A 71,008-nucleotide genomic window follows, 5' to 3' on the forward strand; every position below is an offset into this window, starting at 1 on the left:
AGTGAGATAGATAAGGCGATTACTTAGTTCAGTGCCTAGCATAATTAACACTCAATAAGTACTAGAGACAGCTTGGAGAGGCAAAGCCGACTTAAGTTTGGGTTTCACTTCCTTATCACGTGAGTCTCTCCTACACAGGTGGGCTCCGCAGGCCTTTCCACTCAGGGCCTAACAAGTATCTGCTTATACGTGTGAGGGACGCGCCCCGGTTACAGAGGACGCGAAGCTAAGATCAGCAAAACACCACCCAGACAAGAACCTCAAGGCTCCCACCTCTACCCACGGCTACCAGTTTTACCTTTAGGATCCTGGGCGCCAGCGCCAGCCGACCAAGGTCAGGCCCGAGCTGCCATTGGCTAGTCTCCTTCGGAAACACACGCCTTTTCCCGCCTCCTCACGTTGATAGTCCAATGCACGCCTCTCCGCTCCTCTCCGGTCCTCTCGGCCCCGCCCCTACCGCCCCGCCTCCCTGGCGGATTCGCGCCATTGGTGGGTCTCTGGGGCCGTGATGGCGGCTGTGCGCGTGCGCGATCGCTCCAGGGCCGCCCTCTCGAGAGGAGCTAGCGGGCGGGTGGTGGAGCAAGCTGACCGTGCTTCGCCTGGGTGAAAGGGCGGCGGCAGCACTGGGCGGGGCAGAGTTCCACGGCGGGCGGCCGGGCTGCGGTGGGTCCTGCAAGCGGCTCAGGCGGGGCGGGGCCGGCCCAGCGGAGTCCGCGCGCGCCCGCACTGAGCTGCCCGCTCCGGCGGCTGCGCTGCTCGCCTGCTGCGGCGTCGCGCCGGGGTCTCCAAGCATGACCGAGCTGAGGCAGAGAGCGGTCCGCGAACCGGACGCACCGCCAGAGGACAAGGTAGCGGCGTCGTCGGAGTGGGCGCGGATGGGCAGCGGCGTTCCCCGCAGGTTCGCGGGGCGGGGGTGCGCGCTGGGGGTCGTCTGGTTCTCTGACCCTTTGTCGTGGCCCACTGCGGCCCCGGGCCTGGGTAGCGCCCAGGGTCTTTGGGTGGGGGCCCCGGCGGAGCGCGCATCAGGGGGCGGAAGGTCCGGGCCCCGGGATCTGGTTGCGGGGTGGCATCTCCCGGGCGCAGGAGGGAGCGCGCGGGAGGTTGCGCGCGGCCACCTGCCTCGCAGGGTTGGTTGGTGTCCCCTTCCATTCTCTCACCTCCCCGAGGCCTTCCTGGTGTGGAGACGTCAAGACCCCGTAAAGCCTTCTTTGGCAGGAGACTCCCCTGAGTTCGTCTGAGGCTCTCTGCTCTCCTTTAAAATGTTATTTGGGCAGGGAGGCGGCTATCAAGACAAGGCCATGGGCTTTGCTTCTTAGGAGATTTAAATCCTTTCTTGAAAGTTGAATCCCGTGGCTTTCAATTAAGCAGAGAAGTCTCTTGACTCACGTCGTCAGCAGGTGATGGAAGGTATACTCCCCGTATATCTTCCTTCCTTCGAGAGTGAGCATTGATGGGTTAGAGCAGGAAGGTAAAAAGAGGCCATCTTGGTGGGGATGCAGCTGGTTGGGGGGTGAGGGATGAGGGGAGTCGACACCTCCGACTGAAGTGCAAGATTTGTGTAGGGGAGCTGAGGAAGGTGGAGAGTGGTTTGTTCTGTGGAGGTGGAATGACAGCCTAAGGATTGGGACTTCGCGGTAGTATTTCAAGCTTCAGGAGCAGTGTATTTGGTAAATTCATCTGCCAGTGATGTGTAGAATGGACTGAGGGAGCCTGGGCCGGAATCGAAGACACTGGTTAACTTGGAGGTTGTCAGTGTGTGACCTGCACATGTTTGCTTTGGTTGACGTGCTATTTTAAAAACCAGAAGGTTTCTCCCAACTGTCTGAACTTCGGGCCTGTGTGGGGAGTTGGAGGGTCTGCCGTCATATTCCCACCTGATTAACGGGCTGGAGCTGAGGAACAGCAGTTCCCACCAATCCCTGTTGCCCTACACCAGGCCTACAGCACCCACTTATGTATGTTGCTTGCATGGTAACTGGAGGAAAGGGGCATTAGGGAGACGCCAGGAAGGAGGAAGAAAACACAAGATTTGGTGACAGTGTCAACAGAGCAGTTACACTAGGAGCAGTGTTTTGGGTGAAAGATAATAGGGTGTTAAACAAGTTTTTTGTTCTTGACAGTGGATCGTCCAAGGGCAAATTTTGGAGAAAATTTAGAGCTTCAGCGGAAGTTTAGGAGTCACTTGCAGGGAAACGGTACTTTGAAGTCTCTTTATCTTCCTATTAAATGTTCTGGTTGGGCCTAAAAGAGCTCTGTGCTACCCTGCATGTACTAGTTGGTGAATATTCAAATGTTTGTAGGTGTGTAGCCCTGTTTAAGGGTGAGAGATCAGACCTCATGTTAATGGGACTTTGTGGCCTAAAAGGTGGGAAGAGAGGGAGATAAAAAGAAGGCATGATAGCCAGTGGGCTATAATTTTTGAAAAGCTATTTGTAATAGACGTACTTACTGGTGAAAACAAAACCGCCTACCCACGACCCTTGGGATTATGAGGTGAAAGTTTTTAGCCTCCCCACCCAACTCCTTGGGTCCACCTCCCAGAGAAAAAGTGCCGGTTGAGTCTTAATTACTTTCTCCTTCCTTGTTTTTAGGTAGGGAGGACAGGAGGAGCTGTCCAGCTAAAGATACCTTAAATTTTCACAGCTGCACTTAAGCCACTTACACAATGACAATGCCTGGGGTGGTGAGCTCCACTAAGTGCTTGTTCCTAAATCACAGAGGCTACTGCATTCAGTTAAAAGCTGATTGATGTAGTCCATTAGTCCAGAACAGGGCACTCAGCTCCTCACCCAGTCGCTCAGTATTTCTGAACTATCACGTATGGTATTTTTAATAATAAAGGTACAGTTTAACAACCGTGAAATGTTTTCTTTGCCTTTGATGAATGCATATAGTAGAGTCTTTAATAATATTTACTCTATTTCAGAGTTTGAAACACCTATTTCCGTGACTTTGGCTTTGTTGATATTCTTGTGTTAAAACAAAATTAGAAGTAATAAAACAAGTATATCTCTTTAAAAAAAAATGAATTGTGAAATGAGGACTTTCTTATTTCATGGTAGAAGAATCCAGAAAATAATACCAGGTCAATTCATTAAAAGAACTGGAACAAATTTAAAAGGCTCTTTAAAATGTTCCAGTTGCTTAACGGTTGTGGCAAAATTGTTTTGTAAATAAGCAATCATTAGTTTCAAAATAATCTGGAGAATGTGTTTATTAGAAGTCAGAAGGTATTTTGTTATATTTAGCATCCTAGAATGGAATTTTCAAAGCCAATTGCTAATAAAGGAAATGTTTTCCTCTGGGAGCCGTGCTTATAATTTTAAAGTCCCCAAAGCACAGTATTGTTGCCAAATTTAAGAAACTTGGAATTTAAGCTTTGGGAATGATCCTCTTTCCGCCCAACCACGTTTTTCCAATGGAGGTTAGAAAAGAAAAGGATGAAACGTGGGCCAAAAGATTGGCATCTTAAAATTTATGTTTGGGTTGACATTTCAGGAGACTTTGTTTTGAAGGTTAGAGTGAAGGCTGCTGTATTTAGGTGCTAGAGTGCTACTTAAATTAGAGCTTTATTTGTTTCAAAGCTTCCTTTGATGGATGAAACCAGAATGGGGAGGAAATAGTGACATCATTTGGAAAGGGGCTGTGCCACTTTGAGCACAGCAGGGTAACTCTGAGCAAGGCACTTGTATAAACACCTCAGTTTGTCCATTCCTAAAATGGGGGTGATAAAATTAGTATGTGCTTCATAGGATATTCCTGTGGATTAAATGAATATGCATGTTACGTAGGGCAGGGCAGGAATTGTCACATTGTGATAATGGGTTAGCTAATGTCTTTGGCTAAAATACAGTTTTATAGAAAAAATAATCTTCACCTTCCACTCTTGTAAGATAATTAAATCATCAAGTTATGAGTTTTTGGAGTAGTCTTTCCCTATTCATCACTTTTTAAGGAAAGTGTTACAGATAGGGCTTGGCCTTCCTTGACCTATCTTTTGACTTCATTTTCTTGCTGAATTTTTCAGTGCTCAGAAACACAGGCTGTAGAAGCAGCATCGCTATATGCAGTTATCTTCCCTTTACTGCACTAACTATAATATGTTTTAGGACAGTGGTTAGTAATTAAAAATGTTTTTCTGATTTTTAAAAAAATGTTTATTTATTTTGAGAGAGAGCGCACGCAAGCGCCCTTGAGTGGGGGTGGGGGTGAAGGAAGGAGGGTCAGAGAGAGGGAGAGAGAGAGAATCCCAAGCAGGCTCTGCGTTGTCAGCACAGTTCCTGATACTGGGCTCGATCCTACAAACCGTGAGATCGTGACCTGAACAAAATCAAGAGTCAGATGCTTAGCTGGCATGCAGGCTCCCCTGTTTTTCTGATTTTTAAGAGTGAACTACTGAAATAACATCTTATTTTAAGAGCTATAAAACTACAGATGTAGGAGAAATGCTGTATTTCAACTTTTTTTTTTTAACATTGAGAAATACTTTGGTATTGAAAAAATCAGTAAACTTTAACTATGGTTCTTCTTTTTTTGTTTTTTTTACGTTCATTTCTGAGAGAGACAGAGAGCACAAGTGGGGGAGGGGCAGAGAGGGAAGGAGACACAGAACCTAAGCAGGTTCCAGGCTCTGAGCTGTCAGCACAGAGCCCAATGCGGGGCTTGAACTCACAAGCCGTGAGATCACGACCTGAGCCGAAGTCAGACACTTAACTGACTAAGCCACCAAGGTGCCCCTCGACTATGGCTCTTAAACAGGGAGAGAAGGTGCAAGATTTGTCATATAACCTGCCATTTTAAGTTTCTTATTTATGTTGATCAAACTGTAATTTTAAAAGCTCAATTACCTCCCATTTTATGACTACTCAATATTAATTTTTTTAAAAAGCTAATTTTGAGGCACTTAGCTGGCTCAGTAGGTAGAGCGTGTGACTCTTGATCTCAGAGTTGTTAAGTTTGAGCCCTACTCTTGGTGTAGAAATTTACTTAAAATCTTTTTTTGTTCAAAAAGCTAATTTTGGGGGCACCTGGGTGGCTCAGTCGGTTAAGTGTCTGACTTTGGCTCAGGTCATGATCTCACCATTGGTGGGATCGAGCCCCAAGTCGGGCTCTGTGCTGACAGCTCAGATCCTGGACCCTGCTTTGGATTCTCTCGCTGCTCCTCCCCCACTCACACTCTGTCTCTCTCTCTGCTCCTCCCCCACTCACGCTCTGTCTCTCTCTCTCAAAAATAAACATTTAAAAAAAATAGCTAATTTTGTTTGAAATGTTTTGTGTTTGCACACATTTGTGATATTTCATTAGAAGAATTTATATCTTTTAAAAAGTTTAAATTATTCTCATTGGGTATTAGAACTAGAAGGATCTTAGGGGTCATTATTTTATACAAGAGGATACCACATCCCAGGGGGTTTACTTGCTGAAGAGCACACTGCTCGTTAGAGGCAGAATGGGTCCTAGTATAAAGGTTTTCTAATTTCTGTTTTTTTCTCATGTTGCATATGCTGCCTTCACAGGTATAGACTTAATTTACAGACTTTAAAAGCTCCAGTACAGATTGGCTTTGATATAAAACATGCCCAGATATCACCTGTTTTTCTTATGTGGCTATAAAAATCAGAAAAATAGCAACATTTTTCAATGTGTGTGTGTATATGTATATATATGTGTGAAAATTCTCAAATGTGGAGATTCTGAGGGAAAAAAATTGGCAGAAAAAGTTGATTAGGCCTAGTTTTCCCCGTTACTGGATGACTGGTGATTTCTAGATTTTGAAGCCCATCCTTTGGGGGAGCCATTTGGGTATCCTTGGAAGGAGCTCCCGGCATGGTGCGGGCTTGTCTCTCTGAGCTGTCTATGAGCCTGCTTTCCGGATGATGACTCATAGTATCGGAACTGTCTGTTCCAGCAGTAATCAGTCACTCAGTATTCAACATACCTTCTCCTTAGAACATCCCCTGAATCCAGGGTCTGCTGTGTTCAGTCTTTGTTGTCTCTGAGGGAGGAGGGCTGGTGTCTGTGTTTGTGAAGAAAATGTTCAGGATTTTATACCGGTTTGGGCTCCAAATATTTGGAGAAATCTAACTTTGCCCCTAAATGAATCTTGTAACTAATTTCACAGTTGCAAAAGGTTGCAAATGATCCTCCTTTAAACTGTTTGAAAGAATGTGAGCATCAATACAGTAGCCCCCCACCCCCCATCTGCAGGGGACGTGTTTCAGGACCCTAGTGGATGCCCACAACTACAGATCTCACCGAACCCTGTATATACTGTGTTTTTTACTATACGTACATACCTATGCTAAAGCTTAATTTGTACATTAGGTGCAGTAAGAGATTAACAACAGTGTTAAAATAGAATAATTATAGCCATGTACTATAATAAAAGTTACATGTGTTCTTTCTCTCAAAATACTGTTCTGTACTTGCCCTTCTTGTGACAATGTGAGATGATAAAACGTCAACATGATGAGGTGCAGTGAGGTAAATGATGTAGGCACTGTGACTTGGCAGTTGGCTACTGTTGACCTTTTGACGATACCTCAGGAGGATCGCCTGCTTCCAGACCCTGGTTGACTGCCGTTAACTGGGACCTCGGAAGGCAAAACTGCAGACTAGGGGCTACCGTGTTTCTGATTTGTGCGCCCTTCCATCCGTTCTCGGATCCACCCAGGTGGAGTATGTTGAACTTGTTTGCAGACTTGCAGAGTAACTCTCCTGCACACAGCTTCTTGTTCCCTGTGCTCTGACAGCCTCCCTGACTTTCCTGACTGGTGCTGGAGGCTGCTGGGTGTGAGAAAGCATGGCCTTTCATGTGCTGTACTGCCTCTGGTTTGTGAAAGAGACATAGAGACCCTGACTCTTGACTGGTATTTTTGCCAGGGTCTTTTTGGAAAAATACAAATTTGTTCCCGACATTGGGCAGAGTTCTTGACTTCCAAGCCTTGTCTCGTGGTGGTGCAGTGCCAGTGATGGTAGGCTGGTTCCACTAGGCAGCTCGCCCTGCTGGTCCCTGATCTTTGTTCTTCTGCTGTTTGCCCCAGCAGTGGGGATGGCATAGGGCCCATTCAGTTGAGTGACCTTTTCAAGACCTTATTGTGTCATTTTGACTGGACAGTGCATGGTTCAGAATTCAAAAGGTGCAAAGGGTACACTTGGAGCTTCGCTCCTACCCAGTTCTCCGCAGAGGCAGCCTCTCAAGCCAGGTTGTGGGGCTCCTGAATGCCTGCTGTTGGTGCGGGACCTGAGAGGTCTTTCCAAAGTCGGATGTCCTTTGTATTAGTGTCACCACAGGGCCAGACTGGGGCTTCTCTGGAGACTCCGCTGTGTTTTTTTTTGTTTTGTTTTGTTTTGTTTTGTTTTTTTTTTGGGACAGAGAGAGACAGAGCATGAACGGGCGAGGGGCAGAGAGAGAGGGAGACACAGAATCGGAAACAGGCTCCAGGCTCCGAGCCATCAGCCCAGAGCCTGACGCGGGGCTCGAACTCACGGACCGCGAGATCGTGACCTGGCTGAAGTCGGACGCTTAACCGACTGCGCCACCCAGGCGCCCCTTCGCTGTGTTTTTGAAAGAGCCCTTGAGACTAGGATTTCCTGACAATGCTCTCTGCTCCTGGGTCTCTGATGTTGAGAGGATCTCTGTCATTGACCCCAGATTCCTCAGTGGGTGATTCTCAGAGCCTCCTCCCCACAATCTGTGTCCTGCTAGTCCTGGTGGTTCCAGTGGCTTGGAGGACATTCCCCAGTGCATATCCCTTAATCAGTGACTATCTCAAATCTGACTTGTCTTGTTCTAGACATTGAGCCTCTTTCTGTCTCCTGTGCAAGTAGAATCCTATCTCTGAGTTGCTCCAGCTTAAAATCCGTTGGTCCCAGTGTCTCTGCTCCCTCACCGCATCTAGGTCACAGGTTCTACCCAGGTGTTACCCAGATTCCTTACCTGTTGCTCTTGTGTATTTCACATAGTTCAGCAGTATTGTGAACCCTTCTAATTGAGCTCCGTTCTTTCAGAATTTGCATGGTCGGTTCTAGTCCATCTGTCCTTTCTGTCCTCTGACAGCTCTGAAACCATCCTGTAAATTACAGGGGAAAAAAGAATTCTGGCCCCTTTTTCAGATCTCTTAAACTTGGTCCTTCATAGCCTTCTCTCTTAACTGGTCCCTCCTCTTGCTTGGTGACCCTGTGGTATCAGTCTTGGCTCTTGCTGTCTCCAACCCCTGAATTGTGCTCTTTCTCTACACTCTACCTATTTAAATCTTATTTTCTCAAAATCCATTTTGGATCTTCTCCATCTCAATACTTTACCAGGCATATATTTATTGTAGAAATCACAGAAATGTATACATAGGAGAACAAAATCCATCTGTAATCCTGTAATGCAGAGAAACAACCATTGTTCAAATGCATGTTGCTACACATGTCTGTAATTGTAGTTACCATGTATGATCTGATAGCTTCCTTTTTTATGCTGTCAGAAGCATTTTCCCACATCGTTAAGGTTCATTAAGTTCTTTGTAAACAATATATCAAACTTTTTCTCATTATGAAAGAAACAGATGGAAATAAAAGATATTCATTGTAGAAGCACCAAAAAGAAAAGAAATCACCTTCAGCCTGCCATTCAGAGATAACCAACCACTGTTGGTGTTTTGGTGTATAGCCTTTCTTTTTATACACATTGCACCTTCCTGTATTATATATACTACTGTTTTATAACTCTGTTTTACTTAAGAATATGCCGTAAACATTGTTCAAGTCTTTAAACAATGAACCAGTGTCCTTTCTTTGGCCATGTGTCATTTCATTGTGTGGCTGTACCTTAACTTATCGAACCAATCAGGCTCTTAAGTTGTTTTAAGTGTTTTTGCTATTGTAAGCATGCTGCAGGAAGTACCCTTGTTAAAACAAAACAACACAAAAAACCCTTTCTGCACTTGCATAAAACCCTTTCTGCACTTAGATAAGTTCTATGTTTAGAACTGCTGATTCAAAAAGGGATGTACGTTGTCTAAGCTTTTGACACAATTAATATGTTTCCTTCCTGCAGTAAATTTGTAGCACCCTAACTTCATGAGAGTGTCTATCTCTGTGGTCTCTCCTCTCCCACAGAGACGTATGGAGTATTTATTTGTTTCCTGATCTTAGAAGAGGCATTATAACCTAGTGATTATAAGCACTGACTCCTAGTTGGACTGCTTGGTTTATAACTTGGCTCCCCCAATAATTTGCCTCAGTTTTCTCATCTGGATAATGGGGCTTAGAATGGGGTTTGAGGCATTATCATGCTTCTCCCATAGGAACTGTACCTTAGAGTAACCAAATAGTTGATTAGAAGTTTCTCTTTACAGCACCCCCCCCTCCCCCCGGTGGCTCAGTTAAGCCTCTGACTTGGCTCAGGTCATGATCTCATTGCTTTGTGAGTTGAAGCCCTGTGTCAGGCTCTGTGCTGACAGCTCAGAGCCTAGAGCCTGCTTCAGATTCTGTCTTCCTCTCTCTGTGCCCCTTCCCTGTTGGCGCGTGCTCTCTCTCAAAAATAAATAAGCATTAAAAAAAAAGTTTCTTTTTATAGGGTAAATAAATGGAAAAGGAGTTATAGAATATTAATATATTCAACTCCCCATTGAATTGATAGAATGAGACCATAACCATCCATGCTGCTACCATGACAGAGACAGCCAGACACTGTGGATCTCCTGATGGAAGTACACAGTACTACTGTTGGAGGAATCTTGTCCAAAAATCATACCTGAGCCTGATCAAGACTTTAGTTCTAAGTGCTAGTTGACAGGAAATTCAAAGGACAGGAGAACACGTTGAAAAACACCACTGGACAAATGACCTGGTTACTTTAAAAAATACATGGCAAGAGACATCTTGACCCACTTAAAAAAAGGGTGTGTGTGTGTGAGCAATAGATATGATATTAAAAGACTTAAGGCATGTTAATGATTTCTGGACCTCATTTGGATCTTGATTTAATGAAACTGCTATGAAAAGAAAAGAATTGAAAATTTTGTGTAAATTTGAATATTGGAGATTTAATATAAAGGAATTATGAATTTTTATAGGCATGATAATTGTATAGTGATATTTAAAAGTCCCTAATGAAAACACAAACTATAAAAGAAACAATCTATAAATAGAGCTACCTTAAAATTAAGAACTTCTGTTTATTAAACTAAATGAAAAGGAAGTCTACAGATGAGAAGATATTTATAAAAAAAAATACTTGACACAAGACTCATATCCAGAATCTACATAAATAATTTCAACAAAATGAACATGTAAAAAAGACAACTCAGTTTTAAAAAGGCTCTTTAGACGGTCAATAAATATATGAAAATGTGCCCAACATCATTAGCCACAATGAGATTTCCACTGCACACCCACCAGCATGGCTGGGATTAAGAAGACTGAAAATACTAAGGGACGGCACATACGTGGAGTTCATATACTGTTTGGGATAGTATAAACTGGTACAATTACTCTGGGAAACTGTTTGGCAGATACTTACTAATGCCTATTTTATACACAAATCTTACGACCTAGGATAGATCCTAGGTGATTACCTGGTAGAAATCTGTATATAATGTTCACTAAAAGATAAGTTCTAGAATAGTGAAAGCAGTGTTCTTGGTAGTAGCCCCAGCCTGCAAACCACCCAAATTGGGAATAATGCTGCCATAAACATGGGTGTACAAGTATCTGTTGGGATCTCTGCTTTCAGTTATTTTGGGCAGAGACCCCAAAGTGGAATTGCCGGATCATACTGTAATTCTGTGTTTAATATTTTTAGGAACCGCCACATTGGTGTATTCTTGTATTTTAGGGATTTCTGTTTTAATTTCCAATAATGGCAAATATTGATGCATATAACCTACATAGAGAACTATTGAGGTCCTCAGTAATTAAGAGTGTAAAGAGGTCTTGAGAATTAAAAAAAAGCAAAAAAAATCAAGAACTGCAGCTTTAATGAACTGCATTATTACTCACCAAGGAAGAGAAGGATTGAAGCAGTCTTTGCTAATGGATGTAGATGAGGTGGGTGACATTCTCCTTTGCCCTCCAGTGTCCCAGTTTGGAGGATACGTTATATGGTCACCCTAATGACAGGATCCATTATTAGGTGGATGGTCAAACTGGGGAACCCACTCACCTTTGCCTGGTGTTGTAGCAGAGCTTCCTAAACTGGCCAGCTTTCATCTTCTTGTGGACCGTGCTTTAGGATGAAAAAACTACAGAATGTAGCTACATTACGTTCCTGGTTGTTACATTAAAAATTTCTTTGTATGATGCTGTAAGACATCATGTCATTTTTTTTTTCTAAAGGAAAACCTCTTATATATTCACAAAGCATATGTTGCCAGTGCGACTCTCAAAATTCCAGTAATTCTGGAGACTGTACATTCCTTTTGAATTTTGACTAATGACTTGAAATTTATCTAATGATTCTGACGTCCTCCCAGTGTTATTTGGAATGTAACTTGAAAATTTTCCCATGCATTGTTTTGTTAAAAATGCAAAATCGGGGCACCTGGGTGGCTCAGTCAGTTAAGCTTCCTACTTCAGCTCAGGTCATGATCTTGCAGTTCGTGGGTTTGGGCCCCATGTTCGGCTCTGTGCTGACAGCTCAGAGCCTGGAGCCTCCTTTGGATTCTGTGTCTCCCTCTCTCTCTCTGCCCCTCTCCTGCTTGTGCACTCTCTCTCTCTCTCTCTCCCTCTCTCTCAAGAATAAACATTAAAAATATTTTTTTAAATGCCAAATGGATTTTTGAGACATAAATATACATTTGTTTCTTACATAAACATTGACTGAAAACCTCATGTTGAAGATCATGTGCATTGTTTGAAGTTTGCATATTAACAATCTGTGCCTATGTTCCCAGGCAAACACGAACTGGGGAGGGTTCTCAGGGTGTGCTTACTTAATACAGTCTCTTCTTCCGGCCTGCAGAACACCTCACTTCCTCCCAAGGCAGGCGGCACCAAGCCCATCCAGTTGCTAGTCCTTCTATGCAGCCCAGAGTTCTGTGTCACCATTTGATGTCCAGTGGTCTCACTGGGTCTGGTGACTACGAACTAAAAGTTATCTTCCATCCTTCTCTTCTTCAAGGACAGTTGGGACAGGAGGAAGGAGGCAGGATAATCCAAATAAGTTTTCCCATTTGGACAAGGAGAGGATGAGGAAGACACATAGCAATGTCTTGGCTCACCTCTCTCCAGACTGGGAATTTGTCTGAGACTCTGTTGTGCTTAGATGGGGCCTGTTGCGCGATAGACTTCATTTTAGGTTGAGCGGTTAGGGAGTGGGACCTCCTAAATGCCATCCACCATCCCATATGTCAGATCTCAATCCAGAACCCTCCAGGGTGGTGGAGGGCAGAGGGGTTCTACTTTCTCTGCAGCCTTCCGAAGTGTATACTCTTGTCTACACTTTGTTTCATTTCCTCCATCTTAGTTCTTCAGTCTACCTTGTTATCCAGAAATTTGTTAAAATCTCATATCCATGGATGGTCCCAGTTCCCTACTATTTCTGCCTAAAAGGCCATGGTTTTATTCCTTACTGTGCTTAATGACATTCATTTCAGTGGGATATTGAGGTCAAAAGGCATGCGCTCTGTCTGCTTTTACCAACAGGAAGTTTTCAGTTTTGAGAGACTGAGTTGATCTTACATTAGAAGCAGGCTGTTGCAACCCTTTGTTGTTCTGTGTTGGGGGCGAAGGATAAAAATGGTTGCTCTTGACTGATGACACCTGTGAATTCCGGGCTTCTGCTCTTGACATTAAGAAGGGCAAGAGCTGACGAGCGACCCTAGGAAGGGCCTGTGTTTGACTGGAGTTGGCTGGTGGAGGAGATGAGACTGGGCAGGGGACCAAGGAAGAGTCAGGAGAGAGGTGTGCTACCAGATCCTGAAAGAACAAGTTTTTGAGAAAAAAGAAACACAGCTTTTCAAGTAGATCAAGTAGAATGAGTAGTAGACAAGGTTTTACCTTGCCACCATTGTTTCCCACAATGGTCCAAAAATCCTTTCATGGAAGATGGTATCTCAGAAGGTGATGGGGCCTAAATTTTTCTGAACTGCAAACTTGTATACATGTATACAAATATAAAAGCTTTATACGTGGCCCATTTAATGGATTTTGTTAAACTCTTATAATATTTATTAGCTTCTATTATCTTATGAAATAACCAGTACTGTGTGTGTTTATAACCTATTTCTTTAAGCATTACCAGAAAGTCTCTGGCTTCTGTACCAAAAAGTAGTTGCTGCCCTGTTAAGCTACATGTGACTGAAAACCAAAAATGATAGTGGCTTAAACAAGACAGAAGTATAGATACACTTCTTCCTTACACAAAAGAAGTCTGGAGGTGGGCATTCCAGCAGCTTCACAGTGTCAAGGATTCAGGTTTCTTCTCATCTTGCTGTTTACCATCATGAGTCGGGTGACTTCTACCCCCTGGTACAGGATGGCTGCTGGAATTGCAGACATCACTTTCATATTCCAAGAGGAAGAAGGGAAGGAGAGAGTCCTTTCCTGTAAGGACTCTTTCTAGGAAATGCACTATTTCTGCATCTATCCCATTGGCCAGAACTCTCACATGTCCTTGTCTGGCTGCAAGGGAAGCTGGGAAATGCTCCCTCTTGGTGGTTGTGTGCTTGACTAAACCTTGGGGTTCCTATTACGATGGAAGGAAAGGAGAATGGATGTTGGGACAAACGGAGAACTGTGAGCACTTCCATGGGCCTGAAGATGCCTATGAAAAGTTGGCAGGCATTCTCCATAGCAGTGAAAAAGCAAAGCTGTGGGAAGACGAAGGTAGAGAGTAGAAAAGTCCAGTTTTGGTGGCTCAGGGTCTCCTCTGGTGGTGGTAGACAGCCGACTCACTGACAGCCAGGCAAGGAGAAAAGAGGGGCTGTTTCACAGGTGTGGGAATGGGAAAGAAGGGCCAGGGGATCAAGCACAAGGAGCTGCCTGCTGCTTAGTGGGAGAACCGTCCAGGCACAGGCCTTGGGGATCTATTGGTGAGTGGTCCATAAATGTCTGGCAAACAAGAGTAATATCCAGAAAACTCCCTGCATCCCAGTAGTTCCCAACTATGTCCAGCAACATTTTTCTAAAGGTAGAGAAAAAAAACCAGGCTCTCAGTTTCATACCCCTCCTCTAATTTATATCTTGTGATCTCTCTATAGGGCAGAGCAGTAAGTGTTACCTAAAATGACAATCTTCTTGTTCTTTTTTTAAGTTATCTCTATCCTCAACGTGAGGCTTGACCTCACGACCCCAGATCAAGAGTTGCATGCTCTACCGACTGAGCCAGCCAGGTGCCCCTAAAATGATGATCTTAATTCTTAAGAAATTGTACCTGTTCAAGATAGCCAGCGGTGGTGCTGCTTTAACAAGATGGTTTCAGATAAAAATGATTATCGCACATGTAGCCTCTTTCCACCAATGCAGCGGAAATGTATGTTCCCTAGATGTTGGAACAGTCAATTGCTGAAAATCCTGGCAGGGCTGTCTTGCTACCTGAAGGGCCTAACAAGCATGCCATGGTTAGGGTCTTAGTGCGACATGGCAGTTTTCTTTGGAGAAATGAATCAGTTACTAATAAGTTCAGTCTTCAAAATAATAATAGTCTTCTAAATAAGAGGTCATTGGTGGAAAAATAATCAGTTGAGAAGGGGTACCATTATGTCACATGTGTAAGCAGGCTCAGGGGGACTGACGAGCCAGCCTGCATTCTGATTGTCTGTAGCCAGTTTTTTCCAGGGGCTTACCTCCGAAGGCATAAATCATGAATCTCTTCTGTTCCCTTCCACTGTAGGTGTATAGTGTCCCATCCTACTCTGAGTATGAGGGTAGTTGTAGAAGCCCAAGGACATTCTTCCCTGGCTAGTTTAAATAGAATCTCCCACTACAATCTGCTCTGTGCCGTGTTGAGACTGATGTCTGTCATCTCCTATAGTGTTGGGCGAACAAGAGCCACATGGGCTTTGTTTTCTTACAGGGATGTCAGCCAGACTCTCAGTTTTCCAGAACAGTTGCCATTTCTATCTTCTGTCTGTTCCATAGAGTTCTCTGTACAGAGAATTTTCAGTTTTCACATAGTGGTCTGCTGAAAACATGCCATGGCAGAGTAGCTATTTTGAGCACTTCTGACAAAGGGCCATTTCTTCCAGAGATATTCGCCTTTCCTAGAGGCTTTTTATCAGACAGGTGGCATCTCATCGTTCTGCTTGAGGGTCCTGCTTGAGTCCTAGGAGAAATGGTTAGACATCCTGTTTCCTGGATCTCAGGAAGAATTATCTGGAGTGTTGGGTTTGGCATTCTAACACGACTCTTACATTTCTCATTGGTCTTAAAGTATCTAAAATAGGAGCTCTCTGTCTTCTCTGCACTGGGCACAGCTCTCCTGCCACAGCCCCTCGTCCCCTGAAAATGTACACCTGGGCAGAGTTTGTCTCCACCCCTTCTTTGTCAGGAGCACTTCTCAGCTGTTGAGCAGCGGTGTTAAAACCACTGAAAGTTGAGAGCCTTAGCAGCTTTGGCAGTCCCATGCCTTACTTATTCCCAGCCACAGCTTCCAAACCAGTGCCATTTCAAGGGACGTCCACACAGCAGCCAAGTTCATTGGGGCTGGGGCTGCCGCGGGAGGGGTGGCTGGCTCTGGGGCTGGAATTGGGACAGTGTTTGGTACTTCCATCGTTGGTTATGTCAGGAACCCTTCTCTGAAGCAACAGCTCTTCTTCTGTATCGTCCTGGGCTTTGCCTTCTTGGAGGCCATGGGGCTCTTTTTCCTGATGGTGGGCTTTCTCACCTCCTTTGCCGTGTGAAGTAGCTGTCTCCACCTCCCATAGATCTTTTTCCTGAGTCTCATCTGCCCTGTATGTTCCTTTTCCTATACCTCCCCAGGCAGCCTGTGGAAAATGGTTGGCTCAGGGTTTGACAGAAGAAAGACAAATAAATACTGTATTAATAAGATTTAAAAAAATGTCCAAAGTACGAGAATGAGCCACTATTTGAAGTTGAAAACAAAGACTTTTAGTGTCCAGGGGACCAAAAAGGGGATGGGAAACCAGGATGGTTTGAGATTTTTTCAGGGCTCCCCTTTTTTCCAGGGAAATTTGGCCTGGGATGTCCATCTTCATTCGTCACAGATCTCTCTTAGCTTTGATGAGTTCAGTATAGGTGATGTGGTTGTGGAAGCTGACCTCGGGGGCTGGTTGTTTTGGTTACTTTTGAAGAATCTCATGTTGCCTCCTATGGTCATCCGTGTGGGATTCTAGGGCTTGCTCATCATTCTGAAGTGTTCAGCACTGCCTGGGCGGGGGCGGAGGAAAGTCTTGTGGGGTGGTGACATTTGAGCTGGAGGAGCAGGAATGTGTCTGGAAAGATGGACCAAGAATGAGTCAGGGGTCCCAATGGGAAGGCCTTGAGGGCCAGACCAGAGAGTTTAGGGGGAAGCCAGTAGAGATGTCAGCACAGAGGAATTGAGAGGCTTAGATGTATCCATTTAGTACTTTTTTTTAAATTATGGAAGCAATACTTGTTTGGTGGAAAATGTGGAGGTGATGAGAAAATATTAAAAAATTTAAATTACCTTTAATTTTACTACCCAGAATGTAGCTGCTGCTAACATTTTTATCACGTCCTGCTAATCTTTTTTCTCTGGCTGCTTGGTGTTTTTCCCTATTTTCGTTAAGTAGATCATATAAATTGTTTCTTCTTATAATGGTGTGATGCACATCCTCGTGTAAATGATACATTTCTCCAGATACTCATTTTGGATATAGTTCTTATCAAGGAATGGCTAGATCAGAGGAGATGTGAATCATTTAAAGGCTCTTAATACGTCTTTCCAAATTGCCTTTCAGAAAGGTGGTACTAATTTATATTTGTGTGAGCCCTATGTGAGTGTACTGGTTTTCTCCAAGCCTCGTTCACAGTGAATATTCTCTTTATCTATTTATTCACCCTGATGTGAGAAGATGGCTTCTATGGCCATTTTCTTTTTTAAGTCATTGATTATTAGTGAGGTTAAATAAGTATACAGGTTATTTGTATTTGGCAAATTGTCTCTCCTGATTTTTTTCTGTTGGCATGGCCGTATTATAAGAGGTTTTTTTTTTAATAGTTAAGGGAGCTGAAAGAGCTAAAGTGATATTGTTCCTAAAGGATTTTTTTTTTTTTTACAATGATGATTTGTTTTTCATAGACATGGTGCAGTGATCACCTGGCAGGTGTTTGAGGGCCAGGGGGCGCTGTTCAGTAGGGCTGTGATGTTATTATACGGCCTGACTGATCATGCAGCGACCAGCTGGCCACTTGTATGTATATCTAAAGGCAGGCTTCCTGGATTATAAGTATTGGTTGCAGGATGCCTGGGTGGCTCAGTTGGTTAAGTGTCTGATTCTTGATTTCGGCTCAGGTCATGATCTCACAGTTCGTGGAATCAAGCCCTGCATCCGGCTCTGTACTGACAGCGTGGAGCCTGCTTGGGACTCTCTCTCTCCCACTCTCTCTGCCCCTCCCCTGCTCACACACACGCACTCTCTCTCCCTCTCTCAAAATAAATAAATAAACTTAAAAAAAAAAAGTATCGGCTCCGATTTTACAAGGATGAGCTAAAAGGCCCGAAATTCAAGTGAGAATTTGAACCCAGGGAGGCTGAATCTGAGTTCCATGCACTTTGTTTTGCCATTCTGCCTTCCTGGCCTCCTGGTCTCCCCAGTCATTTTCTTCCATGGTTTGGCCAAATTGGCCCTAACACAGGAAGACCTGTGAGTGTCTCAGCATTGGCCAACAGGGCCCCACGGGGGTGGGAGAGTACTTGCCTCACTCTGCAACAGTCTTGGAGAGAGGAAGTGGGGGCAGTGGCCCCAGAGTTCCTTGGGGCCTGCATGCTGGAAGCAGGGGCATCTCAGCACAGGCCCTGCAGGCTGCAAGGAGGCTCGAGGCTACAGCAATGTGAAGCACACGTGGCATAGAGCCCTCATCCCCTGATGCCCACCTCAGCCCCAGCTCCTCTGTGGCACCCTCTCTATTCCTGCACCCCATTTCTTCATCTTCCTTCCTTCTCCAGTCTCCTATGGAGATTGTTCAAATTCTGGGTAGGTGCTGTCTCATCAGCAAAGAAAGTCTCTGGAGTTGGACTCCTTGTCTTAGATTTGTGCAGGTCCCATGAGATTCAGTAAAGGCATGTTGATCTGTCATGATGTTCCTGGCAGGGAGGCAAAACTGACTGTCCCTGGGAGAAGAAAGCTTGAGAGCACAGCTCTCCTGCTGACTTGGTCATAAGCTCCTTGGTTGCTGTCAGACTTAGCTGTCCCTAGCACATATGGTTGTCAGAAGGTGGAGTGGTGTTAAGTCAGCTGTGAAGATTAGCAGCTGGCCAGGCAGTGAGAACCAGGGCTCTGGTTGCAGGAAGAATTTGTTGAGCGTAGTGACTAGAGTTGTTGTAGAGCAAAAAGAAAATATTGGCATGTCAGGATTTATTTCTAATACTGAAGTGCCACATTATGTTAACATGACATGTACCCCTTTCAGGAGTAGCTTGACTTCTGGCGCCATATTTGATTTTATTTTTTGCTAGTTGTGATCCACTGAACTGATTTTAAGACCCAGTAAGTTTCAATCCACAGTCTGAAAAACACCTATCTTATTTTATCTCCCCAATACCCCTGAGACAAGAATTGTTTCTTTCTTATAGGTGAAAAAGCTGAGGTCCAGAAGGTGACGTTATTTCTTCTAAGATCACACAGCGTATACTGGTTCCCCCTTTCCCCATGCCTCTGAGATCTCTTCTTGAGATAGACTTGTTTCTTTGGAAAGTCGGTTGCAGCCTTTTTGTTTTTGTCTAGTTTATCACTCCCTCTTACTTGTGTTTACAGGATTGATATTCATTATTAATGTAGCCTTAGTGAATTCCAGTATTCTTAAGTACCGCAAATGTTTTTGTGAATATGAATGGTATACATTTGCTCACTGTTTTGGAGGTTGTGTGGTTTGGAGGCTCTCATGGCATTCATCCTCTGCCTCCCCCTAGTAGAATGAAACTCTGCTGGTGTATAGATAGCATGCAGGAATGACAGATGAATTGGACTGGGTGTAGACAGCTCCTCCCTGTCACCTGCCACAAAGCACTGTGCTGACCTGCATTTCCTTCTCTCTGTGTAGAAGCCTACAGATAGATAATTCTTCTCACCCCATGTCTCCCTCAGGCTGCAGGAAACTTACCTGCAGGGCCTAAGTGTCATGTGGTCTTGTCATTCTCAAGCCTTTCTGATTGAGAGATTATTGCTCCCAGCCACGACCTCTTGGAGTAAATGCTCTGAGAGCAGCAGGGGCTGGTGTCTAACAGCGCATGCCTAGAAGTCCTTGATTGGGCACTGAGCCTGAGGACCCTCTTGAGCTGTGAATTACTCACGCCCTGTGTCCATTCTCAGGTCAGGCCTAGTTCTAAGAACCTGGGCCATCTGAGTTCTCCATCCTTGATAGAGTTCTCTGGGAGAGAGGCAGCTTGGAAACACTCTCAAGACAGGTCTGCAGCTAGCCAGTGGCCTGATAATGAGGGAGGATACTCTGGGATTCAAACTTAAGCATGAAGCACGGGGTCTGTACTATTGGGGCAGGTGGCATCTTTATTCATTAGCCCCTGAGTCCTGCCCAGCCAGAAGAACAGTAGAGATTTCAGGTGTTGAAAACAACATAGCTGGCCCAAAAATGGAGTCACTTTCGCAAAGCATTACATCACCAAACTGAAACTTAGTTTTGGCTCTCGCAGAAATGGAATCTTAAACCAGTCAGAAGTCATCTGATAGCACCAGTTAGGTAATCTGCCTTATAGACCCCTGTTGTCCCCTAAAGGAAAACGATCTCACAGTAACCAATCTGCTTGGGCCTAGCGTGACTTCCTTATTCCTACTCCCTTCTGCCTATAAAAGTCTTTCATTTTGTACAGCTTGTCAGAGCTCCTTTCTGTCTTCTAGAGGGATGCCGCCCTATTCAAGAATCATTCAAAAAAGCCAATGAGAGCTTTAAAATTTACTCAGCTGAATTTTTTTTTTTTTTTTTTTTAACGAAGGAAACCTAGAATGATGCCCTGTTAAATAAGTGTCCTCCTTGCAGAAGTGCATAATAATCTTTGGGTAGAAGATTTACAGTCCTGAACATTAAAAGCCATTTTTTGTTGATGAAATAGGTACATTTTGGTTATTGAGAAGTTTCACTGTGGATTCGCAGATTTCTCCTTAATGCCAGATTACTGAGGTGTTAGAGTTTATTCATCAAACCTCAACTGTCAGCTGAGACAGAATTGGGTGGGCACAAGAGCCAGCCTGTCCACAGTGCAGAGACTGGAGTGGCCGCCACAGCTGCACCTGTTGCAAAGATGGTGAGTGATTTTCTTGGTTGTTGCATCTGTCTGGGGCAACAACAAGTTGGACAGGGGCTTAGCTTCTAGAAGCCCGAGCTGCAGGAAGCAGGTATTTCCCTTTTGCAAGATTGCTGGATAGGAAAGCAGTCAGTAGCTGCTGGAGATTCTTTTCTCATTCTCCTACCACCTTTATTCTCTTGGATGTTTGATGCCTCATCCTTAGGACATTCTTAAAAATTTCCCATTCCTTCTACTTAGGGAATGTGCAAATCTGGGGGAACACAGTGAGACAGGACCATTTCGTGCAGAGCAACTGGTTATGTGAGAAGTTATGCTTGCTGTTTTAACCTACAGAGTCAGAAACGGAGAACTGTTTAATTGTTCCTTAACTTGTCATCTTCCCACTCTTCCTCCCTTTCTGAAGAAACCTGTACTACTGGGGACCTCAGATATATCAGACAGTGTTGTAGGCCATGGGGATGTAGCAGTGAATAACGAACGTCCCTTCTTTTTTTTTTTTTTTTTAATGTTTATTTTAACTTTTGTTTTTTGGGGGGGGGAGAGTGAATGGGGGAAGGGCAGAGAGAGAGGGAGACAGGATTTGAAGCAGGCTCTGTGCTGAGAGCAGAGAGCCCTATGAGAGGCTCGAACCCATGAACGATGAGATCGTGACCTGAGCTGAAGTCGGAGGCTTAACCGATTGAGCCCCCCAGGCGCCCCCCAAAGTCCCTTCTACATGGAGTTTGTGCTCCAGTGGAGGCAGACAAATGTGTAATAATTTCAGGTGGTAGTAGTGTTATGAAGAACAAAGTGGGTGTTTTTTTAATATGAGGGTAGCATTTTGAAGTGTTAGTGTTGGAAGGGCCCTTCCACTAATTAGTCCGATCAGCTCAAAGGACAAATGTGTTCTTACTCTTCCTGGAGCATTTCCCATTGTTCAAGGGAAATGTGCACAGACCTACCTTTCGTAGGGCAGGTCTGAACCATTCAGGGCTCTAAAAGGTTTTACTCTGCCCACTTATTCATTATTCCTGGCAACATTATGACTGTCTGGAAATATAGCTCATTGCCACCCTGGGTTTTATGGGCGCCCCCTGGGGCCTTCCAGTCATTTTAACCTTTGGGAAGGATGAAAATGCAACCCTTTTAGTCACCAGTTGGATTTGTAGCGCTGTAGCTCTAGGGTGGTCTTCCCCAGAGAAATGCTGGCCTGCCATGATTCTAGGCTTTGTAGATAAAGGTTGATGCATTTGATTAAAATTCAGGAGTTTTTAAAAAAACACTTATGTAGCTTTTACCAAATTCAAGGCAAGGCGCACTCAAGATAAAGATGAATAGTGCAGTCCCGATTTTTGAGGAGTTCGAAATCAAATCAGATTATGGAAAGTTCCCTCTTGACATAAATACACTTGGGCAACAAATGGTGTGAGAGAGGTGTAAGTAACATCCTGTGGGAACTTTATTTGTAGGAGATAAAGCTGGTGGGAAGGATGGGCTGTTTATTTCCTGGGGCTCTTCTAACAAATTACCACGAACTGGGTGATCTGAAACAACAGAAGTTTATTCTCTCACTTCTGGAAGCCAGCAGGCTGAAATGAAAGTGTTGGCCGGCCTGTACCCCTTTCAGATCTAGGGGGGATCCTGTGCCTTGCCTCTGCCCTGCTTCTGGTGACTATTGGCATTCCTTGGCTTTTGGCCACATTGCCCCTCCTGTCTCAGATTTTTCTCTGCCCCCCTCTTATAAGGGTACAAGTGACTGCATTTAGGGGCCAGAATACACCTCCTTTCAAGATCCTTAATTCAGTCACGCCGTTTGCCATATGAGGGAATATTTACTCTTCTGCAATGTAAGGTAATATCCACAGGTTCCTAGGAAGTCAATTTATATTGAGGGAGGGAGCATTTTTTTTATTCCTACTACAGATGAGAATCAGGGAAGACCTTCCTGGAGTCTTGGTGGCTTCTAAGATGGGATTTAAGGGATGAGCAGGGAGGAGAAAAGGCAAGGAGCAAGGGAGAGAAGGAAGAGTGGGATGTAATCAGGGCCAAAGTGTAGTTAGTTGTGTTTGGTGGGAGCATGTGGTGTGTGCAGAGTGTGGAGGCCCCGGAAAGGGAGGCAGTTGGTCTTTAATTCACTAGGCAAAGATGAGTGGAGGCGGGGTGTGATCAGAACTGTGCTTCATGAAGATTAATCTGGGAGTGTGTGCAGAATAAATTAGAGAAAGGAGGAATTGGTGGAGAAAGCAATTGAGAGACCAGCATAGTAGAGAGAGGTTGATGTGCAGACTTCAGCAAGGGTACTAGCAGTGGGAATGGGAATAAGGGAAGACCCTGTAAGTGAGAAGGTCACATGGTTTGAGAACTGATGAGGTGAAGGGTGGGTGGGGGGTGTTACACAACAACAGTTCAACTAAGTGAATTTTAAAGACTGAATTGGCTTTTCTTAAATGATTCATGAATCAGGCAGCATCCCATCTAGCAAATAGAGGGGAGCTCTAAGGAGTTGTATAGAATGGAAGGTTTTTTTTGGGAGGGGGTGCGGGGGAGAAAGTTACTAGCTAAAGAAAAGGATTGTTCCAGGCAAGTGGGGAGAAGCTGAAGGTCTTCTCATGCAGATTACTTTTCTTCATTTGGGGGATGAAGAGGGCCATGTGGCATACTTACTGCCATTGACCAGAACTTCTGACTGCACAGTTAAGACTACATTTCTGGGGGAGGTTGAAACTGCAATTAGATTAGGTACTAAGCTCTGGTATCGGAACTTGGTGTAAGTGTCACCATTTGGGGTCTGTAGTTTTCAACAGGGGGTTGGAGACAGTGATGAGGATGTGCTTCCCATGGAGTACATCTCAGGTTGATTAGGGTATTGAAGGAAGACAGAAGAGCTTGTGTGGGTTGGAAAGGAGGTGATAAGTTTGGACCTACTGAGTTTGGGGTGCTGGTCAGACATGAAGGCTGAAGTGTAGTGCTGTAGCTTGGGGGAGGGGACACAACTAGTGTTATGGAGGATGAGTCCATAGAAGAGAGGCTGATGGCAGTGGAGTGATCATTAAGGATATGGTGTAGAAATACAACCCGCATTTAGGAAGTGTGGGGAGGAAGAACAGAAAAGGTGTGATTGGAGAGGAAGAAAACTAAGATGGTTTTAGTTATAAATGCAGGAAGCTGCTCACATTTGATTAAAATGGAAAAAGGAATCCATTGGCTCATGTAAACTTAAAGACCAAGGGAATTCTAGCTTCAGGTCTAATTTAATCTGGGGTCTCAGATGTCACCAAACCTTGGTTGCTGTCTTTCACATTACTTTTGTTTTGAGGCTTCACATGATTGCAAGATTTCCCAGCAGGTGGAAGTCCCATGGACAAAGTCATGCCTTCTTCCTTGGGGCTCCAGAAGAAGTACAGGAAATCACTGTGATTAGTTTGTGTGTCCAGTGAAAAACATACAAACCATGACCCAAACATATTTATCAATATTATCAAAACATACTGGCTCTTGAATGAGATCATTTTGTCAGTAGACTAATGGTTTAAGGCACGTACAGTGGTAAGTAGTAGGAATTTGAGAATTGCTGGTAGGGATGGATGATTATTTTGTCCAAACCAGGGTTCTCTTTGTATTGAGCCAACAATTATTAGATTTCCAATATTGTTTTTCCCTCTCTGGGGCCAATTGTTGGGTATCTCTGGTCACTTTTCCCAAATTATCGTTTGGGAGAACATCCTTTTGGAACATGACAGAGGTTAGGCCATTAGTTTCCTTGAGAACCGTGTTTTTTGGTGGAAATACCAGCAAGGTGTTTAATTTGGCCTTCAGGGAGTGAATCTGGAATGCACAGTAATCTTAACAGTAGCCAGAGCAACCAGCAGAAGTATGGCATCTGATAAATTTTGGACATAGGAACCATACTTGATTTTGTTCCCATTGCAGGTAGGGACACCTGGTTATTTCCGTAACATTCCAAAGTCACGAGTTACCCCAAAGGCATAGCAACTATCAATATAAACATTTACTGTTTTACCTTGGGCTAAGATATAAGCTCAAGTAAGGGCTTATAACTCTGCCCTTTGGGCTAAAGTAGCTAAAGGTGAAGGTGCTGCTTCAGTGGCTTCAGAAGGAGTCGCACTAGCATTCCCAGCACAGGATTTACCATTTTCACCCTATAAATAAAAACTATCAGCGAGCCATGAAAAATTTGCATTGGTTAGAGGAGTTTCCTGTAAATTTCACGGAAATCAAAAGGTAATCTGTCAGTGTTAAGCTGTCATGAGGAGTTTCATCTGAATGCAAAATGTAGTTTTGGAATGGAACCGGAGTTTGAGCAAACCGAAAAAAAAAAAAAAAAAAGAGAGTCTTTATGTCTCTTTAAGACCAAAGTGGTTTTTTTTTTGTTTTTTGTTTTTGTATTTTTTAAAAGATATTATTATTTTTAAGTAATTGCTACACCTAGTGTGGGGCTTGGACACAACCCCGAGATCAAGAACCACATGCTCCACCGACTGAGCCAGCCAGGTGCCCCTAAGGCCAAAAGTTTGAACAGGTGAATGCTGTCTCCTGTGAAGAGGTTTGAGAAAGGGAGCAGAGAAGCAAATCATCTCCATGTTGTAACCAACCAGAGCCTGCAGAAGATTTTATATCTTCCAAATCAGCTTTTAAGGTTTGTAAAAAGTTAAGAAGGATTATCTGTATAACCCTGGAGCATTACTGTCCAGGTATAATACTGTTCTTCCCAAATGAAAACAAGAAGATACTGGCTGTCCTTATCAACTGGAGACTAAAAATGCACTGTATAGAACAGTTATAGTAAAGAATTTGCTTTCAGTGTAAACAGATGTCAGTGTGTGGGGGTTAGGAACAACAGGGCACCGAGGGATAATGTTGTTATTTATTGCTCTGAGGTCCTGGACTAACCTCCATTCTTGGCTACTGGGTCTTCTCACAGATAAAATTGGGGTATCACAGGGACTAGCGCAGGGGATAATAAGGCCCTGAGTCCATGGTGCTGTATTATGGGCTTGATGCCTTAAAGGGTTTCTTTTATTTATTTATTTATTTGTTTGTTTGTTTGTTTATTTATTTATATATATATATTTTTATTTTTTTTAACGTTTATTTATTTTTGAGACAGAGACAGAGCATGAATGGGGGAGGGGCAGAGAGAGAGGGAGACACAGAATCTGAAACAGGCTCCAGGCTCTGAGCTGTCAGCACAGAGCCCGACGCAGGGCTCGAACTCACGGACCGTGAGATCATGACCTGAGCCGAAGTCAGACACTTAACCGACCGAGCCACCCAGGTGCCCCAAAGGGTTTCTTTTTTTAATATACTTTTGGGGAGAGGTGTTGAGGGATCTGTTTGAATATTGATGGGAGGTGCACTGTGAATTCTGCCAGTATCAGTTGAGGAATCTGCCCATAAAGGAATCTATCCCTACTGGTCCAATAGGGATAAGTGCTCAGCGTCCCCAGACTCCTTTATAGTGACATTAGAGATGGAGCAAATAAAAGATGTTGAAGGGTCATCTAATTCACCTGGTTGGCAATTTGTTTTTAAGTTTATTTATTTTTAAAGAGAGAGAGGGTGAGAAGGTGAGAGACGGGGAGGGAGGGAGGGAGGGAGGGAGGGAGAGAGAGAGAGAGAGAGAGAGACCGACCGACCGAAGCAGGCTCCACGCTATCAGTGCAGACCCCAGTGTGGGGCTCAGTCCCACAAACCATGAGATCATGAGTTGAAATCAAGAGTCAGTTCCTTAACCTACTGAGCCACATAGGTGCCCCGTGGTGATTTTGATTCTAGAATTATTTTTCTTTTGGGAGAAATTCTAGCATGATACTTTCCTAAGAAATCTTGGCCTAGTAAATGAATGGGGTAGAGAAATTAAGGAAAAAAGGATGGGAATCTCAAAGGGCCTAAACGGGAACAGGTGCAGAGACAGGGACCTGTTGAGGTTTATGAGAGACCCCCACTATTTGAACTGTTTTCATGCTGTGAGACAGGACCTACTTTATAGCAGTGCTGTTGAGCCCCGAGAATGCAGCTCTGGGGTCACTGAGACAAAGAGATTCATTCTTAGTCTGGAGAGTGGTTTTTCTAAGCTGATTAAGAGGGAGAACTGGGGGAAAAAAAAAAAAAAAGAGGGAGGACTGGGAGGAGCCCCTGTAGGTCCTCAGAGCCCCGTCACTGGGAATTAAGAAGACATTGGAAAAGCTGGCTAGCGGGCTGAAGGCTTCTGAAATGCTTACGTTTGTAACGATCTTTTTTCCAGTACCCTGGCCCTTTGCAGTGATAGCAGAAAACCAGGGGGTTTTGGTCTGTTAGGGCCCTTCATTTGCCAGAGTAGAAAATTGAGACGGGGCGCCTGGGTGGCTCAGTCGGTTAAACATCCAACTTCAGCTCAGGTCATGATCTCACACTTCGTGAGTTTGAGCCCCACATCGGGCTCTGTGCTGACAGCTCAGAGCCTGGAGCCTGCTTCAGATTCTCTGTCTCCCTCTCTCTCTCTGCCCCTCCCCTGCTCATGCTCTGTCTCTCTCTGTCTCAAAAATAAATAAAAACATTTAAAAAAAATTAAAAAAAAAGAAAATTGAGAAAATTAGTGGTTATTTTTTTTTTTAATTTTTTAACGTTTATTTATTTTTGAGACAGAGAAAGACAGAGCACAAATGGGGGAGGGGCAGAGAGAGAGGGAGACACAGAATTGGAAGCAGGCTCCAGGCTCTGAGCCATCAGCCCAGAGCCCGACGCGGGGCTCGAACTCATGGACCGCGAGATCGTGACCTGAGCTGAAGTCGGACGCTTAACCGACTGAGCCGCCCAGGCGCCTCTAGTGGTTATTCTTTGAGGTGACTCCTCTAGCGTGTGAGAGAGCTGGTTTGCCAAGCTAGCTAATTCTGGAGTGGACACAATTTCCCATTTCATGCTGGTCCTTTAAAAGATCTCAGTAAACAGAGTTAAACTACCCAGGTGGATTCAGCCTCTAAAGGAAGACCAGAATCTTCTTTATAGACAAGCTGATTATAATGGTCATGAATAGGTTCATCAGGCTTTCATGTGCAAGCCTGAGTTTTGTTCCTCAATCAGCAGGCTTGGAAAAAGCTACTGTAATTGCCCAGTGAAGATTTCCAGTGACTGTTCTAGCATCTTGCCAAAAGTTAGGGGTTTATTCCTTTAGGATGTTCTCATGGGGTTAGTTTCATCCCACACTAGGCCTGGTTCTCACCAACAAGCACATGGCCTGACTGATACAAATCTGAGAAAGCAGGGTGGTAAGTTGGAGTAACTATGTTAAATTCTCTAGCAAACGTGGGTCCTGAGTCACTTTAGGAAACTCTAACTCTGGCTTGCAGTTTGGCCTTGGTCCAGGCAGCATAAGAAATCTGGGGTTTATTCAGATCTTCAGAAGACTTAACTTTAAATTTTAATCTTTTTTAATGTTTGTTTGTTTTTGAGAGACAGAGTGTGAGTGAGAGAGGGGCAGAGAGAGGGGAAGACACAGAATTCGAAGGAGGCTCCAGGCTCTGAGCTGTTAGCACAGAGCCCCATGTAGGGCTTGAACTCACCAAGGGTAAGATCATGACCTGAGCCAAAGTTAGGCACTCAACCAACTGAGCCACCCAGGTGCCCTGTTTTTTAACTTTTAATTTTTTTAATGTTTATTTATTTTTGAGAGAGAGACAGAGACAGTATGAGCATGGGAAGGGCAGTGAGGGGAAAACACAGAATCCGAAGCAAGAAGACCTAACTTTAAAGAAGCAGGTTTTATTAGGTTCAGAAAAGGAGAGAGTGGGGAGAAGTTCAGAGGAAAAGGGAAGTTCAGTGAAAGGGTTAGTATGGGAGGGGGTGATATAGAGAAGGTAGGGACTGAACACAAGACACATCTGAGACACAAAAGACAGGAAGGGAAAAAGGAAGCCACAGAAGCCCTTCCCCTCCACCCCCTTTGCTTTCTTCCACTAGTCTAGAAATTGTATTTTGCAGAGCAGCAATTTGGGATTCCTGGTAATGTTTGGAAGCTTCAAAATCCCAAAAGCCTATTCAGTTTTGACAATTTTAGAGCCATGGCTATCCAATTCAGTTTTGAGAAAGTAAGTTTAGGGAGATTGAAAGTTCTCTATGATGGCCATTGAAGTTCTAAATTACTTTTAAGTTGGTCCATTTAGTTAGAAAAAGAAGCCTCAGAAATCATTTTGACTTCTTTAGATGATTTGGTTGCCTCAGTTAATTTAGAAATAGTGTTTTTGCAGAAAGGCAAACTTAGAATCTTGAAAATGTTTGGGGATCTCAAGAATCTTGAAAATGTTTGGGGGATGCCAATTAAAATAGGCATCCCACGGTGCCTGGGTAGCTCAGTCGGTTAAGCATCCCACTCTTGATCTCAGCTCCAGTCTTGACCTCAGAGTCATGAGTTCAAGCCCCATGTTAGGCTCTGTGCTGGGTATGAAGCCTACTTAAAAATAAAAAAAAAATAAAATAAAATAAGCATCCCATTGAATTCTGTCTCTCAGGAGCCACAGTTTTCTTCTTTTTTTAATATCTAAATATCTTTTTTTTTAAGATTTTTAAATTTTATTTTATTTTTTTTAATTTACATCCAAGTTAGCATATAGTGCAACAGTGATTTCAGGAGTAGATTCCTTAATGCCCCTTACCCATTTAGCCCACCCCCCGTCCCACAACCCCTCCAGTAACCCTCTGTTCTCCATATTTAAGAGTCTCTTCTGTTTTGTCCCCCTCCCTGTTTTTATAGTACTTTTGCTTCCCTTCCCTTATGTTCATCTGTTTTGTATCTTAAAGTCCTCATAGGAGTGAAGTCATATGATATTTGTCTTTCTCTGACTAATTTCGCTTAGCATAATACCCTCTAGTTCCACCCACGTAGTTGCAAATGGCAAGATTTCATTCTTTTTGATTGCCGAGTAATATTCCATTGTGTGTATATGTATGTATGTGTGTGTGTGTATATATGTATGTGTACACACACACACACACACACACACCACATCTTCTTTATCCATTCATCCATCGATGGACATTTGGGCTCTTTCCATACTTTGGTTATTGTTGATAGTGCTGCTATAAACATGGGGGTTCATGTGCCCCTTTGAAACAGCACACTTGTATCTCTTGGATAAATAACTAGTAGTGCAATGGCTGGGTCGTAGGGTAGTTATATTTTCAATTTTTTGAGGAACCTCCATACTGTTTTCCAGAGTGGTTGTATCAGTTTGCATTCCCACCAGCAGTGCAAAAGAGATCTCTTTCTTCACATCCTTGCCAACATCTGTTGTTGCCTGAGTTGTTAATGTTAGCATTTTGATAGGTGTGAGTTGGTATCTCATTGTTGTTTTGATTTGTATTTCCCTGATGATGAGTGATGTTGAGCATTTTTTCATGTTTTGGTTGGCCATCTGGATGTCTTCCTTGGAGAAGTGTCTATTCATGTCTTTTGCCCATTTCTTCACTGGATTATTTGTTTTTTGCATGTTGAGTCTGATAGGTTCTTTATAGATTTTGGATACTAACCCTTTATCTGATAGGTCGTTTGCAAAGATCTTTTCCCATTCTGTTGGTGGCCTTTTAGTTTTGCTGATTGTTTCCTTTGCTGTGCAGAAGCTTTTTATCTTGATGAGTTCACTTTTGCTTTTGTTTCCCTTGTCTCCAGAGATGTGTTGAGTAAGAAGTTGCTGTGGCCAAGGTCAAAGAGGTTTTTGCCTGCTTTCTCCTCGAGGATTTTGATAGCTTCCTGTCTTACTTTTAGATCTTTCATCCATTTGGGGTTTATTTTTGTGTATAAGAAAGTGGTCCAGGTTCATTTTTCTGCATGTTGCTGTCCAGTTTTCCCAGCACCACTTGCTGAAGAGACTGTCTTTATTCCATTGGATATTCTTTCCTGCTTTGTCAAAGATTAGTTGGCCATATGTTTGTGGGTCCATTTCTGGGTTCTCTATTCTGTTCCATTGATCTGAGTGTCTGTTTTTGTGCCAGGGAGCCACAGTTTTCTAATTTAATTCAAGAAAAACAAGTTTGGGGAGATTGGAAGTTCCTCATAGTGGCCATTGGTGCCCTAAATTACTTCTCATTAAGTCAGTCCATTTGGTTATAAATGTGCATATGCAGGGACCATAGTTTTTAAATATGAAACTCACTGGGGTCCCAGAAAGGGGGCACCCTCAAAGCGTTCTGATGACTGGAATCCCATTTCTTAGAGGTTTTTCTCTAGAGCACAGAGAAAAATTCCTAAAAGCACAGTTTCAACAGGAACAGCTTTGTTCCAGAAGGAATCAGACCAGAGGCCAGCACAGTTCCAACAAGAAGTCTGACTCTGAAAAGGAGTCAGACTGAAGGCTAAGAGTATTCTCATAAGAAACAGGCCTTAAAACTGATCTCAAATAAAGCCTGGAGAGCTTGGACACAAAGTGGAACTTGAAATCTAGGAGAAAACTTACCTTCACACTCCAGAGTCAGCAAGAGAGCAGTGAGCCCCTTTGGCTCTGTGGGTACCGGGATCTTCTACCCACCAGCCTTGGAGTTTTGGGGGATCTTTTCTGGATCCCACTTCTTACCACCAAGTAATGTTAACATTAAAAATAAAAGTCATTTTACCAGTAGAAATGGGTTTACTTGGGAATAACAGAGACATGCAGTCAGACATAAGCAAGCTACTGGCAAAACCACAGACAAGTCTACAGAACAAACCAGAGGAATGGTCTCTTACAGAGGAGATGGAGGGAAGGTGGGAAGGCTGTTACAAACAAAAAGGCCATTGGAGTAAACGGGGAATTCAAAATATGGTGGCTTTTCATTGACTGAGTTGGGACTTTTTCTCATTGGCTGGGCTGTTGCCGGGGAGGAAGAGAACCTTTCTTCCTCCTGCTGAGGTAGTAAAGTAGTAGTGATTTGACTTGCTGACTTGCAAAGTAGTCTCTTCTTATTGGGTCTGCCCTTGACTAGGAGTGGTAGGGCATGAGAGCTTCTCCTGCTGGCCTCCTGACTTCCTTGTGAACAAGGTTTCCTTTCATTAGTTTTCGCAAACTGATAGGCATCTTAGAAAGATCCCTGGCTCTGAGTGACTGCTGAGATATGAAGGATAGCTTTGAGATCTGTTTTGGCTGTGGAGTCAGCAGGATTTGGGTTCATTGTCTTTTAGTTGCAAATAATCATGAAATTCATTAGCCTAAATCATTCTCTGTCCTCGCTTCTCTGTGCCTTTCAGGTGTATGGTCATCCCAAGGCTCTTACGGAGATGCAAGCCAGTGCTGGTAGCACCTGATTTCCTTTTTCCTCAGGCTAGGGAGGGAAAGAAAGCTCAAGTGGCTCTCCATGGTCTTCTTACCAGATTCTGGAGCTATAATTTGACTGTACCATCTGAGGCCAAGTGCCCAATCTAATAAAATAGCCATGGCTTAGGCTGGGGGTAAAAATGCCTCTTCAGGAACCTGTCACTGTGAAAAGGGGGGTGCAATTAAAATAATTAGCTTGTACAGGCTACTGTGTGCCATCGAGGAGGAGTGGAATGGATTTTCAGAGGGAGCCAACTGCTGTGTCCAGTACTGGGGGAGGCTGAGGAGAGAGAAATTAGGCATGACTCCCAAGTTTCTGGCTTATGCAGGATACAGATTGTGGTGTCATCAACTTGTCAGCAAGGTGAGGCCTCAGGATCAACAGTTTTGAGGACAACATCTGTAGTTCTGTTCAGGTAGTTACGTTTGAGATGCTTATGAGAACTTTTTGGTGGAAATGCCATGAAGTATTTGGAAACAATAGTTGGGTCTGGCAGTGGGGGAGGGGTTGAGGTTGGCAATATAAATGTCAGAATCTTTGGCATGGAATTAGTAATTAAAGCTAAGGGGGTGGATGGTAATATTTAGGGAGAGAATGTAATGGGTCTAGAATTGGACCAGAATTGGTCCAACATGTAGAGGTCATGTGGAGGGAAAATAGCACAGAGACTGAGAAAGAGCAGCCAGTCAGATGGAATGAGAACCCAGAAGGTAATGATCGTGGAAGCTAAGAGAGAAATGTTTCAAGGAGGAAATGGTCAACTAGATCTAATATTTAAAATTGCCAAGAGGTACAGCAAGATGAATACTGGAAAGTCCATCCAATTTGGCAGCATAGAGGCTATTTACTTCATGTGTTAGAAATTGAGGCTGTGTTGCTTTTCTCTGCTGAGGTACTGGATATCTCAAAGTCACTTGCAGTTCAGCGGTGACCTTTTTTTTTTTTTAATTTAATTTAATTAAAAAAACTTGAGGGAGACACAGAATCTGAAGCAGGCTCCAGGCTCCGAGCTGTCAGCACAGAGCCTGATGAGGAGCTCGAACCCACCAGTGCAAGATCATGACCTGAGCTGAAGTGGGACGTTTGACCGACTGAGCCACGCAGGTGCCCCTAGCCTGTCTGCATTCTAGCCAGCATGATGGAAGAATAGTAGAAGTGCACACAACTGCTAATGACTCATTGGCCAGAATTGGAAAATGTAGTCCTGGTTCTAAGCCCAGCTAAAAATCAGGGCCTCTGTTACAATGTCTTAGGAAAGAAGAGAAGATGGACAGCGGGGCTACAACCCGGTGATACTTCATGTAGTGCTTGTTAAGAGCACAGGAAATGAGTTGCTGAGTCACCCAGCTATTTGCCAATTCAGTAAACCCCAGATCCTCTCTGACACCTTATGCAGATGTGGTAAGACCTGCTTACTGTCTTCTCTGTTGTGGGCCCCATGCCAGATGTTGGCATACTGTGTTGAGGAAGTCAACAGGAGACCACGCTGTGTGGTGTGCTCTTGAGAAATGACAGGGGGCCACTGGGGCACATAGGCAGTTAGGGAAGGTTTGGAGAGAAAGGGATCTCTTAGCCGAGATTCAAAGGCTAAGTTATAATTGACCAAAAAGAAGAGAAATAGGTGTCCATAGAAGTGATTTGCAGACTGCTCTGGGTAGGAGCAGAATGAACAAAAGACCTAAAGGTGACAAAGTACAGCTGACTGTACTTCAGAATGGCCGAAAGGAATGAGGCTAGAAGGGTGGATAAGACTCGGATCTCAAAGTGGCTGGTACAACCATCTCAAAAAAGTGTAGATCTGTTCCATAGTTCAGTCTATCCTTTAGATTACCGGAAGTGGAAATTGCTCCATTTACACCGGTGCTCCAGAGGGAGTTCACAATAGGGAGCGACATTGATCAGATTTTCTTGGTGCAGCGTAAAGAGTAGAGGGGAGGTAGGAGTGGACTAAAGACTGAGGGTGAGGTGGCCAGTTGAGCTGCTGCAGGTACTCAGCAGAGATGGTACTGGCTTGAATTAAGGGAGTGCCAGAGGCGACAGGAAGTAGATGCAGCAGAAAGCCTTTTTGGAGCTGGCACACAGACTGGGTGATAGATAGTTCTAGGGGCTGAGGGGGGAGCCACGAAGGATGAACGTCGCATTTCTCACTTGAGAATTCAGGAGAAAGGAAGTAGTTTGGCTTTGGACACGTGGAGGATTTTAGGTGTGGTGGGGACATCCAAGGGGAGACATCTAGTACATTTGGATGAATGAATGTGAAGCCCAAGGAGAGGCAGTTGGAGGCATCAGAGTGAACGAGGCTACTCATGGAGAGTGGGTAGTACAAGAACGAGAGCCTCAGAAGAAACCTGGCAGAACCCCCAAATTAAGAGCCAGGAAGAGGAAGCTGCCAAGGAGAAGACTGCCTAAAGGAGGCCTGGCTAGAGAGGCAGCTGGGAAACAGGAAGGATGTGCTGCTTGGAAGCAAAGAAGGGGTGTGTCTCTTGTTTGGCTGATGGAAGGGAGGGACTGGGCAGAGGACAGAGAGTGCAGGGTTTAGTGATTAGGTTATTGGTGAGGGGAGAGCGCTTCAGCAGAGTGGCTGGCCAGGCAAGGCAGGTGGCTTGCCATGGTTGAAGAATCATGTGGTCAGAGAGGGGGATGGGGTGTCCGCAGCTCTTGCCAAAGGTTCGTTTGTGAACTAGGAAAGAGAGTGCATTGGGTGGATGAGCTGTCAAAAGCTTTTTGTTGAGCCTGCTCACCTGGTTGTAAGTAAGGGCCTGTGATGAGGGGGAGGAGAGGACTCCAGAGGGAGGGAGAGAGGTCAGTGTTGTGAGGTCTCAGAGGAGGCCGTAGCAAAAGGGATGTTGCATACTTGGGCGTGTGTGCAGCTGTCCTGGGAACGACTGTCCTTCAAGGGATGTGTTCTCAGCAAAGGTCCCTGGAGCTCCTTGTAAGAAGTGTTGTCTGGAGGTGAAATGGTTCATAGCCAGAGTCAGGTTTTAAAAAGCTGAGTCTCCCACGTACACATTGTTCCATGTCCTTTCTCTGAGGTCTTTGGTCTGGGGTGCAGTCACCTGTAGAGGTAGTTTAGGTGAAGCAGTCCATCTGGAGTAGCTGAGTGCATTTTCTGTAGATCATATTATTGATAGGCTTTTGGAGGACAGGGGATAGCCATATTGGGGATGATTGTGAACTTGCAGAGTAGGACTTCTCTTTCTCGATCTTTTGTTCAAACAATTGAACTTGTCAAATAGGATTAACATTAGAAAAAGCTAGAAATATTTGCTCTTCCTAACACCACACACACACACACACACACACACACACACACACACACAGCTACTTGGCTTTCTCAGTGAGAGGGACACTTAGGTCTCTGATATTAAGGATAAACCTGTCTCTGATAGTTTCTTTCCTGGGGATGGGTCTGTAAGTGGGGGAGTGGATTGCCCTGGCAGCTGCCACAGGGTTGAAAACGATGGCAAGCCCAATATTTAGCAGAAAAGTTAGGCTCAGCCTGATGACTTTCTTCTAGGGCAAAGTTTGTGATTTGCATCTAAAGCAGTGCAAAACATAGTTTGTGTGAGTTTGGAGTCACCTAGTAAATGAAACTTATGAATCTGAATGCATTGCCAGTGGAAAGGGCAGGGTTGTTGGAAGCATAACCAGCCAGTGCACTGAGCACTACCTTTTAATGAAATTTCTCTGAAAATGAAAGAGAGGAGAAAGGGCCTAGTGGATGGTACCACCTATTTTCTTTCCTTAGTTTTTTGCTCCTCATGGGCAAACGTGAACAGAATATTAATATATTTTCTTTAGCAAGGTACAAAACTGAGTTGGCATCTGGTAAAGAAATGGGGTATGAGGTGGGGTGACTACCCTCTGCCTGGAGCCTGGTCGATACAATGCCAAGGGCTCCTGTTTAGCTTGGCCACAGCCACACTTTTTTTTTTTTTTTTTTTTGGTCAAGCTCTGACCATCACCACTTGTGGGTGTCACTGTGGAGTCTTGAGGAATAGCAACGTCAGAGGGTGGGCCCTGACACTAACTGACCACCAAAAAGGAGCCTCAAAAGGACACTGCCTAGTAAGCTTTTGTAAGCCCAAGGCAGGCCTTCAGGAAATACTGGGAATTAGGAGGGAGTGGGAAGAGGTAGGGTTGTCTACTTAGAGAATAACAATGAGAATGCGTTTTTTGAGTGCTGGTCCCTCCCCAGGCCAGGAAACACCAGGCCTCCGCCCCAAGGAGCTTCACCTCCCACCCTGCAGCTCCCCACAGGCCCTCCTCACTGCCTTGTCCTTTGTTGAAAGAAGGTTCTGTGCTGTGCTGTTTTGAGCCTTAGGTCAGGGCTGGGGTTGCTTTTGAGCAGTTGTGGGCGCTGGAAGGCTGGTAGGGGAAGCCTTTTGAGTGTCTATTTCTTCAAAAATGTCAACAGGTCTTAGCTGAGCCCTTGGTACCCAGGACATTACTTCTGTCCGTCATTAGACAGACTTTCTGCTTTCCCTTCAGGGTCTAAGTGAATCAGAAGGGCCTAAGAGGGAGCTTTTTTCTTTCCTTTTGAAACATTCTTTTGCTTCCTGTTTACATCAGCATCATAGGCCCCTTGGGGAATGGCTAAGGGACTGTGGAGGATGGCTGTTGATTGAGATCAAATTGGAGAGATAGGCTATCCTCCACTTAGCCTTTGTTCTGGGCCCTTGGGTTGAAAAGGAAGGAGAGGCCGCCTGGGAGCTGGGCTGAGACAGTCTGAAGCAACAAAGCGGTCTCCCCCTGCTGCCCTCCTTGCAGGGAGAAGGCCAGAATGGGACTGGGCAAGTCTGGTCCTGCTGTGAGGGCATTGGGAGGCAGGGGGGTTCTTTCACACTCTCGGTCCAGTCCGGATGCCTTGGCCTGTGGTGGGTCAAGTAGACTTCATTAGCTCACTGGGTCAACAAATCTTTGGGTGCCTGCTATGATCCAGGCACTTTTCAGCACAGTGGGAAACGAGCCTGTGGCCGCTGAGACACTTTTGTCTGACAGTGTGTGAGGTTTTAGCCACGTGTGCCATCTTGCACGGACTTACTGAGTTACATACGTGTGCTGCTGGGTCCATCATAAAGCATGCACAAGAAAGAAAAATACAAAGGAGATAGAAGGAAGTCCTAATATTTCTTCTCACGCTTCAGTGGATTGTGTCGCACACATCCCACCCACTTCAGAGAGCACTAGTATATACTGCTGCCTCCATGTGCCAGGCCACCCCCTTCCACGGTAGCTTTGGGAAGTGGATCATTTTTGAGTTGAGGGGCCACCTATTGGATGAGTGGAGGGTGAGAAAGAGGAAGCAAGGCAGGCTGGTGCTGAGCTCACGTAATTGGTCACACACAGGCCCCAGCACGGCCTGATGGCTCTTGTGCTTTCCACTCTACCCTCCTCGGGCAGGGTACCCAGGTCGCCTGAGTTAGGTGTTTAAGGTTCTTGTGCTCCTGTCCTGTAAGCCATGGTCAGGATACTGTGGGGTGGGGTGGGGGTGGTGTTGCTCTTCAGTCCCTTTATAGTTTTCATGACTTTCATCGGTACGACATTGATCATTCCAAGTTGTTCAGGATAAGGGATCCTCTCTCCACTGGAAGACCAGAGATCTGAGGAGTGTAATGAGCATTGCAGCTAGGTCCTGGGCCCCTTCTCCCTGACTGGCTGCCGCCTCCTCCTGCAGAAAGTCTTCCTCTCCATCTGCCTATCTTGCCATCTCCTGGAGGAGCAAGGCAGTGTACCTCTTAGCACCTCTGACTCTTGGTCCAACATGTGCCACTTTTATCCTGGGCAAGAACTCGAGCTCCGGGTTCCTGCCTCCTCGGCCTCCCTGTCCACTATGGGAGTCACCACCAGCACTGGGCTTCTTTGACTTAGAGGCATAAGCAGCCAAAGAGGTGGTCTTAGCAGTTCAAGCAAAAAGCTTTTGCCCATTGAGTGGGGAGGAGCCAGACACTGTAACCTCCAAGTTGTCTTAAGCTTCTGTTCCCTTGGCCTGCTCTCTTGTGACATCTATACCTCAGGGAGTGGGGGGGATGGGGACTAGGGTTCAGGAACCCCCAGAGCCGGCTCTCTTGCTCCCTCTCTGTCCGTGCCTTTCTGGGTTGTGCCCTTGCCCCTTGCACAGGATTTGCCCTTCTTGTCCTGACAGTTAACAGCTATCTCGTGTTCTACTTCCCATCTCAGGGTATCTCTCTGCACCTCACCCCTTCTAGCAAGGAAGGAGGGGAGTCAGGGCTATATTGCAGCACACAGTGCTGGGCTGATGCTCATAAAAGGGCATGGAAGGTCCAGAGAGACTCGGCACCCAAGTCTCTCTACCCTCCCCTGCAGAGGATCTGCCTAGGCTCCTTCCTGCCCTTCCTCGCCTGGGGAGACCAGCAGCCTTTGTGAGTCTCCTTGACAACAGGATGGATAAGTTAAAAATAGCCTTGCGCTGGGTCACGTGTGTTCGCACATGCGCTTGCGCCTGGATACATGCCCTTTCCCATGCTGGGCTCCAGCTCAGTCCCCGTGGCTTCCGGATGCTCCTGGTGAGCATCTGTGGGAGGCCTTGGTAGAGCCCAGGTGGTCACGTGCTGAAGCTCCTGGGCTTGGGGGTCAGATCTAGATGTTACTTCGTATCATTGATGGTTGCTGCTGGGACGTGGGTGTTAATGTTAACATAAAGAATGGGAAGCTTTTCTGAATGCCTCGGTCTTCAGTCTAACTGGAGAGGGGTAATCCCGGAGGCACTGCCCTGTTTCGGAACCTCAGATGGTGGAATAGGACATAGCCCTGGGTGGAGTTTGGCTGGATCTCTTTAGGGAACCCTCACAAGGAGGACCTTTCCTGGCCCCCTTTTACAAGGTGAGGACACTGAAGTACAGAGGTACCAGTGTGACTTACTGAGCACCACCAGGCTCAGCTGTGGCAGAGTAAGGAACAGTGACCCTGTCATCAGAAGCTGTGGCTCTTTCCCTCACATCCTACTGAGGAGACCATCTCTACATCCTTTACCAAAGCCAGCTGTCTTTTTTTTTTTTTTAAGTTAAAAATTTTTTGTCCAGGAAAATCCCCTGAGATGGGTGATTCTTGTCCATCCCAGTTTCCCCCATCCCCAAACCAAGGCTCCTCACCCATAAAGTGTCGGGTGTCAGGAAAAAAACGGATTCCAAGATACTTAAATAAAAGGAAGTCTAGCGGGATGAACACCTAGAAGTCAGAAGACCAGGATTAATAGGGGATTTGGGGCCAGCCATTGGACTTCTCAGAGCTCCTGTTTCTTCATTTGTAAGTAGGGATCTTCCTGTCTCCTTTCCCTTCCTTCCAGAACTCTGAGGTTCGCAGGTATGGGAAACATTCTTACAACTGTTGAGGGCCCTGCAAATACGGAGCAGTGTTGTTAGACTCTGTCTAGTTCGAAGTGATTTGATTTCTCTTCCATCTCTCCTCACGGCAATGATTCTAAATTTCTGTAAGAGAGAAATGCTCTGAGTAGCAGTAGGGTCCCTAGGATTCAGAGCAACCTGCTCCTTGGTACTTCGGATAGAGAGCCTATTGCTGGCATGGCTCTGGTCCCCTCACAGGGGCTGGCGAGCAGGGTGACTGCCTGACTTGGCCGGAGCCTGGATGGCAACTCTGTGAGTGACATCGCAGGGTCTGCTGATGCCCAGGACCGGGTGACAGGGAAAAGACAGCAACACGCCCGTCCTGGTGAGCAATACTGTGCGGCCTCTACACTCGTTGGGGCTGGCCTCCTCATGGGGTGCTCTTGTGAAGTCTGGAAGTAACACTGTGGACTTGGGGGAGTCCAGCGGGGAGCAACAGCCTGCGCATCCAGCCTTTCTCTGAGAGAGCCTGGTTCTGGGGCCACTCTGGTGGCTCTGAGAGTTCACGGCATGTTGTGGCAGAGCAGGGACTGTTCCCTGCATGATTCAGGTGTTGGGGGAGAGGGGTTTTCAGAGGTGGATATGTTTTCCTGGGTGCCAGCAGCCAAGCCCTTATAGGTAATGAGCCTGGCATTAAGGGCAGGGTCAGGAATGAGGTCCTGATGAAATTCAGGCCTGACTCCCGTTTGCCTTCTGTGAATGCAAAAGAACCCCTTTCTCCCTGTTCTGGACTGTTCCCTCCCCTGCCCCCAGTAAGGCAAGGGAAATTGAGCAGGTTGTGGCTGTCACTCATCCCCCACCCCGTGGTGCAGGCGCATGCCTTACTTCCAGCAGAGCTGGCCACCTCAGCACATGCCGGAACAGTGTTGGGATCGCTGTGAGTCCCATCTGTTCTGTCACCTGACTGTGCTATGTCCCTGAGCCCTGTTGGGGGTCTTTTCCCACAGATCTCCTATGATATGCATGTACTTCTCGGCGTGCTACTAGGCATTTTTTTTCTTTTTTTAACCTTTCATCTGTTTTTCTGCCACGTAGGAATCGGAGTCAGAAGTAAAGGTAGATGGAGAGACTGCATCGGACACTGAGAGCCGAGCGGAAGCTGTTCCTTTATCCACCTCTGCAGACGATACCCCAGAGGTCCTCAACAGGGCCCTTTCCAACTTGTCTTCAAGGTAACCTGGCTTAATGTTGCAGATGCCCATGGGGGCCTCGCATCAGGTCCAAATGCCGTGGAAGACCCGGAGCCCTCAGACAGCCTGCAGTCATATGGCACGAGCCCACTTCTGTTAAAATGTGCAGGGTGGGCCTGTTCACTTGCATTGGCCCAGTCTCCCTGCTTCTGCTCAGGGCTCCACTGAGTGTAACTAGGGCTTAACAGCAACTACATCTGGCCCTTGAAGGGTGCTGCAGGCTGGGCTGGGAGGTGCAGTAGCCCAAGGAGGAGGAAAGTGTGGACAAAGGGGTGGTGGTGGTGGGAATGCAATCTGGTGCAGCCACTCTGGAAAACAGTATGGAGGGTCCTCAAAAAGCTAAAATAGAACTACCCTACGACCCAGCAATTGCACTGCTAGGCATTTATCCAAGGGATATAGCTGTGCTGTTTCGAAGGGACACATGCACCCCCATGTTTATAGCAGCACTATCGACAATAGCCAAAGTATGGAAAGAGCCCAGATGTCCCTCGATGGATGAATGGATAAAGAAGATGTGGTATATATATATACAATGGAGTGTTACTTGGCAATCAAAAAGAATGAAATCTTGCCATTTGCAACTACGTGGATGGAACTGGAGGGTATTAGGCTAAGTAAAATTAGTCAGAGAAAGACAAAAATCATATGACTTAACTCATATAAGGATTTTAAGAGACAAAACAGATGAACAAAAGGGAAGGGAAACAAAAATAATATAAAAACAGGGAGGGGGACAAAACAGAAGAGACTCATAAATATGGAGAACAAACTGAGGGTTGCTGGAGGGGTTGTGGGGGGGGATGGGCTAAATGGGTAAGGGGCACTAAGGAATCTACTCCTGAAATTGTTGCACTACATGCTAACTAATTTGAATGTAAACTGTAAAAAATAAAAAATAAAATAAGATGGAAAAAAACCCCAAAAAACAAAGGGGTGGTGGTGGGCAAGATTGCTGACGTAGCATGTGAAGGGCTTTGTGACTGATGGGCAGACTGCTTTCCACAGAGGAGCCCAAGTTTCATGGTCAAAGTTTAGTTTTCCCTCTCCCACACATCCATTGTGGACATTCCTGAGATTCTTCTGGAAGAATTAAGAAATCTCAACTTGAGTGAATCCAGGGTTAAAGTGTTGGTCCCTTGAGACTCTGGTCCTCCAACACCAGCTATGTATGTAGACTAAAAACACAAACTATAAGACCCCAAGACATTATCTAAAAGTGTTTCTATGTGTGTGTCCCATGCACGTCTCTCTTTGAAAGGTTCTGTTGTGGTCAAGGGCATGGGTTCTAGAGCTATACTCCCAGGATTCAGATATCAGTTTAACCACATCACAACTATATGATTTGTCCAATTCTTCCACTGTCAAGGCTAGTAGTGTTGAGTGTTAAATGAATTAATATATGCAAAATCCTTATAAGTGTGCCAGATGCATATTTGTGATAGCTATTAATCACTGGTTAATATTGTTATCACCATAATGATGCGGGGACAGAGTGATGTAGGATTGTGCTGCAGGGTAAATATGCAGTTTTTTCTTTGGATAGAAGCCATCCGAGTAGATACAGAAGTAGGCACCACATTTCCCTCAGGATTTTTGCCTGATTCCTTCGTTAAGATAGAAGCTGGGTGTATTTTTCTGTAGGCTGTGGAGCACCTGCTGAGTCTGGTGGGAGTGAGGTAATGGCTCTATTGGCCCTGCTTCTGCCAGCCTGTGGCTAGTACCTCTGTCAAGGTGAAGGAGGTGTTCCTAGAAGGGATTGACCTCTCCTGCCAGAAAGAGCCCTCCCCCTTGGGTTTGTGCTTTGCTTCTTTCTGGGCTCCTAACATGTTTTCTCCTTTCTCTCTTCTCTAACTTAGATGGAAGAACTGGTGGGTGAGAGGCATCCTGACTTTGGCCATGATTGCATTTTTCTTCATCATCATTTACTTGGGACCAATGGTTTTAATGATCATTGTAAGTGCCATTTGCATGCTGTTTTAATTTTGTCTAATTTAATCTTGAGTATGGGGTTTGTGGTTGGTTCTGGGAATCAGCGGCGGGCCTGGCTCCTCAGACCACATCTGCCTTCCAGTATCTGTGACTTCTCCCTTGTCAGGAGCCAACCAGAGGGGCACTGGGATAGGCCAGTAGTATGTGGTTAAAGATCTCCCTTCACTTAAAAATTTGATGATATTATTTCAGCCATTTGATGAAACTGTGACCCCAGCTGTGACTCTGTGTGACTCTCGGGTTTGTTTCTGGTTTTCCTAGGGCCTCACTCTGGGGCTTAGGACTTTCATTTAAAAATCCCAGTCCACAGCACTGCTCTTGCAGTCTTCCCACTGTCATGGACAGGGTCAGATGACTAGCAGCTGACTGCTGAGCAAAGCAGTTGGGGCTTTTCAGGTATTCCTATTCAAAGTCAAAGGGAAGGGATTGAATCCAGGGAGGTGCAACAATAAAAAGTTAATTGAAGCTTCAGGGGTTTGTTTCTATTGCATCTACTCTATGTGACATAAAGGACGACATTGCCAAGTTCTGTGGTGTGAGTGAGAGTGAGGAGGAGAGTGGAGTCCCTGTAGGACTGACATTCTTTTTAAAAAAAATTTTTTTTAATGTTTATTTATTTTTGACAGAGAGACAGAGCATGAGTGGGGGACGGGCAGAGAGGGAGGGAGACACAGAATCCGAAGCAGGCTCCAGGCTCTGAGCTGTCAGCACAGAGCCTGACGCAGAGCTCGAACTCACAGACCGCGAGATCATGACCTGAGCCAAAGTCACACGCTTAACTGACTGAGCCACCCAGGCGCCACCCAGGCGCCCTACAGCCACTACAGGGCCTGTAGGACGGACATTCTTAAATGTGATAGTTTTTCTTGAAGGCCCATGACCTGTGTGTGGGTTTCTGTTTCCAAAGATGGTAAGAACTGGGGAATCAGCAAGTATTTGGATTCTTTTGTGTCTTGCAGGTGATGTGTGTTCAGATTAAGTGTTTCCATGAGATTATCACTATTGGCTACAACGTCTACCACTCCTATGACCTGCCCTGGTTTAGAACCCTCAGCTGGTAAGCCATCTAGCCCCACAGGGGCCCCACAGATTTGGATGAAAAGTGTTTTGTAGTGGGTATTTACAGGCATGGTGGTTGGGTGGGCGGGGAGGGATGGCCACCAGCTCACACAGTACCTTTGAGACCCAGGTATTTTATGTGGTTGGCCTATGAGGAGTGTTTATAATAGTTACCTGGGATCTGGAAACTTCCGCACTGGCTGTATCCATGAACACGTTGGCCTTGGTATGTGGATCTGTCAGACTTTGCACAGTGACCCCCACTTTTAGACTAGCATATATTTTTTTAAATCTTTATTTATTCTGAGATAGAGCTTACACACGTGCACACGAGTGGGGGAGGGGCAGAGAGAGAAGGAGAGAGAATCCCAAGCAGGCTCAGAGCCCAACCAGGGGCTGGAGGAAGGTTCTGAGACAGAGCGTAATTACTTGCTTAGTGAAATGATGAAATACTATATACTATGGAAATAAATGTGGGGGAGACAGATACATGTTAGGTTATATAAAGGTTTTATGAAAAAAATGGTATTTGAGCAACAAGTGAAAAAAATGGGTAAGCAAAGAGGATATTCCAGGCTGGGAAAGACAGGAACAAAGCAGACGGGTGGCAAAGCCAGAGTCAACCATTGTGATAGGTGCACAGGGTTCCTGGAAGAGTGGAAATAGGATGGGGAGGCAGGCTGAGGCACACTCTGGAAGGTCGTGTTATGGTTTGAGTGTTCTTACATTAGGCGTGGAAACCGGACAAAAAGAGCAAAAACTGAGCCCCCAATTTGTGATACATGGAGAGGGAGTGAAAACTGCCACAAATTCCCAGATAAACTTCTCACCTACAGGGTCACCAGTAAACAGGGAACCCTGGTCTGCTTGTCCCTCTGCAAGCTGCCACCAGGGTCTCGAGGGGCAGGTGGAGTGCCGCTCTGATCCCTGGAACTTTTTCACGGCCTCACTGTAAAGGAGCGGACACATGTGCCCCTCACAGCAGTGACCTGTCTTCCTTTACAGGTACTTTCTACTGTGTGTGAATTATTTCTTCTATGGTGAAACCGTGACGGATTACTTCTTCACTCTGGTCCAGAGAGAGGAGCCTTTGCGGATTCTCAGTAAATACCACCGGTTCATTTCCTTTACTCTCTATCTAATAGGTAGGCATTCAGCGGTTTACCAGTTCTTGTGTTTGTCTTGTGTTTGTATGTCTGTGGAGGAGAGGTTGGGGAATTTCTTGGTTCACGCAGTTTCGATGGTGTTAACTCTGTTCAGGGCAGCAGAGCTGAGGGCCCTGTAGCAGCTCTTGCCTAAGAAATGGGACCGAGGGCCTTGTGTAGTTGTGGGGACTTCAGTCTGTGCCATCTGACCTTGTGTCCCAGCCTCCGTCAGAGGACAGCATAACACGGTCCTGTCCTGACTCTCTTGTTGGCAGAGATTCTGCAGTGCGATCAAAACAAAAACTGTCCAGGAAGTTGGGTATAAAAACAAGCGGCTATCGCTAGGGGCGTGGCCACATGGGGGACATTGCAGTGTAGTGGAAATTTTACCGACCTGGGTTTAAAAAGACTCTGTGACTTCACAGGAGCTGGGAGCTTAATCTTTGAATCCCTTTCATAATCTGGAGCTAAAACAGCAGGGGTACTGTGAGGGTTTAGTCAGATACATTAGAAGTTGACAAACAGTCAAACACTGTGTCCATCTAACCTCAGTCTTATCTGAGTGTTAAGTGTTCATGCTCCTGTTTTTTCATAGTTGCCCTCAAAGCCAGTTTGAGGCACATGAGAAATTTGTTCTGACCTAAATTTCTGTCTGATCTATTTTTGATCAGCTTATAGCAATACTTGTCTCTGTGAATGACACCTGGCTGTAAAATAGAAAATCCACTGCCAAGAGGTCTGCTGGGATTGAGCACAGTCAGAGAGCATGCCTCAGACCCTGAGAGTGACCCCTCACAGAGCCAGGTCAGGGGTCTAGAATAGCCACATGCTTTCTTCTGGGCAGGGCTGTGTTTGAGGGGCCCAGCACTCTCGTGGGTAAAAGTCTCTTTCCTTCCTGAAGGAGGTGGGGGAAGGGTGGCTGTAGACTGTTTTGCCACCATTTGGGTCAGTGTGAGAGATGCAGGGGTGGCCTTGACTCCACACCAGGTGGGTCTCCCTTAGCCAGACCTATAACTTTGGACAGGAGGAGTCAGCAAATTTTTTCTCTTTTTTAAAAAAAATGTTGTTTTAATATTTATTTATTTTTGAGGGAGAGAGAGAGAGAGAGAGAGCGCGCGCACACACACGAGCGAGCGTGAGTGGGGGAGGGGCAGAGAGAGAGAGGGAGACACAGAATCTGAAACAGGTTCCAGGCTCCAAGCTGTCAGCACCGAGCCCGACGGGGGCTCGAACCCACAAGCTGTGAGATCATGACCTGAGCCGAAATCAGACGCTTAACTGACTGAGCCACCCAGGCTCCCTTCAGCAAACCTTTTCTTAAAGGTCCAGATAATATTTTAGGCTTTGGAGGCCAAAGGGTCTTCATTGCACCTCCTCTGTTCTGGCCTTGAGCATGAAAGGAGAAGCCCAGACGACATGTAAACAAATGGGCATGACTGTGTTCCAAAAAAATTTGATTTGTAAAAACAGGCAGCTGGCTTGACCTTTGTTTGTTGACCCTTGCTCTAGGATCAAAACATTCCTATCTGGTGAACAGTGTTCTAAATTGAGTGTAGTCTGCAAGATTTAAAAATACTGCCTTCCTCTGACTGTCTTGAGGGAGTCCATTATCCCTGCTGTCATTGGAATGACTAGGATTATCCCCCTAGGCTTTGGAGTTGTACCCGGGTTAACCAACCGCTGCCAGGGGATTGGCCAGAGGACCACTTCATGCGTCTAAAGGAAATGAGTAGGACAAAGATAATGCAGAGTGTGATTCATTTTGCCCCTTCTTCTCTTCCTGCTCCTCAAACTAGGATTCTGCATGTTTGTACTGAGTCTGGTCAAGAAGCATTATCGACTGCAGTTCTACATGGTAAGGAAAATGTATATGTGTGTCAGAATTCTTGGCTTAAGGGAAGTTCTGCAGAAACTCGGCAGGCCTTTTATGCTTTCTGTGACAAATCAACAGTCTGGAATGCAGGCTGTTGTGTTTGCATCTAGAACCTAGAGCACGAAGGAGTGTCCCCATTTAAGTTAGGTGGCTCTGCTTCTACCTGGACCCAATCACTGTTACTTAATACACCCCAAGCAACCTCTCCACCAGGACCTGAAGGTGGCCTCCAAGTAAGGCTCAGGGTGAAGCTTCAGGCAATGCTCACGAATATCCTACCAGCTACATCGCTCCCTCAACTTGAAAACATCCCCTCACTGAGTGTCCCAAGCACCTAGTAAACACTTATTGAGAAAATGAGACATATCCAGGCTTTTGGAGCGTAGAAAGACTTGCTCACTAAGTGGGCCCTGTGGTTTCTACTTTTGGTGGGGACTGTAGCTGGGGGACAAAGTTACTCCCAAATGCCTGTTCTGTATCTTTTTACTTCCAATAAGACAGGTACAGAAGCAGACATTTTTTTTCTATGTGTTTGTGTTATTGTTGCTGGCAGTTTTCTATTTGTTACTGGCAGTTATTTGAAGTTCCTTTCAAGGTAAACATACAGGTAAAATGTAATCTATATCTTCTTTTGCAGTTTGGCTGGACGCATGTGACATTACTGATTGTTGTAACCCAGTCACACCTTGTTATCCACAACCTGTTTGAAGGAATGATCTGGTGAGTGATGTCAGTGAGGGAGGTTTTCCCTTTTATTTTGTGGGTTTTCTCATGTACAGGTAGGCTGAGAACCCCCGCTTACAGTCTAAGCCAGGGGTTCTCACCTTGAGCTACATCAAAATCCCCTGCCGGGCTGGGTACAGCACAGATCACTTGGGCCTCACTTCTGAGTTTCTGCTTCAGTAGATTCAGTACTAAGAATTTGATTTCTAATACACTCCCAGGTGATGCTGATACTGTTGGTCAGGATCTATATTTTGAGAACTAATGTTCTATTTAAAAAAAAATTTTTTTTAATGTTTATTTACATTTGAGAGAGAGAGAGCAAGTGCAAGCAGGGGAGGGCAGAGAGAGATGGAGACAGAATCTGAAGCAGGCTCTAGGCTCCAAGCTGCCAGCACAGAGCCCAATGCGGGGCTCAAATTCATGAGCTGTGAGATCATGACCTGAGCTGAAGTCAGACGCTCAACCGACGGAGCCACTCAGGTTCCCCCAAAACTAATGTTGTAGACATTAGACATGTGCTTGTTAGCATATGGATATTTTTAATTAATTAATTTTTAAAAGTTTTCTTTTTTTAAAGTTTATTTATTTTGAGATGGAGTGTACGTGAGTAGGGGAGGGGCAGAGAGAGAGAAAGAGAGAGGGAGAGAGAGTGAATCCCAAGCAGGTTCCACACTGTCAGTACAGAGCCCAATGCCAGGCTTGAACCCACAAATCATGAGATCATGACCTGAGCCGAAATCAAGAGTTAGACACTCAACCAACTGAGCCACCCAGGTGCCCCTATACATGGATATTTAAAGAATAAAAGATAATGCAATTGTATAGCAACAGGTTTGAAAACAAAAGGAAACTTTCATGATATGGCAAAATGGAAGCTACCAAAAGTCATGAAGAAGAAAACCTGAAAAGATCAATAACTATAGAAGAATTTTGGATTGCCTAAGAATCCACACCTGAAAGGAAAAAAAAATAACCAATGATAATCTCAGAGTTTTATCTAACCCTTCATACTAAAGCTAATAGGCATGGGGAGGTAGAAAGAATGTTAAGCTGATTTCTTTAATGATTACAGATAAGCCATTGTAAATAAACTATTAGCACATAGAATCTGGCAATGTGTCAAAAGAATGATATAGTTGTTACTTAGTAGACATTACTCCGGAAATGCAGTGGTTTCAGCAGGAAATCTATCAGTATTTATAGAAGTCTGCAGGCTGGCTAAGGAAACTGGATGATCTTAGTGGAAAGGTAAGGCATATCCTAGTTTATATTAGAAGTGTTGAGGGGTTGTGGTTAAGATCCCAGACTATGTCTGTTTCCAGATCTCAGAATGAGGGTATAATAGTACCCACCTCCAAGTTAGTAAATATATGTAAAGTGCTTAGACCAGAGACTAGCTCAGATAATTGGCAGCCTTAGGCATTATTACGTTTAAAACAATGATAGCAATGGCCTGGGGAGACACACAATCTTTCCTTTTCAGAGTTTCAGGTAATTTCGAGGAATGGCTCTGATAAGTCCTTATCTTTAGGGCCAAACGTGCCACTCAGTTCTACAGTGAATTATATTAAAATCTCTGGTTGTTGGTTTTCACACTCAAACTACAAGATTTAATTGTAGATGTAGAAAATATGTTGAGCAGAGAATATGTGCTAGAAGCCTCGACAAAGTAAATAATATCGCGTGGTGTTGAGAGGATACAGACGCTCCCTTAACAAACAGGAAGTCAGAAAATACTGCCTGTAGTTTAGGGGCCAGGAAGTCAGAGATTTCTGTATGTGAAATTCAGAAATTTAAATAGGGGAAATTTTAAAAAAGTGCTGGCCAGAGAGTGGAGAGTGAGGAGGGCAGAAAGATGCTACAAGTGTGGGAACAGCCTCCTGTTTCATGGTGGGGCTGGTGGGAGGGGGGGCGAGAAGGTAGCCAGCTATATGGGGTGTGGTTGTGCACTCAGCCGAGCACTAGGAAATGTAGGCCTCATCAGAGCTAGTCATAAATAGTTAAAAAAAAAAAATAGGTAAATTATGAAACATATTGCATAGAATTATGGAGATGACCTCTAGAAGAAGAGAAGTCAGAAGTCATTAAAAGCAGTTATTTTGGGGAACGGAGATAGGGATGGGAGAAACAAGGAAAACTTTCTTTTCTTTACAGTTTAAATTTGTAGTATTGTGTGCCTATATTACTTTGTAAGGATAAAAAGAACAAATGGCATTTTAGAGAACACCACCTCCGTTTACTCGGGAGTCGTTCAGTAAACACTTGAATGTCTGCTGTGTGCCAGGTACTAGGTATGGCTTGTCTGCTATTTAATTTCTTTTACTTATCAGTTAGTGGAGAACAAGTACTTAGGGGTTATTTTGGTGCCGGAAGTGATGAATGGCAGTGTTTTATAGACATCTGAGGTATTGTCATCTTAGGAGAGTTGATTTCTACTTTGGTTTATTCCCTAGGTTCATTGTCCCCATCTCTTGCGTCATCTGTAATGACATTATGGCCTACATGTTTGGCTTCTTCTTTGGTCGGACCCCACTCATTAAGGTAAGTGGGTCACCCTAACACGAAACACCACTGTGAGGCAACGGTGAGGATCAGCTTGGCACAGAAGAAATCTCACTAGCGTCTATGTCTTCGTGTCATCTTGGAGAAAGTCTTGCAACAGTTTAGTCTTAAGAGAAAAGCCAGACTAAGACATTTGACAACTATTCAGAAAGGAAGAACAAGTTCCTAGAGAAGATAATTGTATAGACTATACAGGCACACTTTGGGGGCTCCGATCTGAATTTGAGTGTTGTTATTTAATTAGTATACTATTTGATAATATAATTAAATTATTTGAATGACTAATTGGGACAGAAAGGAAACTGAGGGATATCAGGCTGGGAACAAGGAAACCAAGCATGGGGTTATTTTTAGAAAGGGAGGTGGTTAACAGAATGAAGGTTTTTTTGTTTATTTTTTATTTGTTTGTTTTAACAGTAGGAAGGTTTTAAACAAGTAATCATTGTTCCAAAGCCACTTATCAAAATGACCTTTGTTAAGATTTGCTCTCTGTCCGTAGCTGTCCCCGAAGAAGACCTGGGAAGGCTTCATTGGGGGCTTCTTTGCTACAGTGGTGTTTGGCCTTCTGGTAGGTGGTGGTTTCCCGCTGGGTGGGAGAGGGCACAGAGACCTCAGCCCACCTTCAAAGCTTGTCCAGGGCTAGAGAGCTTGTCTCCCGAGGCCAAGGACCCTGTCCCACTGAATGGTAACCTTGCCCTGCAAGGGGCATGAGCCTGGCATGCTCCGGAAGTGGCCCGGGCAGATCCAGCTGTCCTTTATCTGCCAGATTCCAAACAGGGTCTTGGCAGTTGAGCAGGGCCGTGTGAACCTGTACTCCCCCCATGTCGAGGCACGGTGACACTCAGCAGGTAGCGTTCTTGTCCACGCATTTGATGTTTCAAGATCAAGTGATTGGCAGCTAAGAGTGGGAGGTGAGGCGAGCCATGCCACTCTGGCCAAGGTTCTCTCCCATTTGTGCCCTGCCTGTGGGTGGTTGATCTTCCCACCCTTTCTGGAGCATTCCCTGCTTCTGACCATCAGGCCAGCCTCTCTCCTTTCTTCAGAGGTGTCCAGCCATCCTCTAGTACTGATTCCCTTACTTCATTATTCTTCTTCCTTTTTCCTCTGGACTGGCTGTCTCTCACTATATCACTCCCTGCCAACCTGCCTCCCATTTGAATTAAATTAAGAGATGCTGAGAAAAAGGGACCGTAGCTTCCCTGAATGGGGGGAATCTTCTTGTAGTTCTTTGCCCAGATTCCTTCAGGTCTGTCCTGGATTTTGGCCTGGATGTTGGGGTAAGTATGTGTGAAGCCTCAGCAGGCCATGAACCTCTTTTAAAAATTTTTCCCAGATTCTGGCAAAATACTTACGTGGGGAAATATGAACCTCTGATTTAGTGCACAGCTTGCAGCGAGCAGGCTAGGCGCTGTGAGGGACACAGCCAGGCCCCGTGTCTGCCACCCAGGCAGGATGACTGGGACTGGTCTCCTCTGCCCGTCTCTGCTCTTCATCCTCAGCTGTCCTATGTGATGTCCGGGTACAGATGCTTTGTCTGCCCCGTGGAGTACAACAATGACACCAACAGCTTCACTGTGGACTGTGAGCCCTCGGACCTCTTCCGTCTGCAGGAGTACAACATTCCTGAGGTGATCCGGTCGGTCATTGGCTTGGTACGTGCCATTCACATGGGGCAAGCTATCCCTGGTTAGATAGTGACCACTCCCTCAAAACAACAACAACAACAACAGCAACAACAACAACCTAGCTTCCTCCCTCCACAACGCTGCAAGCCCCAGGACAGAGAATTGTTCAGGTCAGTTCAGGCTGAAAGCAGAAGGAGACACTTCATCTCACTTCTATTCATTTAGACCAGTGGTTCTCAAACTGTGCTCTGTGGATCCTTGGGGGACCCTGAGATCCTTTCAGGGGGCCTGTGAAGTCACGATTATTTCCATAACAATATAATGACATTATTGGCCTGTTTACGTTGTTGAAATTTGCTGTGAATGGTAGGGTACACAAGCAGTGATGGGTAAACTCGCCTGGTGCGTTCGTATGAGTGGGGGCTCTGGCCCCGAACTGGACTGAGTCATTGGATTCTTCGTGCCACACACACGCAGTGAGAATAAGAGAGTTCCTCCGAAGAGTGTCTTTGATGAAACAGTAAAACTATTCATTTTATTAAATCCTGACCCTTGAATACATATCTTTCTAATACTCTTGTGTATGAAAAGGATGCATAAAAGATTTCTGGTAAATACTGAAGTACAGCGTTTACCTAAAGGAAACACGCGTGCGCCTGTTTGAGATATGAGCTGAACTAGCTGCTGTTTTATAGGGACATCATTTTTACTTGAAAAGTACCGACAAGCTATGGTTTTTCAGGCCTGTGTATTTGACGAACATTTTCCTTGAAGATGACGAAAGTGAGTCTGTCACTCCAAGGAAAACACCTAACGGTGATTGTTACCAACGATAAAATTCACCTGCCAAGTGAAAATTAGTAATTTGGAAAGTGTAATAGGGTTTCCACCAGAGCTCTTAATACTTCATAGCTTTGCTGATGAGAGTTGTGGTGATTCTTTGTAAGATTTTTATAGTGATTTTAACATATGATGACTTTAACATAATGATGTTTTGACATTATATATAGCAAAATGTGTCCACGTTTGGAAGATTTACATAACTTAGTGAACTATTATTTCCTAAATAGTCAGTGCATGGTATTACAGCAGTCACGTGTGGGTAAAAGGTCCGTTCAAAGTTCAAGACAGACCAATGGATTTTAATGCTAAGAGTACAAAAATTTCATTCCTGGATCTCAAATTCGACAAATTTTTAAGAAACTACCATTTGTCAAGTTCTGGTGCAGTATCAGAGCAGAATACCCGTAAGCATCTGAAAGACAGTGCTAAAATACTCTTCCTTTTTTCCTTTTTTTTTTCTTATTTAAAAAAAAATTTAATGTCTTTATTTTTTTTATTTAAAAAAAATTTTTTTTTCAATGTTTATTTATTTTTGGGACAGAGAGAGACAGAGCATGAACGGGCAAGGGGCAGAGAGAGAGGGAGACACTGAAACGGAAACAGGCTCCAGGCTCCGAGCCATCAGCCCAGAGCCCGACGCGGGGCTCGAACTCACGGACCGCGAGATCGTGACCTGGCTGAAGTCGGACGCTTAACCGACTGCGCCACCCAGGCGCCCCTAATGTCTTTATTTTTGAGAGAGAGAGAGAGAGACAGAGTGTGAGTGGGGGAGGGCAGAGAGAGAGGGAGACAGAATCCGAAGCAGGCTCCAGGCTCTGAGCTGTTGGCACAGAGCCTGACATGGGGTTCAAACTCACAAACTGTGAGATCATGACCTGAGCCAAAGTTGGATGCTCAACCAACTGAGCCACCCAGGCGCCCCTACTCTTCCTTTTTTTCAACTACCTAATTTGTGTAAGGCTGGACTTTCTCCGCATACGTCAGCCAAAACATATTGCAACAGACTGAATGTATGATGCTTAATGTCCTCCATTAAGTCAGATATTCGAGATTTACAAACACAAAATCCACTTTTCTTACTCATTTTGATTTTGGAGGGAAAATATAGTTCATTTGATAAAGAGTTATTTATGTCAACAAGGCATCTTGACTGATTTTCCCTTGTTCTTCTCAGACAACAGTCTGGATGTACCCCTTCCAGATCCACAGCATCGCCCTGTCCACTTTTGCCTCGCTCATCGGCCCCTTTGGAGGATTCTTTGCAAGTGGATTCAAACGAGCCTTTAAAATCAAAGTAGGAAAATCTTCTTCCCTATTCTTCTGTCTCCCAGCCCAGTCTCCTGTCCCACCCCATCAACCACCGCCCCCTTCAAAATTCCAGGCTATAAACCCTGACTGTTAATGTGTACTTTCCTTCACTCGTGCATGAGATTTAGGTAGGTTAAATAAAAATACATTGCTTTCCAAGAAAATTCAGTATAGTTTTGACCCTTGAATAATTCAGGGGTTAGAGGCACTGACATTCCCCCCTACTGCATCCTCCCATGTACTAGAAAACTCACATGTGACTGTTGACCAGAAGAATTATTGGTTGATTCACACCTATTTTGTATGTTATATGTATTATATACTGTATTCGTACAATAAAGCAAGCCAGAGAAAAGAAAATGTGATTAAGAAAATCATAAGGAAGAGAGAATACATTTATATTCCTGTACTATATTTACTGAAGAAAATGACGTTTAAGTGGACCCTTGTAGTTTAGACCCCTGTTGTTCAAGAGTCAACTGTAGTTGGATTTTCAGTTTATTTGTTAATATACCTTGTATCTTTCTTCAAAAGAAACATTTTATAATAAGATTGTGTGGTATTATACCCTCAGCATTTGGGTCCATACTTCTTACTTTCTGTTGCCCTCAGCTACTCAGGATAGTAGCTGGACACTGAGGTGGGACCATAGGGCAGGGTTTGATCTTGGCCTAGCCCAGGCTTACCAGTCCTTCCCCTGCCTCTAACAGGACTTTGCCAATACCATTCCCGGCCATGGCGGCATCATGGATCGCTTTGACTGCCAGTATCTGATGGCCACCTTTGTCAACGTGTACATTGCCAGTTTTATCAGGTACGATGCCTTTCCATCTGAAGCCAGTTGTTGGATTTTTGAGTGTGGTGAACATCTGGGATTTTAGCTACACCTCAGTTGAAGTGAAAAGCATCCCAAATATGAATGCAGTTTTCAGTTGCTGCTCTTAATGGATTCTTTGAGGCCCCCTGCCCTCCAAGAGTAGAGAATCCACAGGGAACAGCAGCTATTTGGATAATCAGGCCCTAGAAGCTGCTGAGTCCCCCCACTCAGAGCTGTTTCCTCACGTTCTCCTCCAGGGGCCCGAACCCAAGCAAGCTGATTCAGCAGTTCCTGACCTTGCGTCCAGATCAACAACTGCACATCTTCAACACCCTCAGATCTCACCTGGCTGACAAGGGGATGCTGACAGCCGGCACGGAGGATGAGTAGGGGCCCCAGGGCCGAGAGAGCAAGAGTGAGCAGAGCGAGGGGCAGGGCCCCAAGGCAAGCCCCACTGGTGTGTCTCAGACTATGACAAGGCTTCAACTCACTGGTGTTTTGTTTTTGTTTTTGTTTTGTTTTTGTTTTTTTTTTTTGTTTTTTTTTGTAGAGTGTTTTTTATTTGTGGGATTTAAAAACAATCTGTATATATACAGTCTGTGTGCTTATGATTTGGGTTGTGGGTAAACCATAGCTTTGAGTTGGAAAGAAGTCACAGGGGTAAGACCATTTGGGTCTTTTATACAAAAGTTTTAACCTGGAAGGCAGTGTTGTGCCCACCTGGGGTGGGTCTGCTGGGTACTTCTAGCTCCCAAGCCAGAGCTTCTGTTTCGGTGCTCCATCAGAGAGTGGAGACGTTCGTCTGTGTCTGACCGGTTCAGAGGACCCCCTGCCTGCCTTGTAGCTGCCCCCCAGCAGGGAAGAGGTGCACAGCTTGGATGCCTTTGCTCCCCAAGAGCTTTCACACGGGCCTCCTGAGAACACCTGCACTGGAGTGACAGGACGGTTGCCTTCTGTAGGCTGGAGGGACACAAGCTTATTAATCAGAGGAGCATCCTGCCCACGAAGCCCTGGGGAGCCTGAGCTGTGCTTTACGAGAAGGGTTCACCTTAACTTCATCACAGACTGAATGAAAGAAGGCTTCGTTTGATTTTTTTTTTTTTCCAGAAAGCACGAGAAATTATTTATAATAGTCTGAAAAAATACACTGTAATATCTCAAGTGTACGCAGTAGAATGGACTGTAACCGAGCCCTCCCACAGGCTGTAGGCTCTGGTGGCTCCGACTAACTGTGTCTGTTCAGGGACGATGCTGTTCACGTTTGGGCTGTAGACTTGTTGCTGCTGAATCCTTTCTGGGGGCTTTCCTGTTAGGGAGCAGGGGGCTTCCTGTTCACGCACCCTTAGCCTGACCGACCACCCACGTAGCTGCTGTGTTGTGTATATACTCCTCTTAAGGCAAGTGTGTATCTGTGTGTGTGTGTGGTTTAAAAATCACTTATCCCTTGCAGTGATTTCAGTTGTACCATGACTTCTCCACTGAAACCACAGAATCCTGCTTACAGCTCTGGAAACCTAATCCGATTAGAGGTTTGACTCTTCTGAAGATTCAGTGCACATTTTTTTTTTTTTTTAATATAATGTGACCAGTTTAAATGTAGTGTGTATTTCGTTGAGGGACCTTTTTCCTTTTAAACTGTGATTTATTTTTTTTTCCCCTGCCTGATTATAGGAGTGAGGTTGACTTTGGGAAGACAAGTTCTTTGTCAGGACAGCAAGCAGGGGAGAATGGGAGAGAGAACTTGGTGCCCAAATGTGTTTGCTTATTCTGTGCCACGGCTGTTCTCATTGCCAAATGCAGTGCAGAGACCCGCTTCAGCACCTTGGTCTGCGGCCGGTTCATTCTGTTTCTGTTTAAATCAGCCCTCCTGCTTCCCTGAAAGCTCACAGTCCGCCCAGATGGCTGCCATGTGCAGCACAGGGCAGGCCTCCCTCAACATTACAGCTCTCAGTCACTACGTGACTTTTTCTTCTGAGCGTGCACTTCTGTTTCAGCACATGGCTTTTCTTTTTCAGATCCAAGGCCCCCTTAAAAACAAAATGTGTTTTTGCTTGGGGTTTCTGTTGTGGCTCTGTGACCCTGGGCAGGACATAGCACTCTCCGGGGCCTCGTTTTCGGAGCTCTCTCCTAAGTCCAGTATTCTGTGATTTCTGGCTGAGCAAGTTCTTGTCACCAGAGGCTACTTATGGGTATCGAGTGATGTCCTGGGCACCCAAAAAGCAACAGCTTTCAGGCCATTTCTAAATGCTGGTCCTTGAGATGAGTCAGTATCTCACCCATAAATCTTAGTGGAGGTAATTAGTAACAAGTCTAGTTTTCACATTGAAGAATGACCTTGGTTCCTGAGACCAGAGACAGAAGGGGTTGTCTCTGTTACCTTATTGTGGGCATATGGCGGGGTGCTTGGTGGCTGGGGCCCAGCAACTCCTGAATAAGGCCGTCTTTGGGATTGAGGTGACTGGCACATTCCTTTGTGGAAGTGGTCACCAAGTGGGGAAGGTCCTGGCGTCCCAGGAAGCTGAAGCTGGGTGCTCATGAGAGCTCTCAGCAAGAAGCCCAGAGGGTCAGCTCGGGTTTTATCTTCTGATTTCCCCACATGCTTTCAGGTCAAATAAGAGGAGCTTCCTAGCCTAGTAGCTGGGAAAGTGACACCACCTCGTGTCTATTTATCTATATCTATATATATGCACAGTGTTTTTCTTTCTCCCATTTATTGAAGATATTTCACTGTACAGACGAGATTCAAAAGACTATTTTAACATATACCTGTGCATTCTTAATGAATGGTATAACTTGCTTCAGATCCATTTTTTGTGTGAGAAATAAAATGTGGCTGAAACTGTATGCTCTCCCTTGTGACTTCAGTTTCTCACTTCGTGTGTGGATGTGTTTCCCACTTGTTTTGCTTCATAAATATCATGCAGTCCTGATGTCAAGATTTTTCTTTTCTTTTCTTTTCTTTTCTTTTCTTTTCTTTTCTTTTCTTTCTTTTCTTTTCTTTTCTTTTCTTTTCTTTTCTTTTCTTTTCTTTTCTTTCTTTTCTTTTCTTTTCTTTTCTTTTCTTTTCTTTCTTTCTTTCTTTCTTTCTTTCTTTCTTTCTTTCTTTCTTTCTTTCTTTCTTCTTTTTTAATGTTTATTTATTTTTGAGAGCGAGAAAGAGAAACAGAGCATGAGCAGGGGAGGGGCAGAGAGAGAGAGGGAGACAGAATCCAAAGCAGGCTCCAGGCTCTGAGGTGTCAGCACAGAGCCTGATGCAGGGCTCAAACTCACAAACCATGAGATCACAACCTGAGCCAAAGTCAGATGCTCAACCGACTGAACCGCCCAGGTGCCCCAAGATTTTTGTTTTCTGCTCTGAATCTTATAGGTTCTCACAGCAGCCTCCTGAGGGGCCTCAGGCAAGAGTCCTGAGCGCCTTGCCTGTGAGGACGCTGAGGGCAAGAGCACGTGGAGGCTTCCCCAGGGTCGTGGGGCAGAGGCAGACCTCACTCCAGCTTGCCAGGACAGGAATCAGCCCTAGTTCCACTTGCTTTTGTGAAAGTGGTGTAGGTGTGCCTGAAATTCCAAGAATTCTGGAATATTCGTTCCTCAAGCCGAGGAGGTCAGCCTGTGCACCAAGTTGGAGCTTCCCCAGGGAGCTGACGGACACGCTGTCAAGGAGAGCAGGGCGAATCTGCAGAGGGCCGGGCCTGAGCCGCCTCCCTGTGAGCCCTACTTGTGACCGCTCACGGGACACCTGGGTCTTTCCCCTTTACGAGCGAGCGGGCACACCTAACTGCCCTCAGCACGGGGAAAGTCCACGGCAGCCTGGGTCCTGTTTATGTTTATTATTATTTGCCTGTTTCATGTTCTGAGCATATTAGTAGCTATTGTGTAATCATATTTAAAACATATTACTCTTAGTGTTTTCCATAGTGTTTTCTGGGTTTCTAATTCTACAGTGTATGTTCGAAATTAGTGTCTGTTTTACTTGTAGAAGGGGTGAAATGTAACATTTAACTTTGCCCAGGTGGACTTTGAAGTCACTCTTATGGTATTTATTTTTCCCCACTGGGCTTCTTCTCCTGTAACTTGATTCATATTTTTGGAATCTTCCTTTATGATATATTTTAAAGGCGATTAAACAGACCCTGTGATTTGAGTCTAAGCGAGTTGCTGAGTTGGCCAGAGGCTGATCCGAATGGATCCTTGAATTCAGATCTTCAGTGTGTCCAGGAGGTCCCAGCAGGCTCAGAAGCACCCTGGATGTTGATGGCGGTGGGCAGGGGAGGATGTGAATGGCTCAGGGCAAAGAGCGGCACTGCTTGGAAAATTAACAATGGCCTTGCTCCATAAGGAGCCTGCCCTAGGTCAGTTTCTAGGCAAGTAGATTTTTGTTTCTCTGCCAGATGTGACCCATCCTTGCTGGAACCTCTTCCTGTGCTCATCATATCTTAGGCACTGTCAGTCTTTCGGAGTAGCAGTCTGTGTGCCCACCTTGCTTGCGCATTGTGATGATGTGCTGGGTAAGGGTGGAGTGGGGAGGGGTTTGGTTTCACCTGGTCCCAGGGTTCCTGTTCCTCCAAAGTCAGGGTGGGGGGGAAAGGCTAGAGGAGGATGTCCAGGCGGCTGTCTAGACACATCACAAGAAAATAAGCGTGGACCCACTCACTGTGCTTGTCTGCAGCAGGGGCTGTGACAGCAGCTAGAACAGACCTCCCACTCCCTGCAGAGAGGGGCTGATTCTTGGGCAGTCTCGTTATTCTGTCCTTGTCTTGGTGAAAACAAACTTCCCTTTCCCTGGATCGATCTCCAGTTGACCAGTTTCCAGTTTTTGAAGAGATTTGCCACTCCCACTGCCTGACGTGGTTTCCCTTGTTGAGAGAGGGCCTGATGGCCTAATCTACAGAGGGTGCTGCAGTTTGGACCAAGTGGTGGTGAGTGAAAGGTCTCTTCTGGGCCCACCTCCTCTTGGTCCTGGACTCTGCTCACTCACATCCCTGCAGGGGGTGGCCCCTTCTCAGGAACGGAGTCACGGCTGCTGACTGCTTGTACCATTGGAGAGTGGCCCGTCTTTCTGTTCCTCCTGGCTCCGCCCTGCCACCCTCCCCCTCTCAGGTTGACCAGCAATGACCATATTTACCTGGGCTCCCAGGTGGGTAGAGGCTATTCTTGCCTCTTGATTAAGACTTTCCCGTTTGTATGTTCATGATGTTTTCGAGGGCGAAGAGATCACAGCCGTGAGGGCAATTTGGGGGGTATACTTTGGATGCTGAAGTATTGGGGTTTGTAGAACATGTGGGTGATTTATGAGAATAGGGGGCAGAAATGTGGCATCCAGGAATTTATGGTCAGTGGATTTCAAACCTATGGGCCATTTGAAAACCCTGACCCATCCCTTGTCCTCTCCACCGAATGCCTGTCTGCTGAGGCTCCATTTTATTCTTGAGCCAACAAGATACCAGTGGTATGTTTATTACTAATAATTGCAAGAACACTGATAGTGCTTAATATGTGCCAGGCATAGTGCTAAGGGTTTACAGACATTATTCCTTTTGATCCAGAAAACAACTATTGATTAGGGATTATTCCCATTTTGTAGATAAAGAGACTGAGAGACCATGACAGGCTGATCTCTGTGGTTAGGAAGATGGCCTTTGGGCTCAAATAGCCCTAGGTTTGGGCAGGTTACCGTGTGTAACTCCAACCTGCCAGGGTCTGATAGTGGTACCACCTTCGCAGGATGGTTGTGAGAATTTTATGAGATAATGCATGTAAGCGTCGAGCACCGTGCCTGGCACTTAGTAAGCGCTCAATAAATGGTAGTTATTTTTGTTGAACTCAAGTGAGTTATTTGAACCCAAGTTGGTGTAATGCGAGAGACTGGGTCCTTCCATACTACACTGTCACTTGCCCTGCACACAGCCCCGGAGTTCACCGTCGAGAAGATTTTGAGAGAAGCAGTCCATCCTTAATGCCCACCTACGGCCTCTAGTTGCTTCATACTGCATTTAGAAGACCAGCCTGACAAAAGGAAAGAGGACATGAGGATAGTCAGGGATTCTCCCCTCTTAATTGGAATGGTTTCCTTGAGGTCTTGCCCATTTCCTGCTGCCCCTGGTCTAGACTTTCCATGGAGAAGAAGGCCCTTACCTCTTGCTGATGGCACCTCCACTCCATGAGACGTGAGGGTCTGTAACTCTGGACCCCGTTTTCCTCTGCTCATTTTCCTCTGTGTGCTCTTTGCACACAGCTCAGGGGCCTACAGCTGTTTTCGGTATGGATGGACCTCTCCGGGGCCAAGAAGAGTGGGGAAAAGAGAAACCTGTGATTATGGGACCAATGGAAAGCCTAAAAATGCTGCCCACACCCTCACAACATAGCCAGTTAGGAGGCTCATGTTTCATGCTTTCTTAAAAGTATTAATGGGCTAGAAGCAGGTGACCTCTTGAGGATAGATGGTGTGGGATGTTTCTGCTGGAGTCTAGGTTAGCTAGAATCTAGGTTGAAGGATCAAATGGGTGTGTGATGAATGAAGGGGAAAGGGGCACTGGATTGTGTGAAAAATACTTCCTCCACTTAGTTTCCCAAATGGAGATGGGGACTTGGGAAGGGCCCGTGTGAAGAGTTCTTTGCTTTGAAGGAATCTTGTTGTCCAAGGATCCGTGAAATTCTCGAGCCAAGGGAATGATGGTAACAGGACTACCAATTGACCTTTGTCTGTTTCCTGGGTGTTGGGGAATGGAGACCAGACTCAAAGGCCCATTGTATTTAAATAATGGCCTCTCCCCTTCAGTTACCCAAAGAAGGAGTGATTATGACAGGAATCAGGAGAACAAGGTTGTGGAAGTGTTTAGTAAGCAGCTGCTGTGACAGGCTGATCCTGGCTTGCCCTCATGCCCTCCCGGACCTGTGTTTGCCAGACCTGGCACTTCCTCCCTCATTGTTGCATTGGATGGACCCAGGCTGCTTTTTTCTGTAGAGAAGTGGGGTCTAAACTGGGGAGAAGGGCCCTCTGGACATTAGGCTGAAGATGCCTCTGTGTTGGTCTCCAGGCATTAGGCAGGGCCTAGCTCCTTACAGCCTCCTGGGGACTTTACCTATACGTAGTGCTCAGACGGCTTAGCTGGGCTTAGTCCCCTGGTGATTCTGTTCCGGGTGAAATTGTGTCTGATATCGTCCGCATCGCTGTCTTTGCCCTTGGCTCCTGGAACACGTCTATTTCTCACCTCCATTAGGTTCACGTACTGGGCTTGCCAACTTCGTGCCTAGAAACGCCAGAATAGGAAGGGAGTTCTAGCAGGCAGAACGTGCATACCTGTTCTTAAAAGACGCCCTTCGTGTGCTGTTTCGTTTAAATCCTCCATACACAGAGCACCGTGTTCCTGCCTTAAGTCACACTAGCTGGGTGCCTGGGGACTGGTTAGAAAGGGGAAGAGCTGAGCAGACATCAGGGCCAATAAAACCAGAGGACTTGGAGCCAAGAGAACAGGTGAGGGACAGGACACAGAGAGCTGCTGTTGTCCAGCCAGAGGACAGCCGAGAGACCACAGGAGCCAAGGAGAGGCCAGGAGTCCTGCAGCTGAGGGCAGACTGACAGAGGCCGGCTGTGTGTTTTGTGGGTGCAGGGGTCAGGAACAGGGCTCAGAGGGGAGAGGCAAAGCTCATGGATTGTGGACTACCTTCTGGAGCTGATGCTGATACCAAATTTTAATTTTTATTGGTGTTTATACTCTCCAGGAGAGGAGGGGAAGATCAAAGTGGTAGAGGAAAGAGTCCCCTCTGTTGAAGCCCTGGGAACCCTGTGCCGTTGGGTGAGTTGGGCACAGCTGTGGGCCTCCTCCTCAATTCTGTCTATTCTGAGGATCTGTTTAAGGGTAAAGTTCCCCCAAACAGAAGGTGCCTCCCTTGGGGAGTGCCAGGCAGTCACATGTTGCCTATCACTGCCTGTGTCTGAGCCACGCAGAGGTTAGCCGGTATATACCCTGCCCCCTCAGGGTCACTTTCTCTGCTCCTCCTCTTGTGTGGGTGAGATTTGGTATTCTTGCATGGATATACAGGGTATTGACATTCGGTTTTCTTGACCTCAAACACGGGTGACCTTGGAGCAGCTCTTGGGCGTGTGTGGAGCCCACCTGACAGTCCTAGGGCCTCCCCCAATAGGTGTGAGCCCATGTGCTGCCGCCGTGCCCTTTACCCAACTTAGTGGTTCACAGTCCATGTGTGTTAGCCACCGCTGACCTTTCTCCGCGCGCTGTCTGATCCCTGTTGAACAATACGCATAGATTCTTTTCCAGCACGGTTCCACAACATGACGTATTGTCCATTGGGAAGTATTTACCTTATTTATATACCTGAGTGTTCCTGTTACACAAATAAACATCTATTAAATTCTGTGTCACTTGTGGTTTCTGTTGGGGGAGGAGTGCCTGTTGAAGACCAGGGGTGCAGCAGGGGCGGACGCACTTGGCTCGAGCTGGGGGGGGCGGGCTGGTTGTGTGGAACCAGCGTCCCTTCCCAGGATGCTGCCAACAACTGCCTGCTTCTAGAGACACTCTGCCCTTGGCCTTCACAACCTGCTCTCCTGGCTTTCCTCGGGCTTCCTCAGCTTCTCCTCCATGCCACCTTTTTTTTTTTTTTTTTAATGTATGTTTATTTCGAGAGAGAAACAGTGAACAGGGGAGAGGCAAAAAGAGAAGGAGAGAGAGAATCCCAAACGGGCTTGTCGGCGCAGAGCCCAACGTGGGGCCTGATCCCATGAACTGTGGGGGTTATGACAGCCGAAACCAAGAGTCAGTCGCCTAACCAACCGAGCCACCCAGGCGCCCCTCCTCAGCCACTTTTCTGAGTACCTTCTTCCGCCCGTCCCTCAGATGGTGGCATTCTGCCCCAGGCCCTCTTCCCCTCCAACTGAACTCCGTCCTGGGTATTCTCCCCCACTCCCACGGCTCCCATTACCACACTCATCTCCACGATTCCCAAGTCCACATCGCTAGCCCACACGGGCTGTGAGGCCCCTTCATGTGGACTTTGCACGACCAAACCCAGACCCTGGCCCCTTTCCCACACCTGCCCCAGTCCAGTGTTCTGTTCCCCAGCCGGTAACTAGTGTTCTGTTTTCAGTAACCACAGCTGCCCATCCTGCCTTCACCCTGCCTGCCAGCCAGCTTCCTGCGGTCTGGCCACCTCCACCAGGCAGGCTCTACCAGCCCACTCCAGCAGGGACAAGCTTTCTCAGGTGGGTGCTTTCCTGCGGCCTTAGGTTCAAGTTGAGGCTTGTTGGTGTGTTCCCAAGGCCATGCCCTCTGACCCCACACCTGGGCTCTGCTCTCTCCTAACCGTGCTCCGTGCACGTCCCCGCTTTGTCCCAGGCACTCACCTCCTTGCCTCCATGCTGTATCCTCTGCCAGATTTCTCTTCCTCCTCCCCCGGCTCCCCCTGCCTGCCTGCCTAACCCCTACTTACCGTCCCACCCTAAGATTCTGCTGTCTCAGCAAGACTGTGGGCCTGGTGGGAGGGTGGAGGACACCCCGAGTCTGTAGCCCTGGGAGCATGTGGGCCAGCGCCCCCCCCCCCCCCCCCCCCCAGGCTAGCACCTCAGCCCTGCGGGAGGGACCATCAGTGTTTGCATTTTGCAAGGGGCCTCTGATTTTCTTGCCCACAGGGACCCTCAGTGGGGATCTTCTGGTAGGAATTGCTGCCCAATAGTCAAGGTGCAAAATAGCCCGTATTTACTTACTTTTCTTAATCCAACAAAATCTCACTGCAAGCTGTGGGTTTCCAAGGTTCATGAGAAGCCCAGCGTTGGTTGTTTTCCCTGGCTGCCTGCCCCCCTGTTGTACTGGGAGCCAAGGCTCATGTGGTGCTGGAGAAATGGTGGGGCCCCCGGTCCCCAGTCCATGTGCTGAAGGCTCTTGTCATCCAGGCCCACGAGGTCCTTCTGCTTGCTCTGAGGAGGTCCCCAGTCAGTGGTATCAGGGCCCATCCCCCATGACACCCCCTGCAGTTGTCTGCACCTGGTGTCCTTCGACCTCAGAGCCCCTGTGCTCTGGTCTTGATGATCTCCACGCATTCAGCACACGCTCATGGGATCTCTGCTCTGTGGTTGGCCCGTCCGGACACTGGGGATGCAGCCACAGAGCCAACAAAGTCCCTGTCCTTGTGGAGTTCATTTTAGGAGTGGGTGGCAGACACCTGGAAAAGGTGGTATGTTAGTTGGAGAAAACATAGCCAGGAGAGGGGAGGGCTGGTGGGGAGAGATGACAGCTTTAAATAGGGCCCTCGGGAAGACCTTGCTATCAAAGGGATGTTTGGGCAACTGGACGCACTGAAGGGTGTGGGGGGCGTGTTTGGGCAGGTGCACAGCAACACGTCCTCGAGGAGCTGCAGTGGGGGTGGAGCAGGGTGAATGGGGAGGGGGCGGTTGTGGGAAATGAGGTCCCAGAGATAGGGGGTAATTATGGAGGCCAAGGCCACGGGCTTTTACTCTGTGAGAGATGAGAAGTTGTTGGAGGGCTTGGAGCCAAGGAGTAACCTGATCGGATGTTTTCAAAGTCATTCAGCTGCTGTGCTGAGAACAGATTTCAGAGGGGTTGGAAGGAGGACGACCAGAGAGGGGGACCCAGTGGCAGTCCAGGCAGGAGACGGTGGCTCAGCGTGGGTGGTGTGGTGGGACTGAAGGATTCTATGTGGCATGGGAGAGAAGAGAGGAGTGAAGGGTGGCTATGATGCTGTTGGCCTGGGCAACCAGAAGGATGGTGTTGCCATTTTGGGGGGCTAAAGAAGGCTGAGGGAGAACAGATTTGGGGTGGGGGTGGAGCAGAGAGGGAAGATCAGGCGTTTGGTTTTGGACACAATAGGACTGATGTGCCTGTGAAATACCCATGTGGGGTTGTCCAGTCCAGGGGGGTGGCCAAGATGTAGATAATATTCTGCGCCAGGAGCCAGGATGAGACCATTGATGGGGAAGAGTTGAAGTCCAAAACTAAGCCCTCTGTTCGTTGTTCTGGACTTGGGGATCCGCTTTTCACCTAGGGCCTCTCCCCTCATCCCTTCAATGAGACAGTGTTTCCTTTCTCAGGGAGCCTCAGACCATCCAGCTGTTGGGATGGGACAAAGGCCTGGATGGAGTTTGTCTTCAGGTGGCCCCATTCCCACCCGAAAGCCACAGAAGCCGTGGCTGCTAACTTCCTTCTGGAGAAGGGGGCCAGAATTTTGTAGGCTTGGGTGCCCCTTCCTTGAGAAGGAAGGGTGCCATTACCTTTTTGGTCTCCCGGGGGAAGGTGGCAGAGGGAAACAAAGCCAGAGTGACTTCCGTATTTGGATGTTCAGAGGACTGGCAGTTGGAGTAGAAAGCCCCAGAGAATGGACTGATGGCCTCACGGTGACATAACCACAAGCCATTACTTCCCCATATTTGCCAGAAGACAGTACCAGTTCCAAAATCAACCCAAACCCAGGTTGCTCTCAAATGCAATAAAACCATGCCGCCCTTCCCTTAATGTCTCTTCTCAACTTTAACAAGACACCTAAGCGCATTTTCAGGCTCAGATGCACATCCATCAGAGACTAGGTTCAGGGTTCATTCTGATTTCTCTTTGAGGTGATTGAAGCTGTTATTCCTACAGCAAAGATGGGCCCTCTGATCTTGTTCATGTGGTCCTGATTTCTCTGAGATTCAAAGAGCCTTGGAAGGTAGTGCCTGCTAAGCCAGTGATTCTCAAGCTTGCCTGCACATTAGAATCACCTGCAGAACTTAAAAAACAAAAAAACAAAAAAACAAAAACTCAATGCTCAGGCAGCACCTTGGACCAATTACATCAGAATCTCTGGGGGTGGGACTCAGGCATGGGTGGTTTAAAGAAATTCCCGGGTGATTCCAATGTATGGCCAAGGTTGAAAAGCAGTGGTTGGAACTCCCTGCAGTGAGTCCTTCCCCTCTCAGACACCCCTCCCCCTGTAGGTGGTCAGCACCCTCTTGGGGGAGCGTCCCCAGTGGGCACCCCAGGGTGCCCTGAGGTGAGCTTTCTGGATTAATCATTGGATGGCATTCTGCACCATGGCCCCGGTGTAGAGTGACCTGTGCCTCCCAGCACCTCCACTCAGTGCTCATAGTGTCTTCTCACATCTCACAGACTGAGTCTGCTTCTATTTTGCTGGACAGAGATCCATAGTGTTCCCTATGTGCCCCCAGGTAGCTCCTTTCCTTGTCACCCAGCTCTACTCTTCCCAAGCGCCCCATCTTATGCCCTTCATTCTACCTCACGAGAAATGCCTTCTGGCCCCTTCACTATGCTGACCGGTATCCGGACACACACAGGCTTATCCTTTTTGAGGGTCTCCCCTTGTTGCCTACAGTGACAAATTCGCGTGTGCCTTAGTAGGACTGCACATGGGGTCCTGTGGGAAGTGAAGACCCCTAGTAGCTACTGCCCAAGAGGTAGCTTCTTCCTCCTCTCAAGGGTCCCTGTACTCCGGACCTACCATGGTGGTTGTGCTTATTGTCATGAAGAAGGGCCGAGGAGGGAGCCCCATGGCTCAGAAATTTGTAGTCTCCTACAGGCTCCATCAGTAGCCAGAGACTACTCTCAGGGGAGCTGTGGTGGGTGGTTTCCTGAAAGTACAGTTTATTTGAAATAATTACAGATGAACAGAAGAGAAAGAATAGTAAAGAATTCCCTACATACTTCCCCCAAGTCCCCCAAATGCTAACATTTTCCCAAGTCTTCTCTCTCTCTCTCCGCACACACACTTTTCCAAATTGCTTGAAAATTATAGACATGATGTCCCTTTTATGTAACCTTATTCAAACGTCACCAATTATCCTAATACTGTTCTTCATAGCAAAATAATAGTTTCTACTGATGTGATTTGAGGAGCGTTGCCCGTGGCTTTGAGAATGAGAAATATCATCCCTGTTCCCGCCCCCCACCCCTCAACGTCCTCCTCAGGTGGGATCACTCTGGACACCGTGTTCTGGAAGCGTAGGTAACACGTGGTTACAGCACATCAGGGAGGTGCTCTCATGAGCCCAGCAGAGGGCAGCAGTGGGGCACGAGTGAGGCACAGGGCTGTGGTGTGAGAGATAGATCTGAGCGGAAATCTGGTCCAGAGGTCGCTAGCTTCATGGCTTGAACAAAACACTCAACCACTCAGCTTCCTCCTCTACAAAATAGCGATTCTCGAGGAAATGTGCAAAGCACCTCCTAATCCCCCATCAGAAACTTATTTGTGCTATTCCCACCTTGGTCTGAGAAGTGAATTTCTGGGGGATGCTGGGGAAGGAAGGAGCTAGCACCATGCTCCAGGGAAGGCGGGAGCAGGGCCGGACACTGAGGCTGGTGCACAGACTAGGAGGGACACTGCTGGGGAGGGAGGCAGGGGGAACTGAGGTTAGCGGCTGGATCACTTACCTTGGGCATCCCAAGGTCAGTTAGGTCGAAAACTCTCACTGGATGCTGACTGCGCAGATTCCCACGTGCGCTGCAACCCCCCACCCTCCCTCCACAGAATCCTTAACGATCCACAAAGGAGGAGTGCTGGTCTTCTTTACCATTTTGGTTGGGAGAGTGCCCCTGACTTTGTCTCCTGGCTCCATCATTTTCTGGCATGACCTGATATGACCTGGTAGCTTCCGCCTAGTTATTTAACCTTTCCGTGCTTCCGTTTCCTCATCTGTGAAATGGGGGTAACGACAGTGCCCACCCCGCGGTGTCGTTATGAACGTTAAATGAGTTAGGACTTGGAGAGACATTAGACCAGCTTCTGGCACACAGTAAGTTTTCATAAATATTAGCTATTGTTATTTTAGTGTTTCCCTCCCCACCCCCCCCCCCCCCCCCCCCCCTTGCTTCCTGATCTGTATGCTTGGCCTTTTCATAAATTATCTTTTTTTTCCCCAACGTTTATTTATTTTTTTGGGACAGAGAGAGACAGAGCATGAACGGGGGAGGGGCAGAGAGAGAGGGAGACACAGAATCAGAAACAGGCTCCAGGCTCTGAGCCATCAGCCCAGAGCCTGACGCGGGGCTCGAACTCACGGACCGCGAGATCGTGACCTGGCTGAAGTCGGACGCTTAACCGACTGCGCCACCCAGGCGCCCCTGCTTGGCCTTTTCATATCACCCTGGAGACGACCCTGTGGGAGTGGAGGAGTTAGTGTTGGGTCTGGGCCACCCTCTCTCGAACATACCTGTTGTATGTAAATGGCTGCTCACACGGAACTCCCCATAGCCCCCAGTCAGGCTTGTGAGATTTTAAGCTGCCCAAGGGCTCCCTACCTGCCCATTACCTATTGCTGCAAATGTATTAGAGAGCAAGGAAGCTATACAAAACAATAGGGCCACGTCCAAATGACTCAACAAGAAGAGACTCCCAAAGATAGGACATTCTGAACATCGGTTGGGATTAATAACTGCAATTGACTGAAATGTATCAATTAGGTTTAAATACATGAATTCTGGATGACACTTAAAGTCAATGGATCACCACTGAAGGATGCTGGTAAATTAAAACTATTTCTAAAACTTATAAACAGTGGTGCCTGGGTGGCTCAATCGGTTAAGCGTCTGACTTCGGCACAGATTATGATCTCACGATTCATGAGTTCGAGCCCCGCATCGGGCTCTGTGCTGACAGCTCAGAGCCTGGAGCCTGCTTTGGGTTCTGCATCTCCCTCTCTGTCTGCCTCTCCCCTGCTTGCGCTCTGTCTCCCTCTCTCTCAAAAATAAATAAAAACATTTAAAAATGTTTTTTTAATGTTTATTTATTTTTGAGAGAGAGAGAGAGAGTGTGAGAGAGGGGCAGAGAGAGAGGGAGACACAGAATCTGAAGCAGGCTCCAGGCTCTGAGCCATCAGCACAGAGCCCGATGCAGGGCTTGAACTCATGAACCTTTGAGATCATGATCTGAGGCCAAGTTGGCCACTTAACTGACTGAGCCACCCAGGCGCCCCATAAATAAACACATTTTTTAAAAAATTAAAAATAAATGAAACTTATAAACAAAGGGGCAAAATCAAGCATTCATCCTGCCTTTTCTAAATAAACTGTAGCAAATTTTTTGTACCTGAATAAATACTTGCTGCATGAAGACGAACCAACTAGCAGCCTAGGTAGAAACTGGTGAATAAACAGAAAGAATTAAGAGCAGGGAAACAGACCTGCACATATATGACCACTTGGTTTATGACCAAGGTTAGTGCAGCAGGGAAAGGATGGGCTTGTCCGTAATTGTGGACAGGGTCCCACTGTTTCCTGGTAAGAGTCTCACTACTTAGTGTAGGACAGAGGTGGTTATGGAGATGGGGAGAGATCCGAGGGAGTGGGAACATAACTGGGTAACGGTTGTGAAGGATGTTTCCGAGGAGAAACACCTGAAACACTTTCCAAATCGGGACTTCTCATGGTGAAGTCGCGTTCACCTGGGAGTCGATGGCGCTAGCCAGGGCTGACTGCTTTGGTGCGATCGTATCCGTTATCTTTGTTTTGACAGCCTCTCTCTTTCTGGCATTTTGCGGGCGTCAGCATATTTAGGTTTGCAGAAATAACAGCGGTTCTTATTCTGCCCACTGAGCGGGATTGATTTGACTGTCATTGCGTACGTTCAATTCCTCTGTGAAAATTACTCCCCGTCTACACTGGAGTCTGAAAGAATTAGAAGAGCTGAAGGAAGAATCAATGTACTTAGTCCTTTAAGCAGCTGTTTGCAACTGGGCTTCTCCAGGAGCAGACCCCGAGACCAGGAGGTTGTTTGGAAGTACGTTCAGGACAAGCCTGCAGGGTGGTGTGGAGAACAGATCGAGAGGTGTGTATTAATGAGAAGCTCCTGCCAGGGGGCATCTGGGGCTCAGTCCTCCTGCAGGAACTTGTGACACTATGAAAAGCACATTCTTCAGAGTTGTCACCCCCAAGAGGTGAGGAAGGGCCTCCAACCTGCTTTGTCACCAGTCGAGGAGAGCTTCGGGGGACATCAAATCCTCCAGCAGACCGTACCCGTGGTGCAGTGGACCAAGAACATTTCTGCAGCCAGAGGGACCTCTCAGGCGATGAGTCTCCAGCACTTGCTATTGGGAGCCACTGCACGCTTGGGGACGGTGAGGGCCAAGGGGACATGGGTGGGTACTGATGTCCTTGGCTGCTGCAGCTTTCAGGGAAAAGCTGGCTGTTGGACCTCAAGCCCTGGCCAGGAGGGCAGGCAGACAGTCTTCCCAAGCATAACACAAAGGATGCCATGGGTGCCTGTGGCACTTCCATAGTTGGAGAACCTCACAACAAATTATAAGCAACAGCAAAATAATTTCCATGATAGTTCCATCCCAAAATATTCCACCCATGTTTGATACTTCCTCCAACGATTTTGTTCTTTAAAATAGCCAGCTTGCATGGAGCCCATGCAACTGGCAGAAAGTATGGGCTGGTCATGGCAGATCTTTTCCAGGAATTCATGCATACAATACCTAGGTAATTAGCTGGCTTCGACGTTTGGAGGCCTCGCTCACGTGGGCTCAGTCTGGATACTGTAGGGCGGACCCCTGCTGCACAAGGGTGCTGGGTGAGGGGGGCCAAAATGCACAACAGCTACACTCACCTAGTCTCCAATATCCAGTAAGGAGTTGTATCCAGTCCGGATACATCTGGACACAAGGAATCTGCAACCTGCCTGGAGGATGTATCTTGTTCTAATTTGTACAAATTTGCCATATGAGTCAACGTTAATGGAAGTACTATCCGGGAAAAGTGAGTTTAGAAAAGAATGATTTATATCCAGGATGTGTCATTAAGTCAACTGTTGGGCATGATGAAGGCACAGTATTGATGTTCCGTGTGGACGTGAAGACGGGTCATAATTAGTTCGGGGAGCTGCCACATTTC

The 71,008-nt window shown here is 46.2% G+C and overlaps 1 protein-coding gene and 1 pseudogene across 1 annotated transcript; both read left to right on the forward strand.

The window, feature by feature from the left end:
* The first annotated feature begins 491 nt into the window (after positions 1 to 491).
* Positions 492 to 57,002, forward strand: CDS2 (CDP-diacylglycerol synthase 2). Its single transcript, XM_043602833.1, has 13 exons — positions 492 to 848; positions 40,054 to 40,190; positions 42,068 to 42,164; positions 43,160 to 43,257; positions 44,265 to 44,404; positions 46,201 to 46,259; positions 46,915 to 46,997; positions 49,457 to 49,544; positions 50,065 to 50,133; positions 51,065 to 51,217; positions 53,208 to 53,327; positions 54,052 to 54,155; positions 54,416 to 57,002. Exons 1-13 carry the CDS (start codon positions 792 to 794, stop codon positions 54,546 to 54,548), a joined length of 1,338 nt encoding a protein of 445 aa, XP_043458768.1. The 5' UTR covers positions 492 to 791; the 3' UTR covers positions 54,549 to 57,002.
* Positions 15,092 to 15,981, forward strand: LOC122496542 (annotated as a pseudogene).
* Positions 57,003 to 71,008: the final 14,006 nt, after the last annotated feature.

The sequence above is a fragment of the Prionailurus bengalensis genome, chromosome A3, assembly GCF_016509475.1.
Source record: "Prionailurus bengalensis isolate Pbe53 chromosome A3, Fcat_Pben_1.1_paternal_pri, whole genome shotgun sequence".
NCBI classification, from domain to species: Eukaryota; Metazoa; Chordata; class Mammalia; order Carnivora; family Felidae; genus Prionailurus; species Prionailurus bengalensis.

What these genes read in the sequence shown, in the direction of transcription:
- CDS2 (XM_043602833.1), top strand. Translation starts at nt 792, where the DNA reads ATGACCGAGCTGAGGCAGAGAGCGGTCCGCGAACCGGACGCACCGCCA. An exon ending in ACGCACCGCCAGAGGACAAG is followed by an intron (nt 849 to 40,053) that starts GTAGCGGCGTCG and finishes TCTGCCACGTAG; the next exon opens with GAATCGGAGTCAGAAGTAAA. An exon ending in TACATTGCCAGTTTTATCAG is followed by an intron (nt 54,156 to 54,415) that starts GTACGATGCCTT and finishes GTTCTCCTCCAG; the next exon opens with GGGCCCGAACCCAAGCAAGC.